Consider the following 72,089-nt stretch of genomic DNA (forward strand, 5'->3'; position numbering starts at 1 on the left):
ATGATGTAAACATTTTTAAAACCTTTATATATGTATGGTGGTGTGTACTTTCCTTTCTATGAACTGTTATGATACTGAATATGACGTCCTCCGCCCCCGAACGTTTCCGCCGTTCTGGTTTGGGGGTGTGACAAAATTAGCCGACGGAGTCTAAACGAAAGTTGTAGAGTACGTTCCCACCTCCGCGTGAATATAAAGAACGTTGAAAACGGAGCTCGTATACGAAAGTTATGATTTTTAGAAGTCGGAAAGTGAATTTGCGAAATCTGTTGCGAGAGTGATGACGTGGCTCAATCAGGGCCGTCGCTTGTTGATCACGCTTCCCTTCGGATTTACGACACGTCACTTCGCAGTACGCCCTGCGTCCGAAGAGGTTACGCCCCGCGTAGGTCCGATGTGATCCATCCGATGGGTACACGACAGCTGGGTCCGAGCTGGTGGTCTTATTTGAGGAGTACGCCCAGCGTAATGACCGAAGCCTGGCCCTATAAATTAATGTGTGAGGCTGCCATTGTTCTTCACTCCAAATCCACTTCTTTCTCTCACTAGTTTCTCTCTCTAGCTCATCTAAACCCCCCTAAGCCCTAGTTAAACCCCTTAGCCCCCGAGGGAAGCCCCGAGGCTCCCGGAGTCCCGAGAAAAAGAGCCTTTCGGTTTCGAAACGCTGCTCCAATTAAGTTCCAGTTTTCGATAAAATTCGCTATAAGTGTGCTACGCTTACCTAATTTTTAATATAGCTTTCAAATAATTATAGGAATGTTATTAGGTCCTTAAAATAATTATTTGGGCTATTATTATGAGTTATATTGAGTGTTATTAACGCTTAATAATAGTCAGACTAATTAATTTGTCGCGGTTATCGTTAGACTAAACCCTAGTGGTATTGGTACTTGGTTTTATCGAAGGAAAATCGTTTTGAGAGTATCGAAGCGCTGTTCGAGTGCTAAGTCACCACCTACTCAGGTGAGTCCATAGTCCCTTTAATCTTACACACAGATATGAAGTATTTTATATAAACTACTTGCTGTGTGTGCATATTACCTGAATACTTGCTGTCTATGTTGGATGAACGTTTTATACATGTTTTAAAGAATTTAAACTGTATACGTATTTTATATATAAGAATATGTTGGGTATGAGATGGGTAGATGAATGATGAGAGATAGAAGATGATGTGAGTATACATTGGCAACTATAGACTTAGTGCCTATGGGACGAACATCGGTAGCTATGGACTTAGTACCTGGTAGATGTTGGTAGCTATGGATTTAGTACCTGTTAGGAATTGGTAGCTATGGACTTAGTACCTATTAGTTAGACGCTAGTAGCTATGGATATAGTACCTGTTAGGAATTGGTAGCTATGGACTTAGTACCTATTAGTTAGACACTGGTAGTTATGGATTTAGTACCTGTTAGGAATTGGTAGCTATGGACTTAGTACCTATTGAACACTGGTAGCTATGGATTTAGTACCCGATGAGTAGGATATAGCAGCTATGGATTTAGTGCTTTACGAACGAACATCGACAGCTATGGATTTAGTGCTAGTCCTATAACCCTGGAAGTAAGGGACTTCGAAATAAACGAATTCAGGATAGATGACTCTTAGGTTAAATCCTTAAGAGTAAAGAAGATAATGGGGATGGGTAATTGGGTTGATTGTTTGATTGTTAAACATAATAATTGTATTATTGTGGGTTGAAAACCCTATGTACTCACCAGGTTTCCCAACCTGACCCACTCAGTTTATTTATATCATAGGGGTTGATATGAAGTCACATTACACTGAGAGATTTAAAGAGATGTAGATCACTAGTGTAAACAAATGTAAGTTCTGTTTATGCTTATGTTTCTGTATTAACGATGACATCCCAAACGTTTTAAGATGAATAAAATACGTTTCTTCGAAAATGTTTTAATAACGTATTTATCGTGTTTTCTGGGAACAAATTCCGCAACATTTTTATTAAAAGAAGAACTCTGATTTTTATAAAGCATAAACAAAGTCGGTCTTTTCTGGCCATGATTTTGGGGATGTCACAATTGGTATCAGAGCATTAGTTTAAGCGAACTAGGAATATGGATTTATTTCTAGACGTAAACTTAGAATGCCAAGCGATGATTGTGAGGTGTGAGCACTAGCTTATTTTAGGAATGATGCCTAAATTGCTTTTATGTGCTAAATGCTTTATGCATGATATGTTGTTAATTGTTCGGATCTATGGTCTGTTGCCGACCAGATCTGGAAACCTTATGTGTTTAGGATTCTAAACGTACGACTACGATATTAGAACTAGCATGTAAATGTTTCGGGGTGATAAGGATGACTTAAGATGTCAATCCTAAATTAAGATCTAGATTCACCTTATTCGGTGTATAGATCAAAATGGCAAGAACCCGTAGTGGAGCTGGGAATGCAAATGGGAATAGGAATCAACCCCCAGTGGTTCAGCAAATACCTGTTGTAGAAGAAGTTGCGCCTGAGCCAGTCACCATGGCTGGAGTTCAAGCCATGAATCGGGCTATGTTAGCTGAACAAAGGGAAGAAATGAGGCAGATGTTGAATAGGGACGAACCTACTATGCCCATTGAGCAACCCGAACTAATTCCCGAGCAATCTGAGGAAGGGAACTACAGCCGCCAAGTGAGTCAGGTAGGGACTCAAGGTGAGCAAAAGGATGGCCCAGAAGGGAGAAACAACAAGGATGGGCGGATGTACAAGAATTTCTTGGGTGCGAAACCACCAAGTCTCTCAGGAAGCCCAAAGCCTGTTGAGATTATGGATTGGATCTTCGAGATGGAAATGGTGTTTGAAAGCTGCGACTGCAGCGAGAAGCATAAGACTGTCTTCGCTGTGAGACAATTAAAAACTGGAGTCTTGAGCTGGTGGAAGCTATTGGTAGATACGATGCCACGAGGAGAAGCCTTAAGGATGTCATGGGAAAAGTTCTTGGAACAGTTGAAAATGTAGTACTGCTCGGAGATAGATCTGATAGACCTAAACAACGAGTTTTAGAACCTGAAGAAAGGGAAGATGAGTGTTGATGAGTATGCCACCGCATTCACCGAGAGGATGAAGCTATTCCCCTACTTGGTGGCTACTGAACTCTCCAAGATTGATAGGTTTGCTAACGGACTGCCCACTGACTTTGGCCCAATGGTCAAAATGGCAACGACCTTGAAAGCAGCTGTTAGGGCAGCTAAGAACGTAGAGGCCCAGATAAGAGAAAAGGGTCTAGAAAAAGATAAGGCTGGAGAGAAGCGGTAGTTTGAAGGATCTTTGAGGTCGAACAAGGAAAGAAAATTCTCAAAGCTTGAAGGAGGAGATGGAGGTGAAGCGAGATGGTGTGATAAATCCAAGAAGAAGCATGGTGGGAAGTACAACGAAGAAGTGACTTGTTACAAGTGTGGGAGGACTGGTCACTATTCCAAAGACTACACACATGATGATAAAGTATGCTACGGATGTGGAGGCAAGGGGCACATGTCCAGAGACTGCCCAAGGAAAAATAAAGCAGCAAGACCAGAAACGCCACCAAGGCCAAGGGCATTTCACATGATCCTCGACGAAGCAGAAAACCGTGCGAGGAATCAAGGATGAGGACTTCATATCGAAAGATCAAGTTATGTAGTAGCCATAGTATTTTATGATGTAGCCTATTAGAGGCATAGTCTAGGGTGAACTTGAACACCTATGTAATCGTTTCAAGAAATAATATAAAACCTTCGTTTTGTTATCTGATGTGTTGAATGATTGTGTGATTTGCTGCATGGTGACTTGGGAAACTGCGAGACAATACTTAGGACGAGTATGAGTAGGTGTGAATGGTAGTAGAGGCCTATACTACCGGAAGCACAAGACTCACACTTGGATTAGGGAAAGTCACGAGGGTACCAAGAAACTAGTAATTGATTTCGTTTTATTCAAGTATGTCATTACCATTGTTTCGGTAATGACTAAGAAGATTGTTGTTATCTCGACCCTAGTGGTCATATCACATTAAGTCCAACTACGATGAGTAGGTTACGCGGTTCAGAGAACCAAGTTTAATGTAGTGTCCGACTTAAACCAAACGATTGAAATCAAAGCGATCAATAGAAATATCGCGCTCGTTGTTAAAGAAGTTGGTAGCTAGAAATGCCTAATGTTAAAGTGTGATTATATCACATTAGAACATGAAGGAAGGCATAGTCTGTTTTAGAATTTAACTCTAAGAGACCTAAGTCTAAGTGTTGCAACAAACGATGATAGAATATGAAACATCGATCCATAGTAGTAATAAAAGAAGTCATCTCAAGTTCGTATCCAATAAGGATCGAGATTGTGACTTGAAGGTCATAATTTGGAGTCTAACCTTAGGTAGAGAGCAGGTGCACGATCGAGTACTGCTTGCAGTCAATGAGTCTAAGAGATAGACTTGAAGGAATATAGAAGTTATAAATTATTACCTAGGATGAAGAGACGACGCATGGAGTCAATATATGAGCCCTGTTTCGTTGATGATTTCGGGACGTAATCATCCTAAGGGGGAGATAATTCTAACGCCCGTAGATCCGGGCTAGTCAATTTAGAGGCAATAGGGGTCGAAAATGACTTTTCGACAAAAGATTATTTAGAATAAATAATCTTAACCAAGTTGTAGAGTATGTCACAAGGTTTCTGTACATATAAAGAACGCCGAAATCCAAGTTATAACGAAGAAGTTATGACCCGTCAAAGTTTCGCGACGGAACCGACACGACACCGGGAAGCGTAAATAGTGAATATACGATAGAGCGAGATTTAGCCTTATAAATCTAAACGAAAGTTGTAGAATATGTTAAACTAAGAGCGTCGATAAAAAGAACGCCCAAATCTGACTTCATATGAAGAAGTTATGATTTTTCGAAGTTTCGGACTAACAGTGTACAACCTGAAATTCGAATATTAGATCGAGCAGTTTTTAGCCGACATGACCTAAACGAGAATCGAAGATCTCATTAAGAGTAGCATAACGAGAAAAAGATGGGCGAAAACGGACGTCAGATGAAGAAGTTATGAGGATTTAACGGACCAATCCTGTCCCGGCCTGTTAATAATATAAAATTTAAAATCGAGTCAAAATTAGCCGACGGAGTCTAAACGAAAGTTGTAGAGTACGTTCACCTTTGCGTGGATATAAAGAACGTTGAAAACAGAGCCTGTATGCGAAAGTTATGATTTTTAGAAGTCGGAAAGTGAATTTGCGAAATCTGTTGCGAGGGTGATGACGTGGCTCAATCAGGGCCATCGCTTGTTGATCACGCTTCACTTCGGATTTACGATACGTCGCTTCGCAGTACGCCCCGCGTCCGAAGAGGTTATGCCCCGCGTAGGTACGATGTGATCCATCCGATGGGTGCAAGACAGTTGGGTCCGAGCTGGTGGTCTTATCAGAGGAGTACGCCCAGCGTACCCTCGGTACGCCCATCGCAATGACCGAAGCCTGGCCCTATAAATTGATGTGCAAGGATGCCATTGTTCTTCACTCCAAATCCACTTCTTTCTCTCACTAGTTTCTCTCTCTAGCTCATCTAAACCCCCCTAAGCCCTAGTTAAACCCCTTAGCCCCCGAGGGAAGCCCCGAGGCTCCCGGAGTCCCGAGAAAAAAAGCCTTTCGGTTTCGAAACGCTGCTCCAATTAAGTTCCGGTTTTCGATAAAATTCGCTGTAAGTGTGCTACGCTTACGCAATTTTTAATATAGCTTTCAAATAATTATAGGAATGTTATTAGGTCCTTAAAATAATTATTTGGGCTATTATTATGAGTTATATTGAGTGTTATTAACGCTTAATAATAGTCAGACTAATTAATTTGTCGCGGTTATCGTTAGACTAAACCTTAGTGGTATTGGTACTAGGTTTTATCGAAGGAAAATCGTTTTTAGAGTATCGAAGCGCTGTTCGAGTGCTGAGTCACCACCTACTCAGGTGAGTGCATAGTCCATTTCATCTTACACACATATATGAAGTATTTTATATAAACTACTTGCTGTGTGTGCATATTACCTGAATACTTGCTGTCTATGCTGGATGAACGTTTTATACATGTTTTAAAGAATTTAAACTGTATACGTATTTTATATATACGAATATGTTGGGTATGAGATGGGTAGATGAATGATGAGAGATAGAAGATGATGTGAGTATACATTGGCAGCTATAGACTTAGTGCCTATGGGACGAACACCGGTAGCTATGGACTTAGTACCTGTTAGATGTTAGTAGCTATGGATTTAGTACCTGTTAGGAATTGGTAGCTATGGACTTAGTACCTATTAGTTAGACGCTGGTAGCTATGGATTTAGTACCTGTTAGGAATTGGTAGCTATGGACTTAGTACCTATTAGTTAGACGCTGGTAGCTATGGATTTAGTACCTGTTAGGAATTGGTAGCTATGGACTTAGTACCTATTAGTTAGACGCTGGTAGCTATGGTTTTAGTACCTGTTAGGAATTGGTAGCTATGGATTTAGTACCCGATGAGTAGGATATATCAGCTATGGACTTAGTGCTTTATGAACGAACATCGGCAGCTATGGATTTAGTGCCAGTCCTATAACCCTGGAAGTAAGGGACTTCGGAATAAACGAATGCAGGATAGATGACTCTTAGGTTAAATCCTTAAGAGTAAAGAAGATAGCGGGGATGGGTAATTGGGTTGATTGTTTGATTGTTTAACATTATAATTGTATTATTGTGAGTTGAAAACCCTATGTACTCACCAGGTTTCCCAACCTGACCCACTCAGTTTATTTATATCATAGGTGTTGATATGAAGTCACATTACACTGAGAGATTTAAAGAGATGTAGATCACTAGTGTAAACAAATGTAAGTTCTGTTTATGCTAATGTTTCTGTATTAACTATGACATCCCAAACGTTTTAAGATGAATAAAATACGTTTCTTCGAAAATGTTTTAATAACGTATTTATCGTGTTTTCTGGGAACAAATTCCGCAACATTTTTATTATAAGAACTCTGATTTTTATAAAGCATAAACAAAGTCGGTCTTTTCTAGCCGTGATTTTGGGGATGTCACATAAATTGCATTCTCAAATTCGATTATGATTACGAAATCCCTCATCATAGTTCGAATTGTGAGCTTTGACAGTTAATCTGAACATTTGAGACTTATTGTTTTAAGTTCTAAATTAGTTCAGATACACATATGAGTTATGTAAGGAAAGGTATATTAGTTTAAGAAGTTTAGATAAAGTCTTATCAAAGTATCTCATATAAAAAATATGAACTTTTGTAATGAAAGTCAATAAGTATTGATTTTTGGAAGTCCAACTGATTTCTGAATACATACCAAAGCTAGTGGGAGCATAAGTGTTATGCTGGTAAGGAACTAATTATCATGTTAGTGGGAGAATGATTATTATGTATTGCGAGTTAGCAATATTAATTATAGAAAAACAAAAGTTTCAATTCGCCAAGTTGCAGAGGTTGAGAAGTTGTTTTACTATATTTAAGGGAGAGGAACTTATACTTCATTTCAAGTCTAAAAGCTTAGATAAAGACATTTTAATCAAGCTTAGTCATGGAAATATATGAATGTTATGTTGAAAAGGTTCAACATTGGGGAATTCTATATATATGGTAATATTATAGCAAGAGACTGGTAAAGTATCATGTCTTTATGTAAGAAATTATGTATCGTATCCCATATGCTTCGAGTATAGGATCAATTACATATGTTCTAATATTCGACAATTCTGATTTTCCAAATGCTTAGGTCATTAAGAGGGAAAAAAGGACCAGAACCGGATATGACTAAAATAATTAAACAACGGTCAAGGACGATCTAAGGTTCGCTAAGGATTGGTTGCTAGAGGGAAGTTGGAAGTAAAGTATTGAATCGAACATATTGACATTATTATAAATAGATAGGATTCTATTAAGAATGAGTTGTCATATGACAAATATGGAAATGTTTTCATAATGGGAATTGGATATTAAGAATCTATATGTAGATTAGAAAGTTTTGTGCAAGAAGGATGTTCAAAGTAATGTACTTTAAATGTGAGACTTCATGTCTATAGAGTCGTCTTATAACAGTCTCCAATAGAGCACTTTGTAATATCATTGGTAGAGTCTTGGTGACTTTGGTGCCATGGTGTTACAAAGGGATCATTGCATAAAATGTTAGAATCTAACATATTCTTATAGTGGCAAGAATTGGTATTCTTACACTTATGATAAGGATTATGAATTGTGAAATAAGCATCATTGGGAATGTGTTCAATTGATCTATTTCACAAAGTAAGGACCATAGTCAAACAGAGTATGCATGCTTGGAGTATGGGATAGCTATTGTTTTTAGATTCAAATATTAAGTTGATTACTCGAAACATTATACAATGAATAATGTGTAATCAATATGTGACTAAATAAAATGTGTTTTATTTATACTCACAAGTTTGAGGCCATACTGGATTCGATTATTCTTGTGTTTCACTTCACATGTTTTGACTTCCTGAATAACTAGGTTATTCAAACATCCACAATCAATCATACTTTGGAAGTAGGTAATGAGGTAAGACTGTCATGAATCTGACTGTAGATTGTCTAAATTGTTTAGACATAGCAAAAGTCAGCTGCAGTGTTCATGAGTGCTCCTGAAATAAGATTTGAGTATTGGAATAAGCCCACGCTCACTTGAATCACTTCATGTATTTTATCACGAGTGATTGTGAGACGATAATATCTTATATTATTGAAACGGAGACATGTAGGTTGTAGTTTGCAAGTCGGTTGCACATTGATAATATGTAAACGCAACAGTAACTTGGTGCTATAAAACATATTGTTGTGTGTGATTTGATGAGTAAGTACAAGCAAGCATTTGAGTCAAAGTTTATCCGTTACTTTTACCCAATGTGGGATAAAAGCGACATTTATGGTCTCCTCGATGATTTACTGATGACGCCCTAAGCGCTTGGCCAAGTCTGGACTAAGTTGATGTGTTCAATTGTAGTCTGTTGACAATCATCATAAATCAGAAATCGGGAAACAACACATAGACAAAGAGAATGATTATAATCCATGTCTCATGTCTATGTGATATCTAGGATGGAGGAATATTTGATCCCTTATCTAAGGACACTTCACTGACTAGGTCAGAGTTCGACATCGACTTTTGGTAGCTAAAATTTGCTAGTCAATTTTTGAATTTATACTTGCAACTATAGTTATTAGACTTATCCAAGTGGGAGACTATTGGATTAGGTGTCTAAGACCATAACTATAGTTGGTATATACTTGACTTGATAGTAGTAATGTCCTTTTGGGTTGCCTTCAAACCTGGCAATTAAATAGGATAATTGTTGGAGAGACAAGGATGATTTATTCATTTATTAGTTGGTTAATAGATTAATTTGAAATCAAGATAAATGATTTATTAATGTATTATGGATATAATATGTAAATTAGAAATTATATTGTTCAATTAATATTTAATCAAAAATTAATTTGGAATTAATTTTAGGATTAAAGGAATTAATTGAAATTGCAGGGACTAAAGGTGACAATGTTCAAAAGTTGAGCATTGAGCATTCTAGAACCTCCCTTAGAGGTAGGGAACGAATTCTAGAGTGTCCTAGGGTTTCCTTGGGCTCTAAGGGTGCCTTAGAAGCCTCAGGGAGGAAGTTAAGGGATTAAGGTTATCTAAGATATACATGCCTTATCCTAAACCTTCCTTATCACCTATATAAACCCCTATAGGGTTGGATTTCGTCCCATGCATTCCAAAAAAGGATTATAGCTGAATTTTCACTTCCCTTCTCTCTCTCCATAGTAATCCTTCGTTGCTAGGTTTGTTTGTGAGCCATTAGAGGCGCGACACTTGTGGCGCTTGCTACCAAAGTTCAAGATCTTCAAGGATTTGATTGTTATTAAAACCTAATAATAAAGGTATGTATCCTAACCCTAATTATATGTTAATTTTGAAAATTACATATGCTTCCTAGGGTTTCTAGTTTTTGTGTTCAATGCTTGTATGTCTAATAGTGAAAACATAGATTCTCAAATTAGGGTTGCATGCACACATAAGATTGTTTGTTATGTATAAAACCCATCACTTTTCAACTTTATCTATTGTTTTGATCGGTAGGAAGTGTATGGGTTTGGTTTATCACTTACATGGTAGCATGTCCACCCACAGTCCCAGGTAGTTTTGTCTTGGGATTCATGGTACGACTTATACCAGGTTCATCTGTCAATATCTTGTATATACAAGTCGTATATAATTAAGATTGATATGATGGTCGGATGGGTGACTCTGCCCCACGTCCATAACCAGACAAGAATAGGAGATAGGGTGGAAACACACATCCTAAGTCCGTAGAATCCTAATTATATTCCACCCTCGCGTATACACTTAGTAGTGACAGGTTAGCTGTATAGTTCCTTAGTCTCTATTCTTGAACTTGACTTGTTGTACGAGTGGTATTCCTAGGAGGTCTGCTGGGGATACTTTGGGAAGGATACAGTCTTTCGAAACATCCTCGGTGTTCTTTTCTTCAAGTTTATTATATATGGAGTGAGCTAGGAAGGCGTGGTACCCCTCGCATAGGTACTTCTGAGTTTTGAAGAGAGAGACGATTCGGAGGTTTGTGTTGTACTTGTCGTTATAAGTTGAAATAATTTCGTTAGACGGTCGGTTAAGGCGAAGGGTCTTTTTGTAGCACAAGAAATTGGTATTGTGAGGACCAAGGTAATCTACGTCGAATGACGACGTCGGAACTTCTAATGGTAACAGGTGTTAAGTCAGTTTTGAAGGAGTGATTGTTTAGAGCAATGGTGTATTCTGTGTATATGTCTTTAATGCTTTCCGTTTTATCCTTGTTATTACTCCTGCTAACATTTAATACCGTGTTAAGGGAGTACTAGCAGTACGAGTGATCTGATAATCGACAATGATGAAATTTTTATAACGTAATTCCTACTAGGCCCCTATATAATCGATTGGTGTATACAAGTCATGTATAATTAAAATTGAGAAGACAGTCGACTGATTGACTCTGCCCTAAATCCACAACCATATAAGGAACATGAACTAAGGAAAAATCAAGCACTCTAAGCCTTAAAATCTTAATTATAAATGACCCTAATGTATACACTAAGCCATCATAGCTCATCTGCAAGGATTCTTAGTTCTTATATGAATGATGTGATTTGTTCGGATGAGGGAGTAATTTATGATTATCCTTTAATTGGCACAAACTCTAGTGAAAATTCGGTATTATTTTTTGGAAATGTACCGAAAATTCCAATAGGGTTCCTTGTTGCTTCTTCATGTATTGTTGTTAAGCTCCTCCCTCTCCTCCGTCATTCCTTTCTGTTGAAAAATTCCTCTTGAAATTTACCGTTTCACCATTTGTATGGCATACTTGACTTATACCGACATTGGTGATTGAAGTGATGTGTTGAATGAAGCAGACAGTGTGCCCCTTCTTGTTGCACCTTTTGCAATGCAACACTCGACAAGATCCTATTTTGGGTCTAAAATATGGTTTATACTTTATTTTTCTAGGCAATTTTAGTTTTAGGTCTAGGACCGAAAACAACCTTGGGTTTATGGTTAGGTAGCGTTTACGGTCCATATGGCGTTTATGGTTGTAAACGTGTTTACAACTACTTTTCCATATAAATAGTGTCAGTAGATGTCAGATGGAATGAGAAGTTTACGGTCAAGTGTGTGTAAATCAAGGTGTGCTAGAGAGAGAAAGTTAAAGAGAGAACTAGTGTGTGTGAATCTTGTGTAAGGATTAACATTCAAGATTCATCAAGTTCTTCTTCTTCTTCTTCTTCTTCTACTCCATTCTATCTTGCATCATCTGCTTGATTGGGACTTCGCACCATCAAGCGGATCAGATTGATACGTCAAGCGAATTTTGGAGATTTACAGTTGGTATCAACGCTTGGATTGTATCGATCTCTTTGGCGAGATCTGGAGCATTTTTGCACTTTTTCTTTAAGGATTTTATGTTTTTGGATAGTTTTTGACAAAATATTGGGGGTTTGTTCTTCGTGTTTTTCATAAAAATGGCTTTTTAATCGAGTTTTGGAGCTAAAAAGGTGAAAAATCGTCTTTTTTGGTCGTAAACAGCGAAATTCGGTGGCCATTTTCGCATTCAGCATGTTTTTATGAAGTATATACTGCCGTAAACCCGTTTATAGCTGTAAACTCGTTTCCAGCTGATAATGAGGTTTGGGTCAGGAGGAGCGTGTCCGAGTTTGCGATTCGAAGCGTTTACAGCCATGATACATTTCGGCTTCGGACATTGTGCACGTGTTCGGCTTCGATACGTTTTCGGTTCATACGTTATCGGCCCAATAGGCAGTAGGTCCTCGCGTTCTTGCCTAGTAGGTTTTTGGCCCACCTGTGCGGTCAACAGCTCGTGTGTGTGGTCTAGTTCAGTTAGCAATGAATAAATAAAAGGATATTGGTGGGAGCAAGGATCGAACCGGGTCTCTCCCAAACACAATCCACGCCTTACCTATTGATCTAGCAAGCCAGATGTTTAAAATCTTCCCTAATTAAATCATATAGCTTCACAATTTCGTTCCTATTTTCAGACTTTTGTCAATTTTGGCCCAAAAATTAATTTTCCAAATTTTAACGTTTCATTTTCAACCCACAGTTTTGCCTTTTAATTTTTGACTTTCTAAATTTACTTTTGACCTCAAAAATTGACTTTGACTTTCAAGTTTGACCTTTAACTTTAAACTTTGACTTTCTCGTTTAACTTTCAAAATTTCACCTTTAGCTTTTCGGTTTGACTTTTAAGTTTGATTTTTTAAATTTGACTTTTAAGGTTGACTTTCAAGGTTTCAAGTCAGAGGGTATTTTTGGTAAAAAAAAGAGTTCTGCAAACATCCCAATTAATAAAGTTTCATGCTCTCAATCTTGTGAAGCTATGATTAAATTTCTTCGTGAACAAAATGATTTGCTAAAAAGGGAAAATGAGGACCTTAAATATGAAGGATATACACTTAGGAAGAGCCAAAACCTTTAAAAGCACAACTAGAGGCCAAAACCAAGGATTTTAGAAAATGTCAAGAAGAATATAGTAATAAATGTGTGAATTATGATTATGTTAAGGAACATCTTGTTAACTTGACTACCGAACTTGATGCATTGAAAGCTAAATATAAAGATGCTAAATTCAACTTTAAGAAATTTGATGTTTCAAGTGAGGTAGTTGCATCCATGATACAAAAATAATTAACATTTAAAGATAATCAAACCAAGGGTCTAAGGTATCATAGTGTACCACCTCCCTTCAATGACAACTATAACCCACCCCTTGAGACCAATGAGGAAGAAATTCTTGCTCGGTTTAGCCCACTCCCTGAACAAGCTTGAGTTAATACTAAACAATTTGGGCCAACTGAGGATATTAAGGTGAAAGTTTCTGATGATTCTACTTCTTGTGCAGGTAAAGTAGTGGAAGATGAGAATAAGGAGGACACTATTGAACAAACCAATGACTCCTTGAACTCTGAATCTGTTGCTTCTAACTCAGTTACTTCTAAACCTGATGTAGGTAAATATAGGCCACCAACACAAACTAAACCGAGTGCCTGATGTAAGTGTGCATGTGGGAACAATCAGAAACAAGGCAAGGTCACACCACCAGGGGCAGGAAGAAACAATTCCTATGTGAAGAAAAAGACATGTTTTCCCTGTGGAACACTTGGACACATTGCCAGAAATTGTCCAAATCGATCATATGTTCCCTACTTGGCACAAGGCTGGCAGAACGCACAAAGAGGGAGCTTTTCCAAAAGAAACCCTTCGAGGCCACGTTCAAAAAAATGGTGACTGGAACGCGCAGAAGGCTAAGAATCCAACTCCCAAGAACAAGAAGGAAATGTCGGCCAAGAATCAAAATTCAAAAGATGCTCTAGTGAAACCAAGACCGGTTAGGTCAAATCCATCTCAATGGCTAGCTTCAAGTTCAAAAGCAGGTGACAAGGCACCCATCCGATCGAACAAGAAATAGGTTAAACCCGACTATAAATGGGTACCAAAGGTTTAATCTCCCAAAACTTCTAATGATTCTAATATCTCTTCATCTTCTGTTTGTGATGAGCAGGACATGTCACGGGAGAGAGTATCTTGCGTAAACAGTAACGATCAACCCAATTTCAAAATGGATTGGGTTCCAAAGACTAATTAATCCCGCACTTTGTGCTAGAGCAATTATGGAGGCATATCATCGGACTTCGGTTTGTTGATAGTGGCTGTTCCAAGCACATGATAAGGGACATCTCTCAACTGTGCAACACTCAAAACTTTAAATGAGGGTATGTGTCCTTTGTGGGAAAGGAAGAAAAGAAGAGGATCACACATGGGGTTTGTGCTTAACGATGTGAAGAATTTTCGGATCTGTTCTGAGATTAAAATATATGTGCTGTTCTCAGACCTTCTGGATGAAAATTCAATTGGTGACTTACGGTTTGAGTTTTCTTCTCGATTCTCCTGAGTTTATCTTAAACTAATTCATTTTGAAGACAATCTTATATTTTCTTATAGTTTTTTGTTTGTAGGTATTGTTTGGGAAGTGATATGAAGTATAGTGCTAAAGGGAAATTTATGATTTGTGTAATGCACCGAAGCTGAATTGTCAAGACTTAGTGTTCAATGTGCTGGTAAGCACAAAGGATACAAAGGGACTAGACATTGATTGAAAAATGAAAGGACTTGGCAATATGAACTTAGATAGTTTCATATGGACTGACAATACGACGCTCGGGTAGATTGAGCACTGAGATAAACAGGGGAACTTGCAGGATACACTAAAATTTATATGTATTAGTTTCTACACGCATCATGTTCCGACTTAAACAATATTTTGTAACCAATTCCTAATAGAAGTTTATGTAACAATAAACTTATGAATTCTGATTGTAATGCCTCAATGAAATTCTATGATTTGATCCATACCAGGTCCTTCTAAAATCACTTGGTGTATGCAAGTTGTATGTAATTAAGATTTAATTGACCTTTGAATTTAATGGGTCTGCTTTAAGCCCACAACCATACAAGGAACAAGACCTAAGGCAAACCTACCAATTCTAAGTCGATAGTGTCTTAATTACATATATCTTTAATGTGCACACTAAGCAATCATAGATTCACCATGAGTAAACCATTTGTACAAACAATGTTATGAAACTTGTGGTAATACCCTCAATGAAATAAAATGCATGCCAATTTCATTGATATAATTCTAGTACATAGTGTTTTGGAAAATTTGACCTTAATGTAGGTCTACATTATATCAATGTAAGGGAAAATTTTGACAACATCACAACCCCTTGAATAGTGTAGTCACTTAATCGTAGGGTCGAAAATATATGTAGAAAATAGTAGCATCAACGCTTACTCGTAAATCTAGTCTATATAAAAATGTGAGCAGTGTATGCACTAGTCGTGGCGAGTGTTGCTCTGAGGGCCATGAAATGAAGTCATGAAATTTTTCATTGCCCTGGTTTCTACTCTGGATTCTACCACTTGGCGTTCTGCCTTTATTACACGTCCTTCTAATGCGGCTTGACGTTCCCGAAACCTTCTAACCTCGGCCCGAGCTGTGGTCACTTCCTCCTGAAGAGCCTCGATGTGGTTCCTGGTCTGATCATGGTCTTCGTCCAGGCGACGAAGGTGAACTGCGGTGATTTCAGTGGTGGCACCAATTTCCATGATGTGGTTGGCAGATGCTCTTGCTTGTTCACCATGGCGAGCGATGTGACGAACTATGATAGGTAGAGCCCTGTTTGCTAATCCCCATCTGTCGAGGTTGTAGAAACCTCACTCCCTACCATAGGGTGGGTGCTGGCCCTGCTCTTGGCTCCATCTTTTCAAGTCTACCGCCCATTGAGGCATTGGGCCCTGAAAGTTTCGTCTAGGAGCGGGGTTTCGGACAGACTGGGGTGGATTGTAGACCTTTGGTTCTGAGTCGGTGTCGTCCTGATCCTCTTCCTTGTCTTCTTCCTCCAAATCATTTTCTTCCTCTGAATCGTTTCCTTCCTCTGCATTGTCTTCGGGGTCTTCTTTTATTATTTCCTCAGGATCCTCCTTGGGATCCTCTTCTATCCAACCATTATTTCCCTGGTTAGGGAAATAGGGGTTCTGAGTATATGGAATCCTGCCATTGCGTCTATGCAAGAATAGGGGTATGAGAAATATATGAAAGACTTAAGTGTGTGTGTGTGCGTATATATATATATATATATATATATATGTAGTAATATCTTTGAAGGAAAATAAAATTTTAAATAGAAATATTTTTAATAAAATTTGTGTGATGTGACCTATACCGGGTCCTCCTATAATTACTTAATGCATACATGCTATGTATAACCAAGATCGAATAGACTTTCGGATAAGTATCCCCACTCTAAACCCACAACCAAACATGGAACATGATTTAAATCAGAATCGCAAATCCTAAGTCTATAAAATCTTAATTATACATAACCTTAACGTATGCACCATTCAATTATAGACCCACCAGTAAGGGTCCTTAGTTTTGATCTATTCTAGTGAGAAGGTTCTTTATGACTATTAATTTTAATAATTATCGAGTCCTAAACGTCGATGTTATGGTCCCCATAAAATGGTCCCATAGTATCTTATATCTTTATGTTTAGTTCTAGAGTTTCTTGGTATAAGGGGTTGGTAAGTTTTAGACTCGTCGCTCACTACATTACTCGGCATACATTAGTCACATCTCGGATAAATATAATTGATCATGCTATATTTATCCTTTATCTGATTGCATACCCCGAGGCCTACTCGTAGTGTTCAACTTGTCTTAATACTTTTTGTTTTGTTATTGTTACGACACTGAACTAATAAGTGTGATTGTACTTACACTTTTATAAAAATATTGTAATATTTTAAAGTATACTTGTATGAAAATTTTATGTCAGAGAGTTTTAGTCCCATTGTGTTTATAGTTTGTATATCTTATGTGGTTTGTATATTTAGTTGACTATAAACAATGCTCTGATACCAATCTGTCACACTCTCCCTCGAACGTTTCCGTCATTCTGGTTTAGGGGCGTGACATCACACATTTCCCATTCTTTCTCTCTCAAATGCTCCACTTAGCCCCTACCATTACCTAGCAATTCCTAAGTGTTAGAGGCAAGTCCCAGAGTACCATAAGGCTCCGAGAAGAAGAGCTTTTGGCTCAGAAGTTTTGCCCCCGCAGAGCCCGTCTCCTAGCTAAACTCCATTGTAAGTGAGTTATGCTTACCCTACTTTAAGTATAGCTTAAGTTTAACTTCATTATCGTTATTATGAACCTATAAACACTATATGTGCTAAGTATTATAAAATATACAAAGTGTTATTATAATATCTTTTAACTACTTGTGGTACGGGGAATCTGGTTTGAATGGCTGCATAGGGTTGTTGGATTTCAGAACAGCTTAAATGCCAAAATGGTACTGCTCTCCGGTGTTTTATGTCTTGACCTTGTCTATACATGGTAGTTGAAAAGTATTGTTCAACACTTATGTAATACAAGAAAACAAATATTACCTAGAATAATAATTAGTCGTAATAAATATTAGACTAAGATCTAATGATAATGATACCAGGTTTCATCGAAGGAAAATAAAATTGTTAGAAGCGAAGCGCTCTCCGAGTTTGGAGTCATCAATTTAACAAGTGAGTGCATAGTTACTTTCATATTGCACATAGATGTGAAGTATTTAATATAAATTACCTTCTATGTGTGCTTATTAGCAGTATTCTTGATATTTATGTTGGATGAACAAAATTTACATGTTTTAATCAATTTAAAATGTATATGTATTTTATACCTATAATTATGATGAGTAAAGATGGGTAGATGATATATATATATATATATATATATGTGTGTGTGTGTGTGTGTGTGTGATGGAATAATTGAAATAATTGATGAGAGGCCTCGATGTTTAAGCCAATCCAGTCATCTAGCGGAGTATAGATGACAACCACTGACTATTCTAGACAGTCTAGTGGAATGATGGCAGGCTCGTAATCTGTAGGTGTTTCTGAACTACATGTTCACCAGGTGTACTCCTCCTCATGGTTTCCTTATTGACATACATTGCTGAGGAATCCCCAATGTAACGCCATGTTCTAGATTATTCAACTATGGAATTTCAGAGGCCAATGCTAGGGGAGTTTTAGTCTTTTATGAATCTTAGGGGTATTATTCGAGAAGGTTTCGGGTCGGGGAGTGTGGTTAGAAGCGTAGGGCTTCTCGCCGCCTTTCCGTGGATATAAAGTTCATCAGAAACGGACCTAGAATGAAGGAGTTATGACATTTTGAAGATATTGACATTTATGGCCCCTTAATGGAAAAGTTGACAAGGTAGGCCATGCATGCAATTTGGCACACGCGTGGGTACGCCCAACGTATGTTGGGTTACGCCCAGCCTAGCGGAGTAATGATCATGGGTGGGAGAGGCGTACGCCCAACGAACGCTAAAAGCCATTAAACCCTAGTTTTGGGTTGAGCCACTATATAAAGAACATAATGGCTTCAACCCTAGCCCCCATATCAGCCACCCCAACCTCATAAGAAACCCTAGAACGTCCCAACCTTCAATTTGTGAGATCTTGACCTTGAAAAGCTTATTTTAGTGGTTTAAAGCTTGGAAGAGAAAAGAAGAAGATTGGCAAGGAGGAACCTTGGAAGCTAGAGCTTATAGATCTGGGATAAGTGCTTCATTTCGGACCTCTACAAGGTAAAAAGTTTTGAGCTTGATGATTATTCTCTTAGATCTCTCTTAGTACAAGTTTATGGAATTTTTGGTCCCAAGAATGGGTCTTTGAGACTTAAGCATGTTTCTAAGACCAAGGTTGCCTCCCTTAGAGTTAGATGTGTCCCATAAGCAGTAAAGTTCCAACCTTTAGGACTTATTTGAGTTCATGCATGAGTTAATACCTTCTTCCATGGAAATAGATTATGGTTTTTGGGGTTGGGGCTTATGTGAGTCAAGGAAGCCATAAAGTAAGCAACTTTATGGTTTAAGACAGGAAATAAGACTTGGATCTGAGTTGGTAGCTTCTGAATCGAGGTATTCAGCTCTTAATAGAGAAAGGACTTAACAAAGCATTATGTTGAGCGTACGTGCAGGTACACACAGCGTACACGTCATCGAGCCTGTACGCTAAGCGTACATTAAATTACGCCCCGTGTAATGCTGCCAGTTTGGGCCTTGGGTATTTGGGCCTCGGTGTGGGTTGTTCTTTGGGACTTTGAGCCTTAGTGGGCCAGAAGGAGTCAATGGATATGGGCCACGTATAGTATTGGACTTAGGGTAAAGTCCAATAAAAAGGAATTAGGCCCAAAGTAGCAAATTGGGCCACTAGTGGGGCTTTAGTGGGCCATTGATGGTCTTAGAAAGAATTAGAGGGTTTGGGCCATGTTTATGACCCACACCATAGCAGGGGTAAAATAGTCATTTTACCCATAGAAGGATCCTTATTCAGATTTAGTGTCTTAATTGATCATGATAGTCGGGGAGCAGCCGAAACAACAGTCATGGATCTTTCACTCAGGCTTTCAGCAGTTAGTTCTTCGAGGTGAGTCTTCCGTCTAGTAGGAACGGGTCTACGACCACAATGTCGGCCCGTTTAGTCAGCAGTAGTTCCGGACTTCGGTCCGATGCAGTAGTTCACTGTGCTTGATGTCTTTGTGATTCAAGCATGTCTTTGTTTTATGTGTTCCAGACTTCGGTCCAATGCAGTATGCAGTATATGTGTTTATGATATTAGTTATCATTATGCTATGTTATGTTCAGTCAGTTTCCGGACTTCGGTCCGATGCAGTATGCAGTATACGTGTTTATGCTAGTAGTTATGATTATGTTATGCTATGTTCAGTCAGTTTCCGGACTTCACTCCGATGCAGTATGCAGTATATGTGTTTATGCTAGCAGTTATGATTATGCTATGCTATGTTCAGTCAGTTTCTGGACTTCGTTCTGATGCAGAGGGCAAGGCCCTGATTAGTTCCGGACTTCGGTCCGATGCAGTTTCCGGACTTCGTTCCAATGAAGAGGGCAAGGCCCTGGTTAGTTCCGGACTTTGGTCCAATGCAGTTTTCGGACTTTGGTCCGATGCAAAGGGCAAGGCCCTGGATAGTTCCAGACTTCGGTCCGATGTAGTTTCTGGACTTTTGTCCGATGCAGTGGGAAATGCGCAATATGTGTTTATATGTTATTGTATGGTATGTGGTAGTTTGGGGGAGCTCACTAAGCTTCGTCCTTACAGTTTTAGCTTTGGTTTCATGTACTCAGTTTCAAAAGAGGAGCTCGGGAAGATTGTAGTGCACACACCATTTGTTCAGCCTAGGATGTTTATAATCTAATATTTTGACAATTGTTACGATATTTTGAGATACACTGTATATGATTTTTATATGATGTTCGATGACTAAGGTTTTACTATTAAAATAAATGAAATTTTTAGACTGTATTTTTTGGATGTTACAAGTTGGTATCAGAGCCTTGGTTTGAGGGATTCGGGCACACTTTCGGGTGTGTCTGAACTCAGACTAAGGAATTGGTATAGAAATTTTCAAAAGGAAAATCAATTTTTGTAAAAAGGAGTTTGAGAAAAGAAAAGAGTTTAGAAAAAGCGAAAAGAATTTTTAGAAAGAAAAGAACTTTGAAAAGAGAAAAAGGTGTGGTGCATGCAATCAGCCGAGCTCTAGTAAGTACTCCCAAATTACCCATGTAGGTTTATGTTATGATTATCAGTTTCAGTTTCAGTAGAATAGCGTGCTAGAATAGGACTAAGGATCTAGGAGGATGCCTTATGTACCTGCTATATGTGTTCTAGCTTTATGAGAATTGCATTCTAGTATTGAGTAGACAGTAGTAGGATAGCATGTTTAGGTTATACCTGATAGTATGAGCTCAGCATTGTATGCTAGTACAGTTTCTCGTTATGAGGATAGATTTGCTTGAGTAGTTTCCTGTGTCCGAATGCTGCTTGCTTTGTGCCTTGTGGGACTCTGAGTGATGGGAGTTAGCCATTAGGTGAATACGTCATGTCACATGTGATCAGGATTGAATAATCTCAGAGTGCTGGATTTGGCCCTATTGCGCAGCTCTTGTCTGAGTCTAACTGTTGTAGGGACGAGTCTTTTACTCGAAGGATTATCTAAGCCTCGTCACATGTGATGGTATTCAGGTGATGGCTAATTGGCATTACAAGGAGGCCTTCAGCAGCTAAGGACTGGTTTGGGTGGAGTCAGAGATTACCCTAGGGCAAGCCTAGGATGATAGTAGTGTTGGGAGCAATAGTAGTAATGAAAGAGACTTGGTGGAGTCAACGCAATTCTCGAGGAAGGTACGGATAGATGTTGAAGGTAGTATGGGCTCGTACTACTGAAAGCAGAGGATCCGTACTCGATTCAAGAGGGGCCAAGACAAAACCAGGGAACTTGTAGTGAGTATATGTAATCCCTCAGCAGTAAAGTGTATTTTGATATTTATTGTGATATGCTTTCAACATGGCGACGTTGCGTGAAAGGCCAGCAGTCGGCAATTCGAATGCCGGTGAGGGATCAGGTCCAGGCTCGGGTTCAGGGGCCGAGCAGCTCGAGGAGCGTATGAGACAGTTTGTATCAGCTGAGATCACACGCGGTATCTTAGACCAGACTCATGTGATCTTTGGCATGGTCAAGGAGGGTATACTAGAGATTTTGGATGAGAGGCTCAGAGCCTTTCGTACGGAGATAATGACGTTGATAAAGGTGCGTACCTTGACTTTTCGGGAGTTCAGAGCTTGTGGAGCATCAGATTATCATGGGGATAGGGATCCTATTGCTAGCACCAGGTGGTTGGCCGATGTCGCCAATGCTTTCCGCACGATCCGGTGTTCCGAGGGGGATAAGGTCAAATTCGCCTCCTATCTTCTGAAGGACAGAGAGCGAGATTGGTGGGAGGAGGTTGTTCATGCCTTGGGGGATGGTGTTGCGTTGGATGTGATGACATGGAGTGATTTCTCATCCAGGTTCAGGGATGAGTTTGCACCAGTTATTGAGGTGCAGTAGTTAGTACAGGAGTTCCAAGATCTGCAGCAGATGAATGAGAATGTGGCGAAGATCACTGCTAAGTTCAGGGAGAGGGCGCTTCTTGTTCCGTAGTATATGGCGTACGAGGAGATAAAGAAAGCCTTGTATCACGAAATGTTGAGGTGTGACATCAGGTAGTTTGTAAGCAGGTCCAGCTGCAAAATGCTGGAGGATATGATTGCTCGGGCCAGAGAGAGGGAGATTGACCTGGAGCAGATTAGGAAGAGGAAGCCGGATGAGGTTCTTATAGCCACAGGTTCAGGCAAAAGGCTCAGGGGCTCATATTCGATATCAAGGAATTATCAGAGTCGCAGCCGATGCGGGAAGTGTGGTAGGATGCGCGAGGGAGCGTGCATGAGTGGAAGTGGTGGTGACTCTGGTTGCTTCAAGTGCGGCCGGACTGGTCATTTTAGCATAGATTGTACCGCTACCACCACTCAGGAGTCAGATCTGATCTGTTTCCATTGCAGACAGCGGGGCCACAGGAAGGCCAAGTGTCTGAGTTTGCTTTCGGCAGGACAGATGATAACACCTGTCCCTACCACTTTGAGGATCACTGACGACCGTCAGGGCCGGGTACAGGTGCCTGCGGTGGGAAGCAGGGCTTGTCAGTTGTTCACAGTAGAGTTGCGAGCGGTATGCGAAGATCTACCTGACAATATTGGGCGTGTTTCAAATAGGCTAACTGCTAGGCTTCAGGGTCAGACAACAAGTATTCATGCGGATAAGGAGGTAGTCGGGGTAGCTCAGGAAAAAGAGATTGGTTTGGATGGACAACTCAGTAAAAGGAAGCGAGCACTTATTTCAGGACAATTGGGAAGAAGTGACGAGTCATGCCCAGCCGATTTGGGCGTTGGGAGTCGGGAAGACCATAGGGTGTGTGGTAAGTGCGGAGGGACTCATGAGTTTGCTTGTCACAAGTTTAGGTGTTTCAAGTACGGGGAAAGGGGGAATGTGTATCGGGATTGTAAGAAGGATTAGATATGTTTCATTGTCACCAGCCGGGTCATTTCAAGTCTTGCTGTCCTATTTTGGTGACGGGAAGAGTTCAGGTTCAGGTGCCCATCGTTCTGCAGGAAGTCAAGATCGATCTGCACTAGGTCGCAGGTATGTCGTTTGAATTCTCCCTTTGTAATGACTCAATTGTTTTGTTCCTGCATCGATATTAGTTAGCATATGTATTGGAGTATTATATTACCTGCTTGTAATTGACTTATATGACATCTGCATGCTTTGGATTTTAGAATGATAGTTGAGGATGTCCCCTGTAGAGCAGGTTACTTCGGATGCAGTAACTGTAGCCAGTATGAATGAGACTCTGTAGTGTCTCATTATTTTCGGGAAGGTGTTATTTGGGTATAGATTGGTTATTCCTCAGCAGTGGTAAGCGTGAGTTCCCAGTGGAGTAACCATAGGATGATAGGATAATAGTTCGAAGATGTTCCCCCTTAAGCGCAGGTTCTTAAGATACAGTCATTGAAACAGGAACAATCGGGGATTGAAAGGTGCTCGATTAGTTGACAAGATTAGTTTAGGCCTGATAAAGGGTTAGTTAAAGCGCTAGCAGAGGTAAACATTGGTTGACAGCGAATCGACCCTTTAGATGATAGGAAGGATGGGGAATCCTTTTCAAGTTGTGAGATGTAAGAAATTAGCCGAATCAAAGTGGGGGAGAACCCTTCATGTATTCAGGGTCAGTAGCATGCTAAACTTAGGAAGGGTTGGTAATCTTGAGTAGGAAGGGAAAGCCGTCAGATAGTGATAGAGTGTTGTAAGTCTATGGGTATAGTCGTAGCATTCACTAGCAGCCATATATAGTGATAGAGTGTTGTAGGTCTGCGGGTGTAGCCGTAGCATTCACTAGCAGCCAGATAGTGATAGAGTGTTGTAAGTCTGTGGGTGTAGCTGTTGCATTCACTAGCAGCCAGATAGTGATAGAGTGGTGTGAGACTACGGGTGTAGCCGTATCATACAAAGGTTGGTAGATAGCATGAGCGTGTTGTTAGGACGCGGGAGGAATAGTAGTAACCACCAGTTCGGGTGCAGCAGTGAGGATTGGAAATCCACGGATTGGATTTCAGAATTTTTCCCAAATGGTTTAGATATGGTTGAGCTAGCAATACGACAGTTGGAACGTCCATACAGCTATGAGGGCAAGAGAGCAATGGATTGCTTAAGGGTGCTTGATATATAAGGCTACAATTGGTCATGTGGCAATCACGTTTAGCCGTGGTTGGGTAACTCTAGGATTTCAACGTATGGAATCGATCAGTTAGATCAGAAGGCCATTAGGGCCATAGTGACAAGATAACTAGTAGCAATTAGTTCAGAGAAGGATTTCATTCAGTAATTGTGTGGGGCGGCTACCTAGGGAGTCCTTTGGCTCCGCGATCGGGCTGGAACCCGATATTTCAGATAATTGGTGATCGAACTGAGACCAGGGAGGTCTCATTAGATTTTGGAGAGCGGACATGTGGTAGCATACTGCTTCAGGCAGTTCAATGTTTCAGGCAATCATGTTTCAGGCAGTTTAGTGTTTTCAGGCAGATCAGTGTTTCAGACAGTATTGGGGTCTCCAGCGGTAATGATATTTTGGATTTTCATGGATAGCTTAGGGAGTGACAAGTCACTCACAACAACAATTATCAAAGTTTTGACCGAGAAGAAGTACCCGAGAGAAGTATCCGTAGAAGACCTCGAGGATGAAGTCTAGTTTAAGTGGGGGAGAGTTGTAACGCCATGTTCTAGATTATTCAACTATGGAATTTCAGAGGCCAAGGCTAGGGGAGTTTTAGTCTTTTATGAATCTTAGGGGTATTATTCGAGAAGGTTTCAGGTCGGGGTGTGTGGTTAGAAGCGTAGGGCTTCTCGCAAACTTTTCATGGATATAAAGTTCATCGGAAACAGACCTAGAATGAAGGAGTTAAGACATTTTGAAGATACTGACATTTATGGCCCCTTAATGGAAAAGTTGACAAGGTAGGCCATGCATGCAATTTGGCACACGCGTGGGTACGCCCAACGTTAGCTGGGTTACGCCCAAACACGGCTAAACGCCATTATACCCTAATTTTGGGTTGAGCCTCTATATAAAGAACATAATGGCTTCAACCCTAGCCCCCATATCAGCCTCCCCAACCTCATAAGAAACCCTAGAACGTCCCAACCTTCAATTTGTGAGATCTTGACCTGTGAAAGCTTATTTTAGTGGTTTAAAGCTTGGAAGAGAAAAGAAGAAGATTGGCAAGGAGGAACCTTGGAAGCTAGAGCTTATAAATCTGGGATAAGTGCTTCATTTCGGACCTCTACAGGGTAAAAAGTTTTGAGCTTGATGATTATTCTCTTAGATCTCTCTTAGTACAAGTTTATGGACTTTTTGGTCCCAAGAATGGGTCTTTGAGACTTAAGCATGTTTCTAAGACCAGGGTTGCCTCCCTTAGAGTCAGATGTGTCCCATAAGCAATAAAGTTCCAACCTTTAGGACTTATTTGAGTTCATGCATGAGTTAATACCTTCTTCCATGGAAATAGATTATGGTTTTTGGATTTGGGGCTTATGTGAGTCAAGGAAGCCATAAAGTAAGCAACTTTATGGTTTAAGACGGGAAATAAGACTTGGATCTGAGTTGGTAGCTTCTGAATCGAGGTATTCAGCTCTTAATAGAGAAAGGACTTAACAAAGCATTATGTTGAGCGTACGTGCAGGTACGCACAGCGTACACGTCATCGAGCCTGTACGCTAAGCGTACATTAAATTACGCCCCGCTAATGCTGCCAGTTTGGGCCTTGAGTATTTGGGCCTCGGTGTGGGCTGTGCTTTGGGACTTAGAGCCTTAGTGGTCCAGAAGAAGTCAATGGATATGGGCCAAGTATAATATTGGACTTAGGGTAAAGTCCAATAAAAAGGAATTGGGCCTACGGTATCAAATTCGGCCACTAGTGAGCCATTGATGGTCTGAGAAAGAATTAGAGGGTTTGGGCCATGTTTATGACCCACACCATAGCAGGGATAAAATAGTCAATTTACTCATAGAAGGATCCTTATTCTGATTTAGTGTCTTAATTGATCATGATAGCCGGGGAGCAGCCGGAACAGCAGTCAGGGATCTTTCACTCAGGCTTTCAGCAGTCAGTTCTTCTAGGTGAGTCTTCCTTCCAGTAGGAACGGGTCTATGGCCATAATGCCGGCCCGTTTAGTCAGCAGTAATTCTGGACTTTGGTCCGATACAGTAGTTCACTATGCTTGATGTCTTTGTGATTCAAGCATGTCTTTGTGTTATGTGTTCCAGACTTCGGTCCGATGCAGTATATGTGTTTATGCTATTAGTTATGATTATGCTATGCTATGTTCAGTTAGTTTTCGGACTTCGGTCCGATGCAGTATGCAGTATATGTGTTTATGCTGGTAGTTATGATTATGCTATGCTATGTTCAATCAGTTTCCGGACTTCGGGTCGATGCAGTATGTAGTATATGTGTTTATGCTAGTAGTTATGATTATGCTATGCTATGTTCAGTTAGTTTCTGGACTTCGGTCCGATGCAGAGGGCAAGGCCCTGGTTAGTTCGGACTTCGGTTCGATGCAGTTTCCGGACTTCGGTCCGATGCAGAGGGCAAGGCCCTGGTTAGTTCCATACTTCGGTCAGATGCAGTTTCCAAACTTCGGTTTGATGCAGAGGGCAAGACCCTGGATAGTTCCGGGCTTCGGTCCGTTGCAGTTTCCGGACTTCGGTCCGATGCAGTGGGTAAGGCACAATATGTGTTTATATGTTATTGTATGGTATATGGTAGTTTGGGGGAGCTCACTAAGCTTCGTGCTTACAGTTTCAGTTTGGGTTTTAGGTACTCAGTTTCAAAAGAGGAGCTCGATAAGATTGCAGTGCACACACCATTTGTTCAGCCTGGGATGTTTATACTCTGATATTTTGACAATTGTTACGATATTTTGAGATACACTGTATATGATTTTTATATGATGTTCGATGCTAAGGTTTTATTATTGAACTAAAACGAAATTTTTAGACTGTATTTTTGGGATGTTAAACCTAAAGCAATGTTGTCCATCCCGATGAAAATCCTTAGGCTAGATCCCTTAATTTAGATGCTTTAGGGACTAAAAGTGAGGATAAGGGGAACGAGTAATCGGGTTGATTGATTTGATGAAAATTAATAAACTTAATTATTGTGGGTTGAAAACCCTATGTGTTCACCAGGCTCCGAAGCCTGACCTACTCAGTTTTTTGTATTACAGGTAGTGGAAAAAGAACACAAGCTCACCAGACTCCCAAGCCTAATCCACTCGGTTTTTTGTATTACAGGCAATGGCAAAAGTACACAAGAGTAATGATATGATGAGATATCTTTGGATTATAGGCCATTAGAATAATAAATGTTGGAAGGCCTGTACTATTTATGTTTATGCTTATGTACTATATTGACAATGACATCCCATAATTTTAAATATAATGAAAACCCATTCCTTCGGAAACGCTTTGATAATTTACTTATCATATTTTTGGGAATAAATTCCGCAACATATTTCATTAAAAGGATACTCTGATTTTCAAATAAAGTATAAACAAATTGGTCTTTTCTGGCCGTGAAATTGGGGATGGTGCGATCAAGCCGATCCTTCCATTTTGAAACCAAAATTACCTTAAAGCATTTAAATACAAAACCGTAAGCATAAAGCTTAGTGAGTTCCTCAAAATACCACATACCAAACATACAAGTGTCATGAGCTACCCCCATGGTCTTTCATTTCAATGTTGAGGGCCAAATCTCGATCTTACATACAAGTGTCATGGACAACCCCTATGGTCTTTCCGTGCAATGTCGAGGGCCAAATCTTGGTCTTACATTGCATCCCTGAAGAATTATTCTACAATGACTGTTTATGATTTACTCTGATGTTTTGAGAATACTTTTACTCTGACCGTCTTTTGGGATGATGAACGAATGGTTTTGATATAATTAAAATGAAAATTTTTACCGGTATTTTAAGGACATTACAGAATCCTATACAGTGTTGTAAAAATCGGCCTAGGTGGTCTCTTACTGTCTACGATTAATGCTAGTTGGTCAAGATAGTCGTAGTTAGTCATGGGCATTCAAAGGCGGTCTAACCCAGTGAAAAAGTCAAACAATCAAAATTTTCAAAAAAAGAATCCCTGATTAATCAAATTTGTGATAATTGGTGAAAAAGATCCTTCATTAGTCTAAAATTATAATATATGTTGATTTAAACAGTTTGACATTGAATTTATCAAAGTTTTATGGTTATTTACTTATTTTTTTAGGATATAGGTAATATTTATTTATCTTTTAAAATAAATTCTAGTACAATTAAGGGTCTCTGGCTAGGCGGCGATTAATCCCCACCTAAACCGATTAGTCCCTTAACCTCAGTCGATCACCCGATCACAGTCTAACGACTTTTACAACCTTGATGCTAGATAATGAAGTATAAAGTTTACCAATTATACTAGCAATTACGATCAATTACTAGTTTTTATGATTAACTACTTACTAATTTAATGTTCATAAAACTAGAAAAACATATAAACCAATTATTTGTGTAAAACTACTTATGATTTAATCATGAGTTTAATCTTGAACTTCAAAGAATTAAACATAGCGTAGTTTATTAAACCAATGCTCGCTTAGATGCTAGAATTACCGATAAATATTACTTAACCCTATGATTGGTTAAGTCGCTATTCCTAACCATTTTAAGATCAAAAGCTATTAAGAAACAAGTTACAATAATCAGATTTATAGTTTAAACTATATGCAACTTAAATTTAAGCGATAAAATCGAAACTTTAACAAATAAGATAGAAGAATTAATAAAAAAAGAAGTTTTATATGAACTTAATAACTTCAAAATCAAGATTACACCAATACTCTAGTTCATCTACATTTAAGTGGAAGAGAATGTATTTATCCTGTCATATTTATAGAAAAACACAAAAAACAAATAAAAAACATGTTACACATTGCAAACCTAATATTTTCTTCAAAAATTCTTATTTGCAACTCTTCTATCCTTTTCTTTATAAACCAAAGGTTATTTTTTTAACCTAAGAAGGTTTATTTTTTGCACAGTTTTTCAGAGATGTGAAAATCTAGTACTTATTGGAAAATAAACTTAGCAGCGCTAAACTTTCGTCTTCACATCGCTAACCGTTATCCTCATTGATTATTCTCAAAGTAAAACTCATCTTTGCATTGTTATCTCTAATCTTTGCGGCACTAAGCGAAGTTTTATGGTATCTTCGAAATTCTTCCTTATCCACTCCATATTTAACTCCATTTTCCTTCTTTTATCATTATCTCCAGACTCATTTATCAAATATGAACTCTTTTATATCTCATTTATCCGTACTTTACATTCATTCATCTAAAATACTAATATATTTTATCATATTTTACGACTAATTGTAGCAATATAGTATACGATATGCAAAGTCTTTGAGGAGAAACCTATGACGCATATAGAGACGTGTAAGGACAAAGTATAGCTGATATGGGACACTTGAAGAAGAAGACTCGATGATTTTAAACTAGTTGTACTAAGTCCTTCTTAGGAGCTAAACGTCAGTGACACTTTGTTAGTAAATATGCATGAAGATCAATTCATCGAAGTAAAGGAGTCGATTAATATCCTAACGTTTTCCATGTATTGTAACAAACTCTAATTATAGATACTCGATGTATATACATGAATATCAAGAGTTAATAATATTCATGAAATTTGAACGCGATCTCTTCAATCAGGCTTTTAACCTTAGTCAGCAAACATTCAAAAATTAATATTCAATAGAGTAAATTACACAAATGGTCCCTATGGTTTAGGGTAATTTACGCGTTTGGTTCCTAACTTATTTTTTTAACTGGAAAGGTCCCTACTGTTTGTTTTTGTTACGCGTTTGGTCTCTGTCTTACCTAAAAAGACTATTTTGCCCTTGATTTTTTTAATTTATTTAAATAAACACATCCCAACCCCACCCCTCACCTTACTTTACTTACCCTAATATTTTTCTCTATTTAAATAATAGTCTTTTTAGCTAAGATAGGGACCAAATGAGTAACAAAAACGAATATTAAGGACCAAGTGCGTAACAAAAACAAACAATAGGGACCTTCCAAGTTAAAAAAATAAGTTAGGGACTAAGCTCGTAAATCACCCCAAACCATAGGGACCATTTGTGTAATTTACTCTATTCAATAAGAACCAAAAACAAACTTCTTATCATATATCTTAAATATTACTAAAAAAGAAACCTTATGACATCATCTTAAATAATCTGCACCATTGATTGTATTTCAATCTTATTTTTTTCACCCTTAGATCAAATTGCTGACATCATCTTCCCTTTATGGAATGTATTTAAATCCAATAAATGTTTTTCAATCATCAATCAATAACTTACATTCGTTGAAATAGAATGTATTTAATTCCAATGAAAGTTTTCCATATTTTACATCTTGAATTTTCAGTTATGAAGATTTTAATATGGTCAATTTTAAAAACATATTACTAACAAATCATTTCAATCAAGGCCTTAATATCAACCATTAATATAAATTTGTTTATATTAATAAATCATTAATATAAAATCTTTTTTTATTAGGAAATCATTAATACCAAAAAATTATATTCAAATTATCACATACATATACAATTCATCATTGAATCTGCAACTCACATTTATTTTCAAACCTTCTCCTACAACATCGTTAATATTGTTTATGACTTCCATCATCATTCTCTGCTATAAACATTCACTCTTGTGCGCTAGAAGGTCAGTACCTTCTTTCGTTTTTTATATTTTTTTCGATTATTTTTTTTCCTATATCAAATGTATGTATTCATATATTTCAATTTTCTTTATCACAAATTATATGAAATTAATTAACTACTTTTCTGAAACTTTTCAAATAAACATGAAAAGATATTAGGTATTTTTAACAAAACAAAAATTAACTATCTTGGGAAGTGACATTAATTACGAAAATATTACTTTTATATATTAGAGATGATTATGATTTTTTTTTTAATTTTTATGTCATAAGAATCCGGTTAATTTTGGCATGATTTTAAAATATCATTGAAATTATTATGTTTTTGTATATCATATCGACCTATTTTTTTATCTTTGTATAGTAACAATAAAATTTATTAATTTACACAACATATATAGATATTTCAAATTTTGTAATATTATTATACCTTACAAAATACAACTCTCTCCAAAATAAATTTTCGCCAGTAATTTCATCCATAATTTCAACACATTTAAATTTGTATTTTCTTTATATAATTTTTTTTAATGATCCTGATTTTTTTTTCTTCAAAAGTATATCAAACATTTACGTTTTAGATAATGCTGCCCTATTATAATTATTATTTTCCAAAAGTATATCCGTTTAATGAGGAATTTGATATAATAAAGGAAGTGAATGTTAATTAAAATGAGATATATATTCCATAATTATTACATGAGTTTATTAAAAAAATTAATATCAAGGTGTAAACATTAAACATTTTTAAAGTGAAATTTCAGAATACATACAAACGATGATGTTGTACAATGAAATATAAAATTGAATATATTGAAAAAAAAACACTATTAAAGCAGTCAATCTTGAAAATAACATAGTTATGAAAAATTATAAAGTAAGATAAAAATTATAAGATATTAGGAGATTTGTAAAAAATACATTTAATAAAAGCGTTACGGTTATTAGAAAAAATAAGACGGTTAAGATTAGTGAAAATACAATATATAAACTAAATTATCACAATAGTAATGAAATGTCATTATTTGATATTTCATATAATTGACAGATATATCAAATTACATTGATGATATACTAAAATTATTCAAAGTTGCGTCAAAACTAATGCAAAGTTGTTGCGAACACTAAATAAATAAGAACAAACATAAAAGCTAACATTTATATTTATAATCAATTTAAAATAAACCAATCATGATTTAGAAAAGAATCTCCATTGATGATATACTAAAATTAAATCTATATAACATTTAACATTTTATAAATTATATTACATAACTTTATTTGAATAAATGAAATAGTTGTCAATATTTAATGCAATAGAAAAAACGGTATATTGGTTGTCAATATATGTTTAAATTAGGTAACATTATTATGCAAGGAACGTCTAATTAAAATGCTTATAAATATATAAATATCATAACTATATGAAACGAGGAAAGTCGTTCAACTAATAAAATAAAAAATGATGTCTACAAAGAGATCTTTCAATGATTATATATATTTATCGTTTTTAATGTATTTTCTATACATTTCAATAATACCAATAACCATATATTTTTTTATACTCATTATACAATATCTATAAACGATTATATGTTTTTGTATGCGTTTCCCGCGTTTAACGCGGGCTATAATCTAGTATATATACTAAATCAAATATTAAAAATATTTGAAAACCCAGAGAATAGAATCATAGATAACAATTATGCATATCCAGTTATTATTGTCTATTGAAACATTAAAACAACAATATAACGTGTTAGGAGGAATATAAAATGGTAATAAATAATAATAATGTGGGTACCCTCTACCCATCCATCATCCCCGCCGTCCATTCCCACATGCATGTTCCCATTATATTCATGTATTTGCCACCTCTTCTCTTTGGCATTTTATCAAACGCCTCGTCTTCATCAATTATCGTTCTTTCTCTCTTCACCCAACAATCTCTTTTTCTTCAAAGCTTCCATTTGCAGATGGAGAACAGCAACCCAGAGATTCCATGCAAGATCAGAAAGCGGAGGTTCCCGACAACTTCTTCCTCATCGTTTGTAAACAGTAATATGTCGCAACTTTTAATCGAGCAAACAGATTCACTGCAAAATGAGAAATGTATGAATAGGTTGGATCGGAGTACCTTCCAAACAGATGAACAGGGGATAATGACATTGCAGAAGTCGGGAGCTGATAATCGAGTGCATGAAATGTACGAGAAATCGATTGTGAATTTGGATCGATCTCGAAACAAGAGTCGCGAATCTCCTTGTCGTGATTCTGCTCCCGAGGTTTGTTCATTACTCTTTCTTTGTCAACTTTAAACCATATTTTGTTCACATTGTAACTTGTTAACAGTTCTTTTTCTTCATGTGTATACTTTTCGATTTTGTGCAGTTCATTTTAACTAGTTTTTTCAAATTAACATAATTTATCACTAAAAACGTATTAACAAATGAGAAAATAATATTACTTATTCATATATAATCCCTTGTTTTTAAGTTAATTTATATTAACGTCAATTTCAGTCATGTTATCTAAATAAAATAGACTTCTCTTTTATGAACGTCTTATCCCATTTCACAAACATGTCCTTTTTATAAATGTCTATTTTATAAATGTCTTTTTTATCTTTTCATATAACTTAATTTATAAACGTCTTTTTTAGTCATGTTATCTAAATAAAATAAATGTTTTCATATTTACGTCTTTTCTACTTTTTTACTCTTTCATATAACTTAATTTATAAACCTCTTTTTTATGAATCTACTCTTTTTCTATTTCAAAATTTATCCACATAAAATATATTTTTTATTGACTTGTCTCATAGTTGTAAAAATGTTTTATTTTATGTGGATGGATAAATTTATTATGCTGGAGAATCTACTCCCATTTTATAAACATCTTTTTTACTGCCTTCATATAATGTAATTTACATACGTCTTTTTTTGTCATGTTATCTAAATAAAATAATCTTATTCAAAGATCTAGAATTTAGTTACAGTTAATAATTATCTATTGATTATCCGATTTTGAGTATTTAGTATCACATACACATAAAAACACCATCTTAGTATTATTCTTATGATGCAAATCATCTTTTCCAATATTAAATTAATTTAGATGATAGAGGGAATATTAGAGGGAAATATTATTTTCTCTTTGAAATTATCTTGGTTAATGAGTTTAAATATTTTTGTAATTTTAGTCTTATTTAAATGAAGCAATTTGTTTAATCAAAATTTATATTTTAAACAACTTATAAAAAAATAAAAATGCAAAATAAATATTAGAGACATAACTGGACTTATTGTAAGCTACACATACAAATTAAAATATTTGTCACAATATATTATATATGTGCTATTGAGCCTAGAATTATGCATTGAATGGTGTAAAAATAAAAAATAAAATAAAACACAACATACTAAGTTATATATATATATATATATATATATATATATATATATATATATATATATATATATATATATATAGCTCGGTTTAAATGTGGATTGACATCTATTGTGTAGACGTATGGATAATGTTATTCTGTGAGAATTACAAATAAAATATGTTATTTAATAATATGAATACGTTCAATCTTATATAATTATTTTAATTATTAAGCATTTTCACTAATTAAATCGTCTATAAGATTATTATACACTTTTTTTAATTATTCTCATTCTGTCAGAATGTTATCAGGATGTTTATTGAGTTGTATTATGTAAGAATTAAAATAAATAAAAAACGATGAATGAGAACAAAAATGAATTAGAATTTGTGAGAATCCATTAAAATAACAATAGTTTTGTGAGATTGAACGTATTCACATTAGTAAACAACATATTCTCTTAATAATTTTCATAAAATAACATTATCCACACGTCCACACAATAATTATCCATTCACATTATATATATATATATATATATATATATATATATATATATATATATATATCATTTTGTTTGCACACAAGATTATTTGTACGACTTAACACTAAAATAATTTGTGACAAAATATTTTTATTTTTTATCAGCAGATCTCTTTCTAGTACTTACTGAAATATATTATAATTATAATAACTATTTTTATATAATATTTATTTGTACCATTCTAAAACCATAAAAAATGGTATATGAGTCATAAAGATATTGATTTGGAGACAAAGTTATTTAAGGATCCAATGTGCACAAAAAATACTTTAATATTTAATACATAACCAATATGAAAAAAGTAATAACAAGAATTGTTATTCAGTGAATTTTAGTTTTTATTACTATTTATAACATTGATGGCAACCATACATTTATCACATTTTGCAGGTAATAAATCCACGCCATGGGGGAATGCCATTGATTTGTGATGCCAGGCCAAATGAGGTAACGTTTGACTTTTAATTCTTAAGGTCAAATTTAATATCGATTTCAAATAATAAATCCAAACGTCTGGTAGAAAAAAATACAATATTTTTTCGGTGATCTTACAAAAATGCAAGACTGCGTTTGGTCAAAAACGTTTATTTTGTTTTTTTCTTCTATCATTTTTGTTTTAATTATTAGTTTACCTTTATTATTATTATTATTATGCAGCAATAGGAACAACAACAAACCCTATAATTTTATTGAAACTATTACTAAAATTATATTAATGTCAACATATTTTCATTCAATTTCTTAAAAAACACTGTAGGTAAATTGAAAGTTTGAAACCCATATTATGATATTGTCTAATTTAAAGTTTTGAAACCTCTATTCAGAAAATATAGGAGTTTTAACGTCGTAAAAAATAAATAATATATTGGTTTTTTAATTGTTGGATGAAAATAGGTTAAGCTCTTTCCAAGATTAAAAAACTTTAAATTATACATTTAAAAAATTATAGGGGTTTTAATACACTAAAAAAAATAATATAATGGTTTTTTTTAGAATTAAATGGTAATATATTAGGTTTTACTGAAATTTGTTATTTTTAGTTTTAATAGAAACATGATAAGATTTGATAAAAATTGAAAAAATATTTTCAAATTAGAATTTCTTCGAACTATGTAAATTGCATAATATCATTAAGGTTTAAAATATAAAATATCATAATTACTAAATTCACAACACCACAAGAATAACTCATCTATCTTTGTTTGGAATATAACTCTATGTCTCATGTTATATCCTTGTTAGGTGTTATCATTTTGTTTGCACATTGTTTTTTAACGATTTAAAAAAAAAAAAAGGAAAGCTAAGAAAAATGGAATTATTAATTTATTTATGTTTTTTATTTGGAAATAAAAGAAAATCTCATATGTTTTATGCTTTCTAGGCAAAGGAAAAAACTATAAAATCTTCCCTAACATTTATGTTCTAGAATACCTTTAAAAATAGTATTTTTTATATTTGTGTTTTCCTCACTTTCTCCAAAATAAAAGCGATGACAGGGTTTTTGGAATTGCTTATTTAAACTATTTTTTTGATTTATTTTGCTTTGACACCGGTAATAGAAGTTTTTTATGTTTGGATACAACAATTTCATAAACACTTAAATAGATTTAAGAGTTTTTGACAAGTCATTTGCTACTTACTTCTTGACTTATTTAAGGAGTCTTTTGATAAATTGATTTATTATTATACATAACAAAATTTCTAGTTTACAGTTTACCAAACAATAAAAATATCTTATTAATCTAATTCGTTTTGATACCGAATAAAATAATCCAAATATATTTTTCAAACGGATAAGATAATAAATATTTTTACAAATAAACATAAGTTATTTTAAACAAAAAATAATCCTAGACACCCCTTTAAAAGTTATATCCATCTGTCCAAATTTGTAAAGTTTGCATAATTTTAAATAGATGTGATAATGTATACGCATCTTATAAATTATGTAGAATATAAATATAAGATAGTATGGATACATGAATAATTTTAAAAGCAAATGGGAATAATTATTTATTCTTTGAAAACTGGGTATCAATTATGTAATGTTTTGTAACATACCACTAGTCCTATAAGTCAAAAAGACAGCAAGCGTGGGGTCACCCCTCTATATTTATTTCAGAATTTCTAAGTTTCGGTCAATAAATGATACAAAATTCAAATCTATATCATTATTTATACCCGAATTATACTCTGACAACATTGACAAATTAACACAATAAAGAGATTATAATATTAAAAGATTAAAACTAAATGACTTTTAGCTCAACAGTATCAAATGGTATATCAAATGGTGTCTTTTTTTTTTCTTGGGTTCGAGGGTTTAAATCCGGTCGTAAACATAAGTGAAATTAATTGTTATTTTAAGAGTATATTATATATTTATATTTGTTGATTAAAATAAAAGTGAAATTTATCCTTGTGTAATAGAAATGCCTACATTATTTTCTCAACTTTATAAATAACATAGAGTGGGGGTCAACCTCTATATTAAAATTAATTTTCTGGTTATACTCAATTATTTTGCCAACTTTTTTGCAGTTTGGATCCATTATTATTTCAATTAATGTGTCTTGTTAATTGGTTCTTAATTTGAATGTTTACGTATTAAGTATTAAATGGATATTCAAGGGTTTTTAGTCTAACGATATGTAATATTGTTTTTTTTTTCTTTTGGAGTTAATGTTTCAAGTCTCGTTATAAATATAGGTGGAATTAAGTGTTAGATTAGGAATAAACTAGATTTATCCGTTCAAAAAATAAACATATTAAATGGATATAAAATTAGTATTGCTTCAAAACCATTTTAAGAGATTTTACCAATGATTTTCGACCAATTTAATTAATTGTTTTGATTTTAATTCCGTTTGTTGATTTAGAGCATACGGTATGGGCAACAAGAAGTGCTATTTTTGCTGATATGACACCTTATAATCTAGTTATAACAAGATGAACACCACCCCTCCTTGTTAAGAGGATGTTCTGGCATATCTTGTTGTGACAAGCACAAAATACAACAAGAAATTTAATTGGTTGTTGCCTTTATCAACCAATCAAATCATTTTGTTTATTTCTCTCTCTACTTCTTAACATGTTATAATACGGGGAACACCATTTCCCTCTTTATGTTATGGTGGTGTTATAGATGAGGTGGCATATGAACTTGGGGTTGGTGTTATAACGTGACCCATATCTAATGCTTTTAGAGAGAAATATGTGTTAACGCATATAAATTAATTTATTTTTTTAACTTATTATAATATAGTGTTTGGTAAAACTGGTAAAATAGTTTAGAAGTTAAAAAACTATTAGAGATATAGTTTATTGATGAGTGTTTTTTTCCGTAGGTTTTTAAAATATATCATTATATATTCGTTTCATGTTATACACTCATATGAATTTTAATTATATTAATATTTATCATCTAGTTTTTTGGTTATTTTTTTTAATAAATACTGTTATATCAATTACCAAGTAACTAGCTTTTAAACTGGTATGTCATTTGTCAAACACAGCCAAAGTAGTTTGTACCAATTTTATTTTATTTTTTGACCCGTCTTTTTGTATTTTTATGGTAAAGGGGGGAACTTATGAATTTTACAATATATATAGCAGAAAATAATAATGAACTATATTTAAATGAAAACATGATTGTACATTTGTACATAAGGCGTTATTACTTTTACCATTATCTATTTGACGTTTTCCATAAAAGCATAAATGAATTGATTTAAATAAAATATTATAATACTCCAATATAATAATTGCAAATAAATGTTACAGTCGGTGGTTCAATTAGATAAAACTAAAATAGCAAATCTATTGTAAGAATTAGACTATTACATGTCAAAACGTGCCTGTTATTTATTTATTTATTTATTTAAATTTAAATTACATATTTATTTTAAATATTCTGCTCATGTTAGGTCTACCTGTAAACAATCTCTCTGTTTTTTTAATGTTTTTTGAGCCATTATGAAATCTGCATACATTTAAATAAATTTTGGACAACTTTACATCGTTTTTTTTACCACTTTACATCTATTTGAGCTGTTTCTACTTGATATTTGCCGAAAGATCAAATATAACTCAAATCCCCATCAAAATAGCCTAATGATGATCATTGAAACAAAATAGAGTTGATCCAGATTCTAAAGCTATTATGATTCATGCAAATACATAAGATTTCTCTATTTGTCATCCAAAACACGACTTTTTTCTCTTATCAACATAATTGTAACAAAAGCTGTTAAAATTAATTTGTCGTATTGTTATTGTGTTATGTCAGGGAAAACCTCGACCATGTGTCAAAATCAATACCGAGACCAAGAACAACGAACATTCGGTGCCAAAATCGACACATGGTTTGGATGAAATCAAGCATTCCCTTACAATATCAAAAGAACTACTCAAACTTCTAACTCACATTTGGACTGTGGATACGAATCATAACCACCACCACCATCCAACGAGCCTTTCCCTGGTTTCAACCCTAAATCATGAGCTCAACAAGGCTCGGTCACACGTGAATAAGCTAATCAAAGAACAAAGATCTATGGACCCACTTTGCGAGTCGAAAGACCAAGACAAGGTTCGCTTAGCTGTCAAGACCATAGCACATGAATTGGAGACCGAAAGGAAGCTCAGACGACAGACAGAGCGGATGAACAAGAAATTAGGTCGGGAATTAGCAAATACAAAAGCTTCTTTAGGAAAAGCGATAAAAAAAGCCGAAGCGGATAAGCAAGCGACTGAGATGTTGGAACAATTATGTGAAAAGATGGCGCATAGTATTGAAGAAGATAGAGTTGAGCTTGAAGAATTGAAGAGAGAATCGGAAAGAGTTCGTGAAGAAATGGAAGAAGAGAGAGAAATGTTACGTGTTGCGGATATGTTACGTGAAGAAAGAGTCCAAATGAAGCTCATAGACGCAAAGTATGAATATGAAGATAAACACGAACAAGTTAATGTTCTCGTACATGACCTAGAACAATTGTTGGAAGCCGATAATGGCATCGACACTTTAAAATCAACGCCTGAAGTTCTAACATGGTATCAAAGCAAAGTAAACAAGTGTGAAGATAAAAACACCACTAGGAGGGGAAGAAAGGGTGAAGGGATAAGTGGCGGAAATACCCTTGTAGAGGGAACTAGGGATTTGTCATGGTATGATAACATCAAGGGTGAAGTAAATGATGAAATAACAAGCACACGGGACGAGGTCGTCGGGCGTAACTCAGATTGCATTGAGTGGGAATTCGGACTAGACATGAGAAACAGAAATGGAGACTTGAATGAGTGTTTGGAAGAGACAGTTTTAGGGTTTTCTTGTTCATCTACGATGAAAGAGTATGAAGATGAAATGGAAAGGTACAAATTGATCAAAGATTTACGTGATCGTATAGTGTCGTGTTCTGATCTTTCTAGAGATACTCTCGGGTCCAGGTCTTATATATAAGTTGCCTTGTAAATTATATTACATGTAAGCTCATGCATTTGACATGAGAAGATACCACATCTATTGAGTATATGAACAACAATACAATTACATACCTCATATAACATCAAGTAAATAAAATTGAAACAAAACCAAAAACCGGAAAGACTATTAAAAAAAACTGAGTTGTTTTGGAAAATCAGCAGGTCTCTTTTTGTGTTACAAGCAAATTTTATTTTTTTAAAACCCAAAAAAATATTGGCGAGTAAATTATACGAATTGACCCCGCCAAAACACACGTTTAGTCAATGTTTTTCAAAATTAATGTGGATTGTCCCTTGTTTTGTTAAAAGTTGGACATGTCATCATTCGTTAATTTAAATTTGCAAGTTTTATCCCTTATGAGACATGGAATGACTATTCTACATTTTTTTTATTTCTTTTCTTACAACTATTTACAAAATACAACATAAAATAAAAACTCCACCCCACTCACCTTATCATAACCCTTCTTCTTAAACCCTTTTTCCCCTAAATTCTTTGATTGACAAATCATCATCACCGCCAGACCATCACCACCCATCATCGTCGACCACCACCTCTTTTTTCTCATAGAAACACCATCAACGACCCTTCTTCCCTCGTTCTACTTCTGGTCCTTATGCCACCAACAAATCATCTGTTCCCAGTCGGAGCAGAGAAACACAAAACACACACACACATACACGCTCTTTTTGATCGGGAGCGGGGTGGGCAACTTCAGTCGGTGCTGGCGCCTGCGACACCGCCTCTGGAGCCGCCCCCGCATAACACTTATTATATTTTTTCAAGAAAAACTGAAAAAACACACAAAGAGAGAGTGTGTGAGAGAGAGAGAGAGGGAGGGAGGGAGGGAGAGCGAGAGAGGTCATCATTGCCACTTGTATGCTAGGGTTTTGAGATTTACGTGCTAGGGTTTCAATGTTGTGCTAGTTTTCGGAGATGAAGTAGTCATCGACATATGTTTGCATCTCCTCCCTCTTCATCTTCTGTGTTGTGTCAGTGATGTGTCAATGATGTCAGATTTGCAAGTATCTCTCTAAGAAACCACTTGAATGCTATTATCCTTCTGCCACTATGCATTGTCGTTGTCTAGGGTTTCAAACTGAGCTCCACCAGCATAATTGAACCCTTACATTTATCTCTCGTTATCTCTTCGAAATATAGTGGGTAAAATAGGTTGTGAAGTGCTGGCGGTGATAGGTAGTGGTGCCGGAGGTGCTAGCGGTGATATGTGGTAGTGGATAATCCATGGAAACATGTGGCTATGGTCGAATCTTGTTGTAGAAGCGAGAGAAATAGAAGGGGTGGGGTGGGGTAGGGATATTTGTTTTATTTTTATTTATTTTTTAATTTAAAACTGATAAAAAAAAGTTATTAAGGACAAAATACCAAGGTTCTAAATTACATAAGGCATGACTTGGCGGCAATGTCAAGCCTCAAGCTTTTTTAAGCTGTGGCGCACCACGTTGTTTGTAAGGCGTTACTTAAGACGACAATTTTGTATATATATGTCTTAAAACGACATTTTGTTAAAATTTGGCGGCAAGTATAAGCATTGGAGCCATGACACACCATGGGCGAAACCATGATGAACTTTTTAGAACCTTGCAAAATACTCATTTCATGTGGATAGGAATGAAACGTGTAAGTTGAAAACAAACAAATAATCATCCGAGTTAATTTTTAAAAATAAAGATTAAACGTGCATTTTAACATGTAACATCTACACGTGGGACATGTAATATACCAACTTAATACTAGGGGTGGCAAAATTGTACCACGGAAAACCAACCAACATGTTACCAACCGAACCAAGAAAGTTGGTAGCCAATACATTTGGTAGCCAACATGTTTGGTTGGTAGTACCGTACCAATTGATCAATGTTGGTACGGTAATGGTACAAAAATTTGAATACCATGGTAATACCGTACCAACCAATTCATTTATTATATATATATATATATATATATATATATATATATATATATATATATATATATATATATATATATATATATATCAACCAAATCGTATATTTCAACTATTAATTGTGTTTAGTGTTTACAGTTTTAATAACATTATATTAGTCATTTGATTGTATTAGTCAATAGTTATTACTACAAAATTAAAACGTTATTTTAGCATTACTTTAGTATAATTCTTTTGTAAACAAAAAGAACTACGTAACTAATTTCTATACTAAACATCAAAATCCCGATTTCTTTGTTTTAGTAGAATTCTTTTGTAAACAAAAAGAACTACATAACTAATTTTTACACTAAACATCAAAATCTCGATGTCCTTGCTTATTTTTAAATCTTACAATGAAAAATTAAAAGAAGTTGATATATACCATTACCAATTTGTACCAACCAAACATGCTGGTAGCCAAATAAATTGAAACCAAGTATACTTGGTACGGTACCTGTTCTTTTATACCAATTATAGTTGGTACGGTATACAGTTTAGAGAAAAATAAACTGGTACCGTACCAATTCCACCCCTAACAATGTCAAGTAACTTTCCAAGTTTCCAATGCACCAGTTGTAAGATATAATTTGTAGATCTCTTTGCTATTACTATACAGGGTTATTGTCATACATAGGTAATATTTTTTTTGTTTTTTATATAAAAGACAATATTGTATCAAAATAAGTACCATATGTAAACAAAGATAAACAACTAGAAGATTTGTTTACAAAATACTATTAAAAAAGCATAAAATAAAGGTATTTTGTAAACAAAAAGTTCCAATTCCTTCTCATGAGAGTTTTTACTTTTTTTTTTTTTTTTTTTTTTTTTTTTTTTTTTTTTTTTTTTTTTTTACAAGAGGCTAGAAACGATTAGGCAAAAACCAAAACAAACCATGCTCAAGCCAAGACCCAAGAAAATCAATCATGAAACCCTAAATCTAATCAATCCCATCAACATCAGAAGTTTAATTAATTTATTCAAAGAAAATCAAGGGCAGATCCGCAGGTTGATGAATAATAAATTCATCATGTACAACAAAGACAACTATATTCAAGAAAACAAAAGTAGCAATCAAATTACATAATGTTAAGAAAACATAAATTTTGCAAATGCCATGATTATTTTTGAGAGCCTTCGGTCTTTTCAGATGTGAAAGACACGGGTGTTGCAGGATCATCCTTTACAATCAAGCTAAGAACTTCGGGTCTTGCATAATGTCCAACCACATCAAAATCAAACTTTGCACGCACAATTTCTCCAAGATCTATACCAAATTTAACCATTTCCATGTCATAATAGTAATGAAAATCTCAAATTTGAAGACATTTTTCTAGAAAAAAAAAAAAAAAAAAAACCCAAAGAGATTAGTGAAAATTAAAAAATGACTTTTGGTGAAACTAGTTGATATGCTAACATAAAAGGGCGTGTATAAGATTGAGTTGTTTATAATTAATAAAAAGGTATATTTAGGAGAATTAAAAAAAAAAAAAAAAAAAAAAAAAAAAAACAAGCTCAATAAGCTCGTTGAAACACTAACTAGTCTGAGTAATTTTTAAAAAAACTATCTTTTAAGCTACTTTTTGTTTAGCCAAACATAACAACCAAAAAAAACAAAGCCCTTGCATTTTTCTTTTTGCAAAAAAAACCATCAACAGTCTTTTTTTTCCAAAAAAAAAACCCCTCAACCTTCTAAATGCTTCCAAATAAACCTTCAATTTTTTTAGTTTTTCTCGAAAAAAACCTCACATTTTACAATTTTTTTGGGTTAATCTCATAAAAAACCTTATACTTTGTGGTTTTTCCAGATTAAACCTCAAATTTATTTTTTTCCTGAAAAAGACCTTGTATTTTTCACCTTTTCCGATCTGGCCCTTCTGTTATTTTTTTCCAAAACAAATTGTAAACTGTGAGATTTTTTCGAGAAAACTTAAAAAGTAGAGGGTTTACTTGGAAGCAGTTAGAATGTCGAGGGTTTTTTTTTCGAAAAGACAAAGTTGATGGTTTTTTCACAAAAAATGAAAAAACACAAGGTCTTTTTCAGGCAAAAAATAAATTTGAGGTTTAATCCAGAAAAAACACAAGATATAAGGTCTTTTATGAGATTAACCCTATATAATATACAAAACATTTTTAAAGCCAAAAGTAGGATACCTAAATCAGCTGTAATAAGTGCTTCCCCATCATAATTGGGTCCCGCAAGAACAGTTCCTGATGGTGAAATTATAACACTTCCACCAGCACAAACAACCGATTCTGGTGTAAGATCTTCTTCTGTTCCAGTAAAAACATATTCTGGAGGAGGAGGATAATCTTTTCTTCTACAAAATTGATTTGCAGATAAAACAAAACACCCCCCTTCTAATGCAATATGTGTCATTGATGCTTGCCAAATTTCCCTTGAATCAGCTGTTGGTGCACAGTATATCTCAATTCCTATAAACGTACAAAAACCAACCATGTCAAAAACTCAAAATTTGGACCAAAACTGCACATCGGTGTAAAGTGTAAACCACAGGGACCAAAACTGTAATTAACGCAAACTATAAACTATAGAGACCAAAAGTGTAATTAAACTAAAGAGACCAAGACCATGTAGTTCATTCGTTTCCCCGACTGAAAACTACAGGGACTAAAAATGTAAATCATGTAAAATAAAAACTACAGGGACCAAAACTGTAATTATTGCATTTACTGCAAATTTAGCAAGTAGATGACTAGATCGAACCTTTAGCATACATCGCAGTCCTTAACAATGGCATTTTATTCTCCCAACAAATAGCCGCACCAATTTTCCCAATTTGAGTATCAAAAACAGGCACAGTTGACCCATCGCCAAATCCCCAAATTATCCTCTCCAAAGCCGTTGGCATCAACTTCCTATGCTTCCCAAGATAACCTCCTTGATTATCAAAAAACAAAACCGTACAATAAAGGGTATATCCGTCTTTTTCTATAACCCCCATCACCAAAAACACTTTATACTTCCCCGCCATTGCCCCCAATCGATCAACTTCCGGACCTAAATAATCCAAACAAAAACTTATTCACATTAAAAAAAAATTAATTACAATAAAAGTACGATCCTATTTCTTGATAACTAGAGGAAGTCTACTTATGTCCGCTTTGTGGGGGGTGTAATCTGTAAATTTTCTATTAGGCAGGGACTATTTTTCTAATTTTTTTGAACACATGGACCGTTTCTGTAAACAAAATGCGCAGAGACATTTTCTGTAGGAAGAGCTTTTGTGATTTATTTTCTACACATGGACCAAACCTGCCAACATAAGAAACTATTGTGGCCAAAGTCTATATATATAATAATGTGGTTTTACCAGGCACATTAATGGCTGAAGCATGATATTTGCGAAAATCTTCTTTTCCCTTAAGTGTTCGGTTTCCAATTGTGACCCCAAAATTTGAGCCTCGAGGGTATCCGCCTATGAATGCTTCTGGAAAGACAACTAACTGGGACCCATATGATGCGGCTTCGGATAATAGTCTTTCGGCTTTATCTGTAAATGTAAGAAATAGCAATGTACTTTCGGTTATTTGTTTACTATAGTTTCTTACTTTTATTTTTTCTTATTACAACTTTGTAGTTTAAACATGCTACCCATTAATAGGAAATGTTACCTAAATAAAAAAAAATAAAAATCATTGTTTTTTTCTAAAAAGTAGTACTTTTGGTGATTCTTCCGATGGATATGCAAAAGTTTTAAATATATCTCAAAAATAAAATCATTATAGATCAAATTTTAAGTTATTGACTAATATAAAAACAAGTGTTAACATTTAAAAACCCAACTTTTTAATCACTGAACACAGCTGTGAACGTAGAAAAGAATTATATATGTAACATTATATTAGAGGTATAGGGTTAATTACAGCAATATAAAATCATGTATACTGCAGTTTCTTAACCAAAATAAAGAGTTTCAACTTCATGTTTTTTTTTTTTTTTCCATTAAGAACCCAAAAGATTTCTTGCAATTACAGAGGCTTGCAAACAGATTATCTGAAGAACGCTAATGAACATAGTACATAAACGATCGAAAACATGCATGCAAGAACTGGTGTGCGATTAAGGAAATGAAACGAACCGAGGGTAGCAGGGGTATCATAGAAGATGGTGGAGGCCTGGATAACAGTTGCTCGAACGGTGGATGAAGAATCGGAAGAACTCATGTCAACTTCGCTGAACACAGCGGCATCGTTTCCTGTTGTCGAAACTAGCGCCATTGATTTTCCTCGATTCTTTTGTGTCGTTTACTAGAATTAAAAATCGAACTTTCAGAATTTAGCTACAGACTACAGAGAGAGGTGTGTTCAATGAAACTGGAAGAATCAAGTCGATTAAATGTTTCGGAAGTTGAAAAGAAACATACCCTGATGTTGAATAGAGTTTGAGAATCCGACTTAGGCCAAGAATTCGCTGAAATCCCCAAATGAGGTACTGGTATTCTGAGCGTTTCGATTCGTTAGAAGCCTCTGTGTGAAGACAAGAAGAACCTGTGATTGTGGAGAAGCAATTTTGAGGAAAAAGAAACGTCTGGAAGGGAGTAGAGAAGCAATTTTGAGCACACACTCACTCGGGTCACTCCTCACTCGTGAAAAACAATCTTGAATTGGGGTTTTTTATTGTCTTTGTAGTTGGCGCCTGGTGGCTTTTTACAAACGATTGACCTGGTCCAATTTGGTAGTTTATCGGGGTTTGTCAATCAAAATCAATTTTGTATCTTCAAACTTCAAAGCATCGAGAATGGTTAATAATAACTTAATACTACTATAATTAAGAATAGACAATACGTACAAATGATAATGATCTCTTATATAAGTATATTCATATCATAGGTAATGATTTGTTCACCATATTTTTTGCCATACACAACAAATTAGGTTTTACAGTGGATAATACAATCATCTAAAACATAAATTGTTATGCATGGATAAAAATGTTGTGTACAAATCACTACCACAAAATTTAAATAAATATTAATATTAGTTTTCATTAAAGAAAAGAAAAAACGAAAGAAAAGAAAAGAAATTGGATAATCTTCCTTTCCTTTTTCTCCAATTCTTTTCGATTTGAAAGGACAATTTATAAAATAAATTTGGATTAATCTTCATTTCATTTCTCTTCCTTCCAATAACTAAAGTAAAGAATAATGATTTTTTTAACAATCCTTCAAATTTGAATGAAACTCTAGAGCAATGTGTTAATGACAAAATTGATTAATAAAAAGAGATGGTTACAACATTGCAGTATGATTTTTGTATCCCATTCAACCGAAACAAATCAAAAATAAAAACAAGACCAACTTAAACATGTACACAACAAACATAAAAATCTAGACACACATCAAAGCTATTCATATCCACAAATATGTAATTTAACTATTAGACAAATCTAAAGTTTTGAAAACATATTTAAAAACACAGTTTAACCTTTTTTTTTGCATAAACCCAAACATCATGAACCCAATTTTGATGAATTCTTAGAGGGTGTTTGACTTAGCTTTTTAGAGGCTAAAAGATCTTTTTGGAAAAGTTACAAAAAGTCAGGTTTTCCTGACTTTTCCAAAAAGTTGATTTTCCTTCTTTGCAAAATCGAAAACTAACTTTTAGAAGTCTTTTGCCAAACATCTTTTGCCTATTATCTTTTTGTAAAAGGACTTTTGGCCGTTCAAAAGCTAAGCCAAACACCCCCTTAGTTCATCCATATTTAACAAAAAACTTTCTTTTGGATGTTGAAAATACACCAAATATTTTTCGTATATTTTCCTGATAATCTTCCCCACCTACCAGCCATCTTTGTGTTAAGCATCAACAATATCAGAAACTGAAAAATCATTTATCAAAACTTCATGAGTCATCGTTTGTATTTGATAGATTTTGACAAACTATCTTAAAAGTAGAAAACCATCTTCCTTTAGAAGAGTGTGATATTGGACAATGAAGTCCGATTTTGTTGTTGAAGAAATAATGTGTAAAATCCAAAAAATACGGTCCGAAAATTTCATTTTTAATCATTAGTAAAAGCCATAATTATCAACCATTTCATTCATAAACAAAAACTGATATATCAAATCAGAGTATAATCTTAAAACATATTCATTTTATCAGAGTAAACATCGCAGGCTAAAAGCTTCTTGGTGTGTGTCATGCAGTCATCCCGAGCTCTTCCCTCCACTACCGGAAGTACTTGAAACCAAAACTGAAAACTGTAAGCACGAAGCTTAGTGAGTTTCCCCAATCTACCGCATGCCATACATAATCACATACTGCAAACAGTGGGCCTAGCATGCTACATCGGGCCCCACCCGCATCGGACAAGTCCGACATCAGGCCCCGCCTGTCATCGAGCCCCGCTCGGTATACAGATCTATTTCTACTAGGCCCCGCCCATCTCTGGTCCTTGCCCGCTACACACATATAACAATAACATATAAGCATGCTAATACATAACAAACAATTGCTAAACTATAACTGTTATTCTCAAGGCCCCGCCTATCTTGGGCCCCGCCCCTGATCTGCTGCCCACACTCATCTCCTTACCAGGCACATACAAGTATCACAAAGACAACAAGTATAACTAACATACACTACTACATCGGGTACCACCCAGCATCGAACCGTAGCTCGGAAAATATACATACGATCCTCCCTCGGGCCTCGCCCGCTATCGGACTGAATCCTAAAACATATAAACTACATCGGGCTATCCCCGACATCAGATCTAAATCCGGTATACACGAACATACATAAGTAGGCAAACATTGGTGCCTTATACCCGTTCCTACTGGAGAAAACTCACCTTGCACTGGTGAAGACTAGCTGAAACCTCCAGCTGCTATCCGATAATTCCCCAAACTGCTGCTCCCCTAGATCCCCGAGCTACCAATACCAACATAACACTTAGTCCCAAAAGCCCTCCATAAGTCAACTAAGTCAACTCTGGTCAAAGTCAAAGTCAATGGTCCACGGCCAAGGTCAACACTTCCACGTTGACTTGACTCGCCGAGTTGGTCCATCAACTCGCCGAGTCCAAAAGTTCAGAATCCTGCAATCGCGAACCAACTCGTCGAGTCAGCCCCTGACTCGTCGAGTTCCCTGGATAACCAGACTCGTGGCAAACCGAGTCAACTCGCCGAGTTATTCCCCTGACTCGCCGAGTTCACCCATAACCAGAAAACGGGACAACTCACTTAAACTTGTCGAGTCCCTCCCTGGACTTGTCGAGTTCCTCGGTCTGTTGGACTATCTTAAAGGATTAAGCCCCTAAACTTTACATATGAACTCCAAACTTCAATACCACTCTGGAAATGACTTATTAAGGGTAAAGTTTCCAGTTTTACCCATCCTAAGTCCTTCTAAATGGGTTAAGAAAAAACCCTAGCTCATTAAGACATAATCCCATGGCCAAAAACCCTTATACACCAAACCAAGACAGGGAAACCAAGATCTAGACTCTAGACATCCAATAACCGCGTAAAGTCCTGGACTTTACTTCCTTGCATGGCCTTTAGGGATCCAAAAGGCCATAATAATCACTTTAAGCTTGCATGGGACTTCCTAATGGTATAAAGCTTGCACCTTTATGCCTTAACCACCCCCAAATACTTCCTGTCCTGAAAGAATCATGCTTAGGGGACGTCCAAAACCCAAAGACAACCATTCTTGGACCAAAAACCTTCCAAAAGGGACTATAAGGAGATCTAATAAACCAAAAGCCAAGGTGAAGACTTGATTACCAATAAATGCAAAAAATGGAGTGTATCTTCTGGTTCTACTTCCTCCTTCTTGAACCTCCAACTTCCTTCTTCTTTTTTTTTTCAAGAGCACACAAAACACACCAAGGTGGCTCAAACACTCACAAGATGCACTAGGGTTTCGTAGGTAAGGGTTTGGGGTCTGGGGGCAGAAGATGAGGCCGAGGTAATGAGAATATGATGCTTAAATAGGGCACCAAGTCCCGCAATTAGGGTTTCCCAACCCAGACCAGACTCGCCGAGTCAGTCCCCTGACTCACCGAGTCGACCACTTAATCCGCAACACGGAACTTGCTCCGACTCGTCGAGTTCTTCCTTGGATTCGATGAGTTCACTCATTAAGTTAGGGCTTTTCCTTCTCTAACTGGGCCTCCTGGATTTTGGGTGTTACAACTCTCCCCCACTTAAACTGGATTTCGTCCTCGAAGTCCGCAATGGCCAACTTCTTTACAATTCCCTTATAACTTCCCCACACGATACACACTTCGCCCTCTCGGTCCAAACCCCAGAGGTTCATCCTTTGGAGAACCTCCTGTTCTTTCCGCAAAACAAATCCTTGAAGATAACAACCTCGAGAGCACTCTAATCACCAATAGTCCTGAGAACACGACCCTTACTCGACTGAAAATCCTTTCGGTACTCCCCGAGTATTTATATCGGACATCCTAGGGGTTCACCCCTTTCCCTTACGTGTTCACTGGCCTTCCCAAGGCAACTCTCACGAGAACAAAAACCTTTCCTATCTTTGTAAAGGACATATCCTTCGTTGAATCTACATTTCCAGTCACTCCCAATGCTGGCCACTTCACTGATACCCGCTAAATGCTCTTCCCTTCTGAATCCCGATGTTGAAAACCCCTCTCAGCGAATGGGTCAGATAATCCTTTGAGTAAAAGACTCATCCCTGCAACAGTTAGACTCAAACAAGAGCTGCGCAACAGAATCAAATCCTTCCCTCTAAGATTATTTAACCCTGCTGTGAGTGACATAGCACCTCTTGGTCAAATAAGCATTCCTCGCACAATTTTCTTATCACCGCTTCTGTTCGAAGATCCTACTGCCTCTTATCCGCCTTCCGGATAAACCGAGACCACCCTGGTCCCAACTGATCCACCATTACCCGAAATACCGGTCCCTCACCGGTTACCGAACGCAAGAACAACCTCTCAGTCGCTCACGACGACACCCGAAGAAAACTTCGTCTATCTAAAACTGCTCTACTTACCTTGCCACTCTGGCTCTCTAAGACCTGGGATCCTCGATCCCCTACCTTGACCCTACAGTCTCTACCAGGTCCCACCTGCACTGCTATAAATACATGGGCCTCTCCTACACTCCGCTAACTAGGAGATACGGGCCCTCACCCACACTCCCCTAACTGGCTACTAATGAATGTTGCGGCTAACCCACAGTCGTACAACACTCTCCATGCTGGTCTCGGCCACTACCTTTCAACTCGAAACATTCTAAGCCAAACACTCACGCTGTCCAATGTCCTGACTCACTCGAGTCCTGTCGGAGGCTATCCAATCTAGTTTCCCAAACCCGCCATCAATTTCCGCGATGCGCAAACCCAATGTTGGGAAGTTTCCCAAACTCCCCACTCATGAACTCCTCTAACCTCATAGCCCCTTGGGCCGCTTTCCTTCCTTCTCAAAGGTTGCGAACTCAACCTAGTTCCACACTACTTCTACTCGTGAATACTTGGAGGGTTCTCCCCCACTTCAATTTAACTAACTCCTTACAGTTTGCTTGCTTGGAAAGGATTCCCAACCCTTCTTTCCATCCAAAGAGTCGATCTGCTGACAACCAACGCTCACCAATGCTAGAGCTCCAAAACTAACCAATACCAAATCTGAACCACTCTTGCAGACTAACAAAACGCCTCTCAAACCTGACTCACACTTGCTACAGTGACTGCACCCCGAGAACCTGCTCTAAGGGTAAGCATCTTCGAACTACTACTCTCACATTTATGGCATGCAGATGGCATATAACTTATCATAAGCAGGAAATATAAGATTCCGAAACATACATACTAACTTTGATGCGGTATCATAGCAATAAAAATCATAAATAAAAGCCAATAGGAAAGGGAAAGATATGCACCTGCCACATCAGGGGCTGCTCGCGTCACCTCTGGCTAACCAGACTCATGGAAAACCGAGTCAACTCGCCGAGTCATTCCCCTGACTCGCCGAGTTCACCTATAACCGGAAAACGGGATAACTCACTTAAACTCGTGGAGTCCCTTTCTGGACTCGTCGAGTTCCTCGGTCTGTTGGACTATCTTAAAGGATTAAGCCCCTAAACTTCAGATCTGAACTTTAAGCTTCAATAACACTCTGGAAAATGACTTATTAAGGGTAAAGTTTCCAGTTTTACCCATCCTAAGTCCTTCTAAATGGGTTAAGACAAAACCCTAACTCATTAAGACAGAATCCCATGGCCAAAAACCCTTAGACACCAAACCAAGATAGGGAAACCAAGATTTAGACTCTAGACATCCAATAACCACATAAAGTCATGGACTTTACTTCCTTGCATGGCCTTTAGGGCTCCAAAAGGCCATAATAATCATTTTGAGCTTGCATGGGACTTCCTAATGGTATAAAGCTTGCACCTTTATGCCTTAACCACCCCCAAATACTTCCTGTCCTGAAAGAATCATGCTTGGGGGACGTCCAAAACCCAAAGACAACCATTCTTGGACCAAAAACCTTCCAAAAGGGACTATAAGGAGATCTAATAAACCAAAAGCCAAGGTGAAGACTTGATTACCAATAAATGCAAAAAATGGAGTGTATCTTCTGGTTCTACTTCCTCCTTCTTGAACCTCCAACTTCCTTTTTTTTTCAAGAGCACACAAAACACACCAAGGTGGCTCAAACACTCACAAGATGCACTAGGGTTTCGTAGGTAAGGGTTTGGGGTCTGGGGGCTGAAGATGAGGCCGAGGTAATGAGAATATGATGCTTAAATAGGGCACCGAGTCCCAAAATTAGGGTTTCCCAACCCAGACCAGACTCGCCGAGTCAGACCCCCGACTCACCGAGTCGGCCACTAAATCCGCGACACGAAACTTGCTCCGACTCGTCGAGTTCTTCCTTGGACTCGACGAGTTGACTCATTAACTTAGGGCTTTTCCTTCCCCAACTTGGCCTCCTGGATTCCGAGTGTTACATAATGTTTGCAAGATAGAACGATTCTTTAAAACTCGGTTATTTGGCTAAAACTTCCACCAGATCGCATCTTTTGAAATTCGTTGTTAAAGATTAAAGTACAAAGGGAAGCGTGTTAGGGTTTACAAATTTGAATTTAACCTAAATCCTAAATATTAATCCATACTTATATATATATATATATATATATATATATATATATAATATGTTATTATGTCGAGGGAATGTAGTTAATGATTACATTGGATTGATGACAAGCTTTTAATGTTTATTACATTGCATTGACGGCATGTGATGCCCGCATTTTTTGCTAGACATTAATAAGATGATGTAATTGCATTGGTCAACAATTGTAACCTTTTATGAAGTTAATAAAGATAATTATTTTAGTATTATGTGATTTATGTAGTTATGTGTAATATACATGCTTAAAAAAGAATAAAATATACGTCAAAAATAGAATAATAATTAGGAGGAATAACCTGGATGAAAGAGGAAGTAGTCATGATGAGGATTTCGAAGATATAAAGAACACTCCAATCCGACTTATAACGAAGAAGTTATGATGCATTGAAGTTTTGTGTTCGTCTCAATACGACTATAGATATCATAAATAGTGAGTCGGAGATTGATCGCTTATTAGAATAAGTAGTCTAAACAAATGTAACATCATGTTTCCTGCCATTTTTGGGCATTGGGCTGGAAGTCGATTGTGTTTGGACCTCAAGGAGGCAAAGTTTAGTCCTTGTGGAAAGAGGTAATGTTAGTTACGAGATTTGACCCTTGAATGGTGTTTAGGGCCGAAGGGTAGAAAGGGAAAAGTCATAGGCTGGGTTTTTGCATGAAATATGGATTTTTGCTTGAGAAGTTTTTAGTCCAAGATACTTAGATAATACTGTAGAGCTCTTTAACACCTTTATGGTGGATATAAAGATTTTCGAAAACGGAGTTGAAATGAAGAAGTTATGGCCTTCGGAGGTTTGGTGGTTTTAGGGTTGAACCTAATACGCGGGCATACATAGGAGTACGTTAGGCGTACTAGGCAAGGGGATCGTAGGTTCCCTTTGGAGTACGTTGCGCGTACCCGGAGTATGTAGGGCGTACTCCAGTCAGGTGCAAACCCTAATTTAGGGTCTTGGACCCTATTTAATGGCCTTAACTCAACTCCAAACCCTCTTACCTCCAGCCCCCAACCGATTAAACCCTAAATATGAGACCATAGTCCCCATTTGAGTAGTTATTGAGTTCTTGGTGTGATTTCATGTATTTCGGTGCTCATTGAAGAAGAAGGAGCCTATTGAAGGAGTGTGGATCCAGACTTTGTGCATCTTGATCTATCTTCTAGAGGTATAAAGCTTCAAACTTTATGGTTCTTTAGTAAATAGCATGTTTTGGTCCCAACATTATGGTTCTTGTGAGTAAATGCTACTCCAAGACCTTTGAGCCTCAGATTTGGTCTTTTGTTGAGGTTATTAAGTCATAAAAATGCCATCTTGTGGGTTTTGATGGAGCATGATATAGATGCTAATCATATTATTGGTATAGATGGATAAAGTTCAAGGTTTTGGTCCCGTTAAGTCATGGAAATGAGTAAAGTTGCCAACTTTACCTCTTAAGACACCCCTTAAGGGTTAGATCTGTGTTTGGACGTTCTTGACTTAACGATTAATAACTTATTACGGGTTTTGGCCCTCTGAGGAGTACACGAGGCGTACACTCAATGTAACAAGTGGTTCCTGCATCGTCGACTTGTACATTGAGCTTCGACGGTGAGTACGCGGGGCGTACTCCCGAGGAGTCCCCGTTCCTTTAGCTCCGACAAGGTGTACCATGTGTATAGATGGCCTGTACGCAGGGCGTACGCTTCTTGGGCCCTTTTGGGTTTTGTACCATATTTGGACTACTAGGGTTTTGGGCCTTGTTGGGCCACTAGTCCTTCTGGCTTTGGGTCAATGTTAGGATTTGGGCCTTCTTGGATTTGGGCCCATAATGGACTTTGGGTGTAACATCCCAAAAATTACAAGGTAAAAATTTCATTTTTAATTCAACCATAAACATCATTTAACATTTCCAATCACCCAAGAAGGATTTGGGCCCATAATGGACTTTGGGTGTAACATCCCAAAAATTGCAAGGTAAAAGTTCCATTTTTAATTCAACCATAAACATCATTTAACATTTCCAATCATTCAAAAGTGTAACAAGGTAAAAAAATTTATCAAAGTACAATCCTAAAATCATAAAGTTGCAGAAACATGGGTGGATGCAGTGCAATCACGCCGGCCCCTTCCCTTTTGTACCGGAAATATCTGAAACCATAAACAATAAACCGTAAGCTCAAAGCTTAGTGAGTTCCCCAAAATACCATATACCATTCAGATCAAACATATAATGGGCCCAGTTCGGCATCGATCCTTGCTCAAAACAGGTCTGTCAGAAATATGAGATGGGCCCCGTCTAGCGTTGGCTCCCGCCCGGTATACATACAAACACATAAACACATGCAAGAATCACAAAGATAAATAACATACAATATAGTCATCAAGCCCCGCTCAGTATACATATAAACACATAAACACGTGAAAGAATCATAAAGATAAATAACATGTTATATAGTCATCAGGCACCACATGGCATCGGGCCCCGCTCGGTATACATATCAGATATCATACATGCAAGATTCACACAAACAACTAGCATCCTAATCATAATAAAGCATGGGTCGACATTGGTGCCTTTGACACGCCAAACACAGTGAGGAAACTCACCTCACGCTGCTAAATATCTCAGATAAAAGCCCAGATTGCTGATCCGGAAAAATCCCCGCGCTAGCATCATAAAATAATACCCAATTAATAATTGGTCCACAACCCATAGTTTGAATCCTAGTCCGATTTTCCAACACTTAGGGTAAAAGTCCATTTCACCCCTTTCTTCACTTGAACAAAATCTGAGGCCCAAACCAATAGCACCAAAAGCCCAATATGGCCCAACTTCCTAATTGGCCTAAAACCTATCATGGGCCTAATCCAAGAAGGCACAAATTCCTGAAAGACACCCAAATATCCAAATGGGCTCAAACACAAGAAGGTCCAAAGTCATATCTTACGTCGTGAGAGCTCACCCGATCTGATCCCAACTCATCAAGACTCAACCTAGCCAACTCAGTCAAGGAATGACACCTGAGCTAACCTCACAATGTGGGCAACCTTTCCTCACATCGTGAGCACCAATAAGCTCACCGGAAACAAGATCAACCGCTCCTCACGTCGTGAGACCTTGTGTCTCACGTCATGAAAACAGTTTGAGGCCAAAAATCTAACTTTTAAGTCCTTAATCCATTAATCCTTGCACTCTAACTTTCCAGAAGGTCTTATAACCTATTAATACACTAGAAAGTCGATGCTTTTAAGACATATATGTCCAATACAAGTGTAGATCTCATTTAGGTCCAAAGTTGAAGAAACGACATCCAACTTTCATGCAATGCTCCAAAACTTAACCATTTTCTATATCTAAACTCCAAGACTCTCCTAAGGCCCTCTTAACCCAAAGTTTCCAACTTTATGGTTTCTATTCATTCAGCATGCTCAATCAAGAAGAAAAGTGGGACAAAACTTAGATCTAGCCTTATATAACCATAAATATAGGAGCTTTGTAACTTACAATGGTCCAGAAACAATGTAAGGTGATGGTGATGATGATTCCTTGCAAGCCACAACACAAGAACACCTTCTTCTTATTCTTTCCTCCTTCCAATCCAAGAAAAACTCCAAAACCACCAAAGATCAAGCAAGGATAGACACTAGGGTTTTTTGAGGTGAAAGACGGTTTGGGGATGATAAGAAACCCTAAAATGAGGTTAAAGATGCTTAAATACAAAGGAAACCCTAAAAGATCATGGGCTTGGGCTACATCGCTCCTCACATCGTGAGTTCTTATTGCTCACGTTGTGAGCTCAGTCCCGGACAAAATCTTCAGGCAACGCATCTCACGCCGTGAACCTCTACGTCTCACGTCGTGAGGAACCTTTTTCTCCAAAATACAACCTTTTGACTCCTTGAAACCCTAATTCGATTTGTCCAGGAAAAACGGGTGTTACAACTCTCCGCCACTTAAATTAGATTTTGTTCTCGAAATCACTCCTTACTACCTTCCAGAAATGCCAGACACCCAGGGTGATACTCCCACAACCTCAATACAAGATGAGAAGTCGACTCATACACACGATGACCTTCCAAATCTGTAATTGGACCTAGCCTTAGCAGGGCTCCCAAATCCTTATGATGAACGAATATTTACCCCACTAGCACTAACCAATGGAGAATAACCATTACTACTCTGCTCGAAATCTAAAATCCTAAAACCCTTTCTAACTCCCCGACAGATAGACCACTCTAAATCACTATCAATTCAACTCCACTTTGTAATCTAAATTGATCATAACCCTTTTAACTCTTGATTATCTTATTTTTTCCACTGGGAAACAGAATCCCTGACCATTTATTGCTGTCAAAAGCGTTTCACTTGGAAAAAGGTTTAGATAATCCTTTGAGTAAAAGACTCATCCTTAGAACGGTTAGAGTCAGACGAGAGCTGCGCAGTAGGGTCAAATTAATTACTCTGATATTATTTAACCTATGAAGCATGACTTAAGACACTTACTTAATAATGAGGAGACTCCTAAGACGAGTCCCAAACACTAGTACCACCTCTAGTTCATATTGTTTCCTCATAATTACATTTCTGATGCAACCAATACCTCCCTAGTCTCATACTTACCTCCCTAGTCTCATACTTACCTACCAATTAACTGATATACCATATTTTCAACCGGTTGATGAGGTTGATAGGCTCACATAATCGCTCCACACGACTCCGGAATGAAGGTCTATCTAGCTAGAGCTGTCCAAGCTTGCTTGCCTTAATGGCTCAAACAACCCTCCTCGTCTAACCATGTAACACTCTAAATCAGGTACACCTTTAAAACCCTTGAAAATGAATTAATTGGAAAAAATAGTTCCTCTTGTACGCTGGGCGTACCTAAGGGCACACTTAGCGTACTATGAAAGAAGGATCGCAAAGGAGCCTTGCGTATGCAGGGCGTATGTAAGGGTATGCCGAGCGTACGCAACAGAGGGCCAAAACCCTAAATCTCGGACTTGACCCCCTATTTAAACAACTTTTAGCCTCTTGGACCAAACCCTATCAGTCTCTTTAGCCTCATTTCGTCCACCTACAACTGATATATTGTGTGAGAGGGTTTTGAGCTTAAGGAGTGGGTTTTTGTGGCCATTTTAGAGTTCATTCAAGAAGGAGAAGTTGTCAAGGAAGCTTGGAGTGTCAGTTGGCATCAAGAATCTACATATAGTTGACCTTGAGGAGCTTCTGGAGGTATAAAGCTTGGACCTTTCCATCTTAAGCACTAGATCTAGCTAGGGTTTTTTAGCTTTGTCCCTTTGGTTTATTTTGGACCTCCTCTTATGAGTTAAGAAACTCCAAATGATGGAAATGACAGATCTCAGGTCCCTTGGTCCTTTTGCATCATAAAAATGGAGTCTTGGTGGGTGTTTTGACCTCATGTATAGGTTAAGAACCTTAGAAAGGTCTTAATGGGGGTGTTGGGAGCATCTGAGGCATGCAAAGGCATAAAGTTGCCAACTTTATGCCCTAGGTCGTCTTAATAAGCGTAGATCTCACTTTTGGACATAAGAGAATCAGGTATTAAGCACTTAATGGAGAAAGTGCTTAAACTATTAAGTACGTTGGGCATAACCTAGCGTACGCCGCGCGTAAGCCCCAAAGACGCAGTACGCTGCGCGCACCAGGGTGGTACGCTAAGCGTACTCACCACATATGGACTTGGACTTTGTTTTGGGCCTTAAGTTGTTGGGTCTCAACTGGTTATTGGGCCTGGGCGTATTTTGGGATGGTGGGCCACTTCATGTGTTTTGGGCCATGGATGTTATGATTGGGCCTTATTGGGCCATGAGGCCCATTAATGATTTTTTTGGACATAGACTTTGGGCCCATTAACAAAGGAAGAATATTTGGGACTTTATGGAAGGACTTGGGGTTTAGGTTTCCCTTTGATCAAGTGAAGTTCGTAACATTGGTTAATATTATTATTCAGTGCGGGTGGTTGTGGTCAGTTAGGAGAGCAACTTTTGGATTCTTCGAACAGAGGTGTGTCTTCTCACAATATCAATGGGTCTAAGGCACCAAGGCCGACCATTTTATGAGATGCGTATTATTGATTAAATATGTGATATGATAGTATAACATTTGCATGGAAGACCACGTGGGGATTCCCGTGGCATTTGGTATAAGACCTTGGAGGGTTTCCATGGCATCCTAGTATATCTGCTTGTATAGTTTACATTCTGTCTTGTTGGTAGGAAGACCTTGTGGGGATTCATAATGCAAAAAGACCATGTGTGGGTTCCATGGCAGATAAGACCACGTGGGGGTTCCCGTGACATTAGGTGTAAGACCCAGGAGGGTTTCCAGGGCTTCCTTATATGTTGTATGCATGGCTTATGTGATATGTGTAGCTTATAGCTAATTTGATATGTGTTATGTGGTTTGTGTGTGGGATATGCTCTGGGGGGACCCACTAAGCATTAGCTTACAGGTTGTGGATTTGTTTCAGGTACATCTGAGCCCAAGGGCAAAGGCATGGCTTGATGGCGCGGCGTGCACTCTCTCACCGACATTTTATGGGACACTTTGATGTTTTTTTAAATAAAGTTGTAATGAATGTGGATCTGAAAACAATTGTTTTGGGATTTCATGGTTTGATTAATTAAAATTGAAAATTTTCTTTTGTAAATTTGGGTCGTTACAAACCAAGGATAACATAACCAGCCATTCATCACTGTTAAATCATTCAATTGAGATCAAGGGTGACTCCCAATGCAAGTCTCACTGCTAAGAACCAAACCAGTCTAAAAACTCACATAATGATAACCAAAAGTTTGCAATTCTGATCTATTAAAGCTATCTTGCATCCAGGGTGACGTCCCACTGAACGGAGATATATACTCCTCAATCGACCGTGGAGATTGGCAGTCTTACACCTGATCCAACCATTGACCATAGGGTCAGCCTGTTGGATTAGGTGTCTATGCCCATCACTATAATTGGTATGTACTTGACCCGAGAGTAGCATGGTCCTTTTGGGTTGCCTTCACCAATGCAATTTGATAGGATGAACTTTTGAGAATAAGGTTATTTATGATTTGTTAATATATTAAAAGTATAATATATTAATATGAAATCACAATATTTAATTAGTATTGATCAAGAATTAATTTAGTGATCAAAAGGGACTAATTAAATATACGGGGACTGATTTGGTAAGTCAATGATTCTTATAGTATGGGCCAATGATCCATGATTAATTAGGATGTGCTAAACCAACATGGATAGTCTATGGAGGTTTAACCCATGGAGCCTAAGTAATATGAAGAGTCATGGTGCATTAGGGTTTGCATGGATGTAACCCTATCACTTGTCACATTATAAAAGGAACTCCATAGAGCTAAAATCGGTTGTCACATACATTATTGGAGAGTGAGAATCGATTTTGTGCTAAGTAACTTATTCTCTCAAGCCTCCTTTTGCACTTGGTGTTTGTGACACATTAGATGCATCACATTTGAGGTGCTAAAGCTTTTGAAGGCCAAGAACTACAAGTCCTACTAAGAGGTAAGTCATCTAACTAGTTATGTTGTTCAATTGTATGCTAGTTAGGATGTATGCTTTGGAAAAAACAAATTGCATGTATAATTAGAGAAAACATAGACCAAAGCATCTAGGGTTGCATGTGCACCATAAGCTTGTTGGAGTGCTCTTAACCCTTCAGTGGTATCAGAGACAAGTTTGTTTTCTGTTATACTTGATGCTTATTAGTTTTCAAAGTTGAAAAAATCGATTTTCTAGCTTCTGACTGATGAACTCGTTGAGTCCACTGCTTTTCTTGACGAGCCCACTCAGTAATAGACCAACTCGATGACTCAGGTTCATGCACTCGTCGAGTTGATGGATCTGACTGTAGATTTTCGAGTTTTTGGCCAGAATTGGATTAGGATCATTACCACAAACTGTTTTTTGAAACATAAAATTTGTTTTCTAGATATGGTAGTGATCATGCTCATCCAATTAAAAGATAATTGCCAAAATTTCAAGATTTGTATTAGTTTATATGATTAGGCTAATTTCTTGCAAATTGTTGATATGAATTATCTTGACTTATGAGTTTAACTAGATCATAGATAATGTTGAGTCTAAGAGTTGTGTCATTGGGCTTATTAGCTTAGTCCAATATTATCACGGTTTGGGCCTGTCCAGCCATGTTTTTGTCATTAGGGTTAGTATTTATGGTGGATGCATGGATCGTTATTAGTACGCTTCTCTATTATTATTTATCTGTTCGTATTATAACCCCAGCACACCTCTACAATAGAAGTTCTTAGTCAAACTCTTCTAAGGTGTTGCAGTTTACTCATTCATCACTTGTTTGATTTATTATGTGTTCATGCTTTTATTCTCTTTCTAATTTACTTGTTAAGGATCTAAACGATCTTAAAAGAGTTTTTAACTCATCAATTAGTATCAGAGTAGGAGACTGTGTAATCCATACGCATCTCTTATGTTGAAGAAGGTTTTAGGGTTTCCGCTATCATCGTTTTTGTTAGAGCCGTCATCTTCTTATTGACGTTGCTCTTAGATCTCGATTTTACAATAACTCAGTTTACTAGTCTGATACTTGGCAGGTTATCAAATCAAATCATCATGTCACACAATGACTCTCATTCAAACCCCATTAACATATCCAATAGTATCAGATCTACCATGAGAATCCCGATTTTATACACTCATGATTATGAAGTCTGGACGCATCACTTTGAGGACTATGTTCTTGGTTCAGAGGAAAATGGCTATCTAATCTGGGAGGCGATTACCGTTGGTCTGTTTGTTCATTCTGGAACGAATAAAACCATCAAGATGCAAAATGAATACAATTAGCTTATGATTGACATAGAGAAAGTTCCTCAAGACGAGAAGGACAAGCTAATGAGCAACATCAAAGCTATGAGGATGATCAGATTTACCTTACAACCTGACACCTTTTGTTTGGTTAGTTCATGCACAACAACGAAACAAATCTAGGATAGGCTTAAGGAGCTATATTCTACAGATGAGGATCTTGAGTATTCAATACAAACTCTTTTGCTCTCTGAGTTCGATGACTTCAAGAAAAAGCCAGAAGAAAAACTTACAGGCGTTTGATCGTTTCAATCAACTTCTCAGCAAGATGATCAAGCATGGAATTGGCCGAGAGGTAATCGAGCAGAAGGTCACTTTTATGAATGGTCTGAGACCCAAATGGATGGTGGTGGTTTTGAATGTGAAAGCTCATGAACAGTTCGAAACCTATTCGTTGGAGAAGCTTGTGGGAATACTCAAATCACATGAATGTGTTGTGACTAAGGAAACTAATGTGGTGTCTAGCATGGGATCTTTGGCCCTTCTCTCAAAGGGTAAGAGCGTGGCCGAAGAAGGAGAAAAGTTGGATCTTTCTGGATGTGATCTGACAACTGAAGAATATGCATTGATGGTCTCTAATCCCAAGAAGTTTGCTCGTAAAAAGTTCCCTATCTCCAAGAACCGAAACTGGCAAGGGAGCTACAGTTCTGAAAAGTCGAAAGAGGAGGTTAAAAACGCTCCTCAGCAATAAGCAGTAAAGAAGGAGAGCAAGCTAGTGGGTGACTCTAGATATGATTGTCACTTTTTTCGTGGCAAAAATCATTTTGCTAAAGATTGCGTTTTGAGGAAGCAGTCCGAAAAGAATGAGGATGAAGATGATGAAGCTTACTATTTGCGTAAGCTGGAAGAGATCAAGAAGAAAAAGACTGCTAACAATACTATGCATGTTTTAATTGTGCAGGAAAACATTGTTGATGATGAGTTCGGAGGCGTAGAAGTCTGGTCTACAGATTCAGAAGATGAAGAAGTTCGCAAGCCCACGCATGGCAGGGCTTTTGTGGCGAAGGAAGATAACTCTAAGTTTACTGGAAGATGTTTGATGGTGACTGCTGGAGTGTCACAAATGAGAGGCTACACAACCGATGATGAAAGTGAGGAGGCAAAGGAAAGAGAAGACAAGGAGTTCGCTACCAAACCGATGGGTGAGCAGATCAACGAATGTGATCAGTTGATCAAGAAGGTACAATCCATTCTCGAATCACTAAAAATACCAGTCATAAACTATGAAAAGGAATTAAACGAATTAAAATTCAAGTTTTCTTGTTTAAGTGGTAGTCTAAAACAAAATCTCCGAGCAAATTCTAACCTAACTGATCAACTCAGCAGAGTGTCTTCCAAGAGTGAAGAGAGAAGGATATGGATAGAGAAGAAGGAAGTGGAGTTAGTTAGGGCGAAAGATGAAGTAATTTATTTGCAACGTGATAATTTGAAGCTTTTGAAACAAAGAAACATTTTTTGCTTGATTGCTAAACGTTTATATACTAATATCACTCAATTTCATTTAGATTGTGAGATCGGTAAAAAGATTCATAAAATGATTTTGCCCTTCCTGGAATTAAAGGAGGACGAAGTCGATGTTGATGGTTATAACTATGAATCTATTGTTTCTTCAGATGAAATTTCTGACGCCTACAACATCAGTATGGACAAAATCAAGTCCTTTATTAAGTACAAAGACCATAACGACATGCTTAAAAAACCTTTTGGACGAAACAATAAACTAAAAATCAAGACCGAAACCATGCAGAAATTTGATTCATTGAATGCCAAGTTGAGTTCAGAAAACAAGATAAATATGGAAAATACTTCTGAATTTAACGAGGACAATGATATGAGTGAAATTTCTATAGATGGATGAAGTTGACTGTTCAGAATTTGTCAAAAATCGAAACCGAACCTACCAAAGGTCTTATATCTAAAATTCATTTGAGTTCGCTAGGATGTCCCAAGATAAATACAGAGTTCTGAAACAGAAGGCCGTGGTATATCAAAAGATACAAGCTATACCAAATCAGGTATACACCACAACAGGAGTTACTCAGAAACACACATCCGAACTTACAGCCTTGGTAAACGAAGACAACGCTGGTGGCTGTGATGATCATTTCTAGTCCGCCCCAATTGACAATGCATATGAGACTGTAGGTTTATCAGAGAAAACCTCATGGAGAGTTAAAGACAAATACGTAACAAAACCACTCAATAAGCCTACAAGCTTTGATGTACCAAACACAAGTGGTACCAAAGACATTCCAAGTGAACCTGCAAAGGTGGCAAGCGAAACCACTTCATTGAAGAGTGAAACTCATGCTGGAAGACCAAAGCCAAGAGTAAACATTCACAAGTCTCAAAAGCAACTGTCAAAACAGAAACACCAGCAAAACAGGAGATATCAAAAGAATCTCACTGAAAGGATGCAGTTTTGGCAATCCCAAAACTCCAATTATGTTCGCACAGAAAAGGCGTCCAATCTTAAGGCGAAAGAAAGATCAAAGGCTAACTCTGGTCCATGCACTCACTGCCAATCTTACAGTCAGACGAACCGAAGAAGCGGTTTCGGTCCCAAATCTAGTAGTGACAAGAACCGAAAGACCAATTTCGGTCCTAAATCCTATCTTCCTCATTCTAAACCAACGCAAAATTCTAACAAGGATGTCAAGGGAAAAGGAAATCTCGTTTCAGAATACGAAATGCAAACGAAGAAGATGACAACTAACATTAGAAAACAAGAGAACAAGCTCGTTAAGAGTCAAAATAAAAGTCCACAACCTGATTCAAACAAAATGAAAGATAACAAAATTAAGTTTTTCACCATCAAAAGGAAAGATGAAACCACTTTAATAAAATGAACATATTTGGTTGATCTTTCTATTGCTATTCCCTGTTCTGTAAAAGGCTAACGTGGACCCAAGTAACTTTAGGTTCCTAAATCTGCTTGATTTTTGCAGGTTATTAGTGACGAGCAGTTCGACGACGAATGGTATATCGATAGTGGCTGCTCACGTCACATGACAGGGAGACGGGAAGAGCTGAGGGAGTTTTAGGCTCTTTAAAATGGTGGATATGTCAAGTGTCACACCCATAAACCAAGGATGGCGGAAATGTACGGGGGTGGAGGACTTCATGTATAGTATCGTAACAACGAGTATAATAGTGACCATAGCAAACACAATCAACATAAATATAATTGAAAAAGTTACATCATTGTATAAGTTTACATGTTTGTAAATCAATTACATTATGTTGACAAAAATGAAATGTTTGATGCCTTAGCATCCCATCCTCAAAAGCCACTGATTTCCTGAGAATACAAGTAGTTTTGAAAGAGTGTCAACAATTAAGTTGGTGAGTTCATAAGAGTTTTATTTGATAAAAATGTCATTTTCCTTGTAAAAGTGAATGAGTATGATTTCCATAAAATCCGATATTTTCTTATTAAAATGTGAAATGACAGCTCCTATGTTATGCAATAATGTACCCTAGAAAGACCCATATATTCCTTCTATAATCACCCAGTGTATATAAGTTATATAGAATTTAAGTCAAATAAACTGTCGAATATAATGGGTCTACCCTAGGTCCACAACCAAACAAGGAACAGAAAGTAAGGCAGACCCACCAATTCTAAGTCGATCGCAACTAAATTCTTATATAACTCTAACATATATACTTAGCAATTATAGCTGGAAACTAAAAAAATTCTAGATGAATTATATTTTGAATATCATAAAAACCATTTTGTGTAAACCCGGTATTTTGTATTCGTACCCCGTTTATATGAAAACCCGATACTTTGTAATGTACCCCTTTTTGTATAAACGCATTACTTTTTATTCGTACCCCGTTTATATGAAATGAAAATCCGGTACTTTGTAATGCACCCCTTTTGTATAAACCCGATACTTAGTATTCATACCCCGTTTATATGAAACCCCGGTACTTTGTAATGTACCCCTTTTGTATAAACCCGGTACTTTGTATCCGTACCTCGTTTATATGAAATGAAAATCTTTTGTAATGAGTTCGAAATGTAAATGAAACATAAACTATACCTATTATAGTTTATCATAATGTTTGTATTGTATATGCAATCTAACTATACCTGTTATAGTTTAGCATAATTGTTTGTGGTGTATGATAGACTTAACTATACTTATTATAATTTATTATAATTATTTGTAGTGGTTGTCACAACTAGCATTTTTAGCTAGGAAATTCTTTTCTCACATAAACATCATCCATTGTAAAGGCATATACTCTAAGTGAATACTATACCCTATTCTCGTTCAAATATATCTCATATGCTCAAATAAGGGTTGGAAACCCTAGAAATCCCGACTAAAGTTCTTTATGGACAAGGATTCTCTTATTGGGCCTAATGGACCAATAGACTTTCAAATCGACTTTTTGGGCTCTAATTGGACCCACATTAATTTATTTCAACATTTTGAGCCATATTGGGCCTAGAATGAAATAAATTAAGAGTTTTGAACCATGAATAACCTAAACTAATTTCTTTTGCCATTTCGGGCCGTGAGCCTCCCTAAGAGCCCAATGGGCCGAAAGATTTCTTATGGGCCTCATAATTTCGAGCCAAGGCTAGAAATGGGCCAAGTTAATCCACCACCTTTCTCTCTAGCCCATATTCGGCCCAAAAACAAAAAAAAAGAGGAAAAGAGATGAATTATCCTAACTTTGCCACCTCAATGTTGCATGGTGGTCATCCATGCATAATAACCACCATACAACAAGGTAAGTTCATGTATCTAGGCAAGGAAATCCTTTCTTCCTCTCCCTTCTTCAAACTCACGGCCATATGGCCTTTCTACCTCCACATTTCATTCTAAAACCCAACATTTTCTCTCATCATTCATCTCAAAAACTCTCAAGAAAAACCACTCTTCTTTCCTCTCAATTTTTCGAGATTTTAAGAATTTCAAGAAGGTTTTCCCACCTAGGTCATCATCTTTGGTAAGTTTTTCATTAGATCTATGATTTCACTCCTTGATCTATTCAAAAATCTCCTCTTACTCCATACTTTCGTGAATCATACTCTTATAGCACCATAGAGCTCGAAAATCATCTCCATAACACATCTAGGGTCGAGATGTCTTCACTTCTTCATCAAAACCGACTTCCAAACCCCAAGGTGAGCTTCATACCCCCTATTTTATGTTTTTATGAGTTTTGTGGGGGGGGGGGAATACAAGTGAAAGTGTAGATCTATATGTGTTTTGTATGCCTTGTATGATTTCTATGCTTATATGTGTGTTTTTGTGTGTTATAATGTTGGATCTAGCCATAAAACCCCTAAAAACCGAGATATACTTCATGTTAAATGATACTAGCATCAAGTATATTTCTACATACAAAGTGTTCCAAGAAAAATAGCTAAATGGCTTAGTAACATTTTCTTTGGGCTAAAAACTCAATTTTTGGACATAAAATGCTAAAAATATAAAGTTAAAGGGCCCAAATTGAAATATTTCGAAATCTGATGGGGGAGATGAGTCAAAACAGTTTCCATAATGTATTTTCTGAAAATATACTTGTTGGAGGATTAAAAACATAAATTTCAAGCTTAATGGGCTAAAAATGACATTTTCGGCCCAATAAGGCCCATTATGCGAAATTTTTTGTTTTGGAGGGCCAAAACTGTGTTTTTCTGTAAAACAGTGGACTATTAGTGTTCCAAGTCCTTTTCAAAGGTTTAAAATGCTTTTTAAAATTTAAAAAGGACCAAAGTTGCAAAAATTTTCCAATTTGGGCCAAAATTGTCAAAATTGCGAAAAAGAGGGATTATAACCGAGAAAACTACATTTTCAGGGACTTAAACTGTTTTCAATGAAAAATATACTGAAAAAATACTAATTTCAATAATTTTTGGTGTTAAAATGTCAAGAAAAATGATTTAAGGACCAAACCGGAAAGTTATGTAATTAAAGGGTTGAAAAGGTAAATTTTACAAACAATGAGGGGCTGAAAACAGAAAACTTCCAAGGCTAATTCAATACACGCAATTTGATCAAATAATGGCACCGCGACTATCGACGAAATACAATACACAACAATACCAAAAGTCGTTGTTAAACGAATTGGTTCGGTCTCGAACCAATAAAAACCCGAAATTACTAACGCGACGATACCTCGATTCATACAAGTAACATTTGGGAATTCAATATACACGTGAGAGTGCACAGACGTCTACGCACCATCTTTGGGCCCCAAAAGTGTAAAATCTTGTTTGTTGGGCCTAGCTAGCCCAATGACCTGATCTTAAGGCCCGAAGACTTCTACCTTACGAGGTGTTGGGTCTTACCGATCTAACACAGCGTAAAAGGACTTTCAATGGCTTGTATACTATCGGTCCCCAAGGGTCCTTTGGTATTGCTAGTAAAGTCGGTATTTCATACGAGGCGGGTCAGGGACCCCTCGTACTTTTTTTTTTATCCCCAACCGGTCAATGGAGTCATCGGGGTCTTCGTGTCCTCTTTCTCTTCGGATGTGGGGAAGACAGGGCGGTTGGATAACGTGATTAGTACGGACGACGCCTACGGGATCGTTAGTATAGTTATAAACTGGTCGTTTGTGTAACACGTGTTTATAGCAATTAATCATCCTAAAAAATAATCCGACGTCGCCTGGAATTGATAACTTCACGCGTTGCAATGGTTTCATTCTAACTTCATGGAATTCAAAGAATTAGGAAAACATCGGGTTTTCCTAGGGTTTTTCAATACATTCGGTTTTCAAAACGTACACAATTTTGATGAACATTTTCCTTACAACCATAGAAACAAACAAGCATACTTATGGATCTTCACAAATGTTTTCAAAAGCTCTTTTCAGAAAATATCGGATTTTCTGGTAGTTTTCAAAATGATACAAAACATTGCTTTTCAAATACCACTTATGAACTCACCAACATTTCATATGTTGACGTTTTTCAAAATACTTGTATTCTCAGGTAACAAGTGAACCAAAGGAAATATGTACTCAGTGCTAGGATTGCAGTTGTTTATCTATGAACCGAACAATTTATTTTTGGGAATGTAATGTTTAAACAATGTACTTCATGTAAACTTTATCGGTTGTACTTTATTAATGCATGGTAACGAATGTTGTTATGTTTCATATATATTCAATGTTATGGTATTCAATTAAGTCACGACAGCCCTCGGACGTTTCCGCCGTCTGGTTCGGGGGTGTGACAGGTTGGTATCAGAGCTTTGTTTATAGTGAACTAGCATGTCGAGCCACACATTGATATGCAACTATAAACCAAAAAGAGGGACTAACATAACTCTGAACAAAACAAGTAAATAAAACACCCTTGCTTGCATTAGGAATAGGAACATAACGTCGAACCAAACAAGATAATGCTAGTATCTCGGTTAATCCAGGACTGTTCTTAGTTGTATCAAGGAACGGATGTAGCCTGATCAACTACATTCCCTCCAAGGTACAACCATCACATGTCTTGAAGAAATCGTGATAGCTAGGGAATCTAAAAACATACCCCTTAATCTTCAAGAAAGGAACCTCAACTAAATCTATGCAATAGTTGTAGAATTATAGGAGTAATAGGTATGCTATTTGATTTTAGTATTTATAGTCCTTCGTGCAATACGCTGTAGACGAGTATCATTAGCCAGGAAACCCTATCTCCCTAGTCAAAGAATAGTAGGGTGGCACGACCCAGAGAAAGAACCACAGGAGGAACACGAAGTAGAACTCGTAGGTGAACCCGCCAAGTCAATAAGTGGACCTCGAAAAGGAAGAGCCGGAGGGCAATGACGATGACGACACGGATGTAGAATCCAATGACATCAACCCTCCATGTAAAGCCAGGGCACCCGATATTTGGGGATAGAGTCACCAGTAGGGAATACGACCACACTACAATAAGAGCTGAGGTCTCTTTAATTTTAGCCACAGAGGACCAGCTGACCGCCCCCCCCCCCCAGTCGTGGTCCGACGCACCCGAGGTATTGATAACCAAGCTCAGGACACCCCAAATCGAACGGAACAAATGCGGTTTGCTATTGGGAGATGAGAGGCAAACATTGGAAGTGAACGGAGACTCCCGAGCGAGACAGTTAGTGTGAGAAGTACGATTACAAGCTACCGAACAACAAGTAGCTCGTCTCCGAGGTGCATCCACTTCATCAGCACCACCACCAGACACTTCCCGCCACAATTAAGATCAGCCTTTTCTTTTTCCCCTACTATCCGACATGACTCCCTTTCGTGTACTGAGATGGTACTTACCCCTGAAATAATTATGTGCTATATTGATTTCATATTACTGCAAAGACTCAATTATATGCACAAGCGAACCCTCGAAACCACTAGATACTTAAGGATCTCGAAACTAAAACAACCCATATAATCTAAGGATAGACGTAACAATTGTGCCAAATCTGTGATCACCTATTACCGCAAATACATCATAGGGATGTAGATGGAGGCAGTAAGAATTATACAACAAGATGCAAAATTTATAAAGTACAACCAGGAATGACGATCATTACTTACGATCTGGGTTATCAACGTGCATCAGGAAAATGCCATCCCGTAAGAATAACAAGCGCACCCGCGAGACACCACTCTTGCAGATGGACTCTGCTACATTTCAAGCTGCTGTAATGGCAGCAGTAACCGCTGCTATGGCACAGATCAATGCAAACAACCCTAATGGAGGCAGGAATAGCATTGACAACTCCAGCCAAATGAACAAACATGGAAACCAACAAGTGACAACCTGTCAAGGAACTCCAAACCCCAAGCTTAAGAGCGGGAAGCTGAGGTCTGGAGGTAAGAGAAAGGGACAACACACTCAAGGGTTCTCAAGGGAGCAACGTGTTGTTGCTGTTCATGCGACCACGACCCCTATTACACCAGCAACCAGGAGACCATATGCTGGAAACCTTCCAAAATGCAACCAATGCAAATTCCATCATAATGGAGCCTGCAGGGAGATGCATTGTAACAAATGCAACCGAAAGAATCACATCACCAAATTCTGTAGAACTTATCCATGCCAGAATCGTCAGCCAAATGAAAACGACAACAATCGCAACAACCCTAACAACAACACCAATGATGAGACCAGTCGCACCTGCTATAGGTGTAGAGGAACTGGTCACATCAGGCGCAATTGCCCTGGGGATAACAATCGAGGAGCAGAAGGATCAGAAATGGTCCTGACCTTGGGTCAAGGCGAAGCAATCCAAAACCCAACGGTTGTTACTGGTACGTTCCCACTTGACAACTCTTTCGCCTACCTCTTATTCAATGGTAAATCCGAGTGAAGTTTCGGTTAGTAACAAATTCAAACACTTACTAAAACAACATCCCCAAAGCTAAGCTAAGTCTTTTCAATGGACATGGCCAATGGGGAAAAATGATTTAATCTAGGGTACTCATGTGGAGTACACCTTAACACTAAACAACATTTCATTACAAGTAGGTTTCATGCCAGTAAATATTAGGAGTTTTAATGTGATAATTGTCATGGTTGGGTTAAGCCCCCACCGTGCTGATACTATGTGTCGCGAGAAGGCCGTTTCCTTTCACCTTCCTAATCACGAAAACTCTAATAATCCATGGTGATAAACCTGGCGCAAATCCTCTTCCTATCTCGTGCATCAAGGCACAGAAGTGCCTGCACCATGCGAACTACGTTTTCCTTGCTCAGGTTGTGGGCAAGACCAAGGAAGAAGTAAGCAAACAAGGTATTCCAGTAGCATATGATTTTTTTTCAAAT

General features: G+C 37.0%; 2 protein-coding genes across 2 annotated transcripts; one reads left to right on the plus strand and one right to left on the minus strand.

Moving 5' to 3' along the window:
• The first annotated feature begins 32,757 nt into the window (after positions 1-32,757).
• Positions 32,758-40,412, plus strand: LOC145093838 (uncharacterized). The gene is made up of 3 exons (XM_079032093.1): positions 32,758-33,214; positions 35,255-35,311; positions 39,153-40,412. The coding sequence occupies exons 1-3, from the start codon at positions 32,771-32,773 to the stop codon at positions 40,320-40,322; spliced, it is 1,671 nt and encodes a 556-aa protein (XP_078888219.1). The 5' UTR covers positions 32,758-32,770; the 3' UTR covers positions 40,323-40,412.
• Positions 40,413-43,274: 2,862 nt separating this feature from the next.
• LOC145093839 (bifunctional nitrilase/nitrile hydratase NIT4A) lies at positions 43,275-46,922 on the minus strand. The gene is made up of 6 exons (XM_079032094.1): positions 46,704-46,922; positions 46,419-46,587; positions 45,651-45,830; positions 45,044-45,337; positions 44,470-44,751; positions 43,275-43,582 (listed from the first exon to the last, which is right to left on the minus strand). Exons 2-6 carry the CDS (start codon positions 46,555-46,557, stop codon positions 43,437-43,439), a joined length of 1,041 nt encoding a protein of 346 aa, XP_078888220.1. The 5' UTR covers positions 46,558-46,587; positions 46,704-46,922; the 3' UTR covers positions 43,275-43,436.
• Between the last annotated feature and the right edge of the window lie 25,167 nt (positions 46,923-72,089).

The sequence above is a fragment of the Lactuca serriola genome, chromosome 3 (assembly GCF_051521515.1).
Source record: "Lactuca serriola cultivar US96UC23 chromosome 3, Lser_US96UC23_V15, whole genome shotgun sequence".
NCBI classification, from domain to species: Eukaryota; Viridiplantae; Streptophyta; class Magnoliopsida; order Asterales; family Asteraceae; genus Lactuca; species Lactuca serriola.

What these genes read in the sequence shown, in the direction of transcription:
- LOC145093838 (XM_079032093.1), top strand. Translation starts at nt 32,771, where the DNA reads ATGCATGTTCCCATTATATTCATGTATTTGCCACCTCTTCTCTTTGGC. An exon ending in GTCGTGATTCTGCTCCCGAG is followed by an intron (nt 33,215 to 35,254) that starts GTTTGTTCATTA and finishes CACATTTTGCAG; the next exon opens with GTAATAAATCCACGCCATGG. An exon ending in GTGATGCCAGGCCAAATGAG is followed by an intron (nt 35,312 to 39,152) that starts GTAACGTTTGAC and finishes GTGTTATGTCAG; the next exon opens with GGAAAACCTCGACCATGTGT.
- LOC145093839 (XM_079032094.1), bottom strand. Translation starts at nt 46,557, where the DNA reads ATGGCGCTAGTTTCGACAACAGGAAACGATGCCGCTGTGTTCAGCGAA. An exon ending in TGATACCCCTGCTACCCTCG is followed by an intron (nt 45,831 to 46,418) that starts GTTCGTTTCATT and finishes TTACATTTACAG; the next exon opens with ATAAAGCCGAAAGACTATTA. An exon ending in TTCAGCCATTAATGTGCCTG is followed by an intron (nt 45,338 to 45,650) that starts GTAAAACCACAT and finishes TGGATTATTTAG; the next exon opens with GTCCGGAAGTTGATCGATTG.